We start from the raw sequence: 72,089 nt of genomic DNA, 5'->3' as shown, positions 1-72,089 counted from the left end.
GGTAGGTCTTATTATCCAATCATATTTAGTTGTTGTCTTTGAATATATTGCATCATTTCCGGTTGTGGTCAAACATGATTACAATGGTTTTAGTATTCTAATTTAGTCACTTTAAATCAATGCAAGAAAAATGAGTAGTCTCAGTATTGTTTATAATCAAGTAAATGGTACTTTATTTAATCATGTAATTAAGAGAAACATGAAAGGCTTGTGTAGCATTAACTAAATTCATTTGTGCAAATTCAAAAGCCTGCCAATTCCCATTTTTTCAGTGTATCTGAGGTAAAAAAACAAACAAACAGGCAAATGATCACTTATATCATTTATGATGAAGCCACTGTTAATATTATTCAATAAACTAAACTGTGCTAATGCACAAAAGAATACCTGCAGTGGTACTTCTGAGTAAAAAAAACCTCATAAAATATGTATGTGGGGTAATCAGGTTGTGAGCTTTTACTTGTTGCAAATCTGCAACGCCTGCCTCGAGAGGGTTAATAAATGATCAATTAATGTTGCTGATGTATCCGTTATTCTACTCGGCTTTGAAATCGGAGGGTATAATCCATTTCCAAATAATAATTCTAAAAAGTCTGATGCCATCTTGTGATTAGTGTCTTTTCCTAATGAAGGAAAAAATGTCCATCCCGGTTTTCCCTCCAAGGCACGAGCGATAAGCAGAGTTCTGTCCTTTCCTTCTAAGATTCCTAATTATTTAAAGTAACACTCAGGTATGCCATTCAGCTGGGTTAGTTACGACGTCGGGAGCAGCTTGGGAGAACAAGGAAACACAGACTGCTTCAGGTTGTCTTCCCAAATCGACTCAAAGGTTTATTTGATACACAGCAGTTTATATAGAGAAAAAAAGGTTCGTGTGTCAGCTTTCCCAGTTCAAACCAGTACAGACTAAATAAGGAAACGTCTTCCTGCCTTCTGAGCAAAGTATCCCTTGTGTAGTTTATCAGTTCAGCTACAATTTATGATCATCCCAGCAAAATTCACTCCTAGACATAAAATACAGAGTTCTTTCATTAGTGAATTCTGAAACAAACCACCTAGCCTTTAACGAGCCTTTTCCAGGAGATAAAGAAAAAGGGAGGATGGGAGTAAGGAAGTGGTCTCATCTCTGTGGTGTTTTCGACCTTGGAGTACCAGCCTGTGAGTCCTACACATTAATTCTTGGGTCAGAGAGAACGAGAAAAACAACTAGTAGATGGGCCTTATTGAGTAACAGTTTTCCTGTATAAAACAATATCCTGTAAATGCTACCGTGGTATCAAAATATCACAACAGTTCTCTCCTTTTATCATGAAATGATAACATAGTATAAAGACAGAATGTAATAACATAATATAAAGACAAATCATAACTGTGACTGGTCCTTCGAGCAAGCTTAATATCAAAAATTCTGAGAGCGTATACATGGTATCACACAACAGACAATAATCATCGAAAACATGCTGCAACGGTTACAAAGGCTACAATTAGTTCCCTCCATTTTCCAAACGTGTCCTGTAGCCACTTATCTAGCCACTGACCGTGGCCTGTATTGGCAGTTAGTTCTATCTTCAATGCTTCAAGTCTATTCATAGCTTGTGTGAATGAACCGTTAGGGGCGGTGTTATTGGGAATGAAAGTACAGCATACATCAACGGTTACTAGACCACAGGTACCGGTCCAATTAACAGGTAGAGCTAATCTAAGAGTATTATTGCACAACCAATAAGCATGTGGGATTGGTCTGGTCAGGCGCGTGACCATGTGTGATTTAACTAACTCCCCCCAGTCAGTATCATTTAAGACACCCTCTGGGGGAACAATGATCGAGTCTCTGCTCGAACTTGAACTGTGTGTGTGTTCCTCCAGATAGGATAAAACTTCAGCCATAGAGACAGCTAGCCATGTCTCATTACAGCGTGCACCTGGGGAGTCAGAGAAGAATGTGTAGTTATCCTTTGTGTAATCTATGTGTGTGTCTGGGCCAGTTAACTTTAGTCTGCGCAGACATATCATACTAGTATTAAAATGGAGAGGGATCTGTCCTAAGGGCAGTGAGGGTTTTAACCTATTCTTAGGGCGTTTCATTGGGCGCAGGTCCCTGCGGTGTCATTAGATAACTTCAATAATTCGCCTAATGGAGTCTCAGGGTTAGTTGGTGTGTGTGTGTGTCCAAGTAAGCAGTCGAGAGGGCTCAGAGTCAACTGTAAAGCGTCTTTAAAGAGAGCATTATCTCCGCCGATTTCCTCTAGTCCCTCAGTGAGGGGGAAACCGGATATGGGGTATCCTACTATTACCTGTTCTGGATTAGCCTTTGAACAGACATAACAGTTACTGTTTCCTAAATCACGAGCGGCTGTTCTGGCATTTTCATACCAGGCGTTAGCTCCTGTTCTAGAGGGTGCATAAAATGGTTTATTAGTGGCGTCTATGTTGTCATTTACTGATTTTAGGGAACGTGATGAGTGCATTAAGTAGGTGTCTTGCAAAATAGAGCATGAGGTATAGTCAGCAAAATATGACCTGCAGAAATGTGAACATGGTTGCAGTCTACAATACAAAATAGCAAAGAGAAATCCTAAGGTTAATGCGATGGATATGATAAATAACCTAAATATATAAGAAAGTATATAAGAAAAACAGTTCTTCAGTTGTCTCCTGGCCTGGTCCCAGGTTCGAGAGACACAGAATAAGCGTCGTGTGATGACAATGGGCATTTCATTTTCTCCATTATCAGGATGGAATGAGTCTAGCTTTATCAGGTTAGACATCATGTGGTACTTTTGGCTTTCTGTTCCTGCTGGATGTTTGAGTACCTTGTTGTTGTTCTTTCAGGCGTTGTGTGTTAATCAGTGATTGTGTGTGTGTATGTACATTGGATCCGGGCGCTGGCTCGCCGGAGATGTCGTCTACCCGTGTGTTTATTTGCTCTAGTTCCGGGCGTTCGCCCGCCGGAGATGTCATCTGCTTGATCCGACGCCTGAGATGGTCCGATTGGGCTGGTCTTAACCCTGCTGGCATGAATCCTCTGAGGTTGTCCGTCCGTAAGGATGCTGGTTCTTCGTCACTGCCAGTACAGTCTGGGGCTGGAACACGCGCGGCCTCCCAGAGTGTCCTTGGTTTTAGTGGCTTCTCCAACACGCATCTCCTTGTCTCCACTGGTGGAACTGTGGAGGGGAAAGGCTGAGAGAGACAAACTTTCTGATAGTTATTATTCAGTTTTTCTACCAGGTTGTGAACATCAGTGGACAATGCAATATACATCACCTTCTACTAGCGGTGCCCCTCTGGAAGCTGACCATGGTGTTGGAAATAATCTTATTTCAAATGGAGATAATTTGGTTACTGCAGATGGAGTCATTCTAATCTCACAGAGGACTTGAGGAAGTAATTTGACCCAGGTCATTAAAGTTTTAGCACACTTTTGAATTACTTCTAATGTGAATGAAGATCCTCTATCACTGTTAATCTATTGAGGTATTCCGAATCTGGGTATTATTTCATTGATTCAACATTTCTACTGACCTGGTTTCTGGCAATAATCGTTCGGGATAAGGCTCCGAAAAGAGATTAGAATGCATTGTACTTACAGTCCGTAAGTTGTAAACAAAGTCAGTCACATAAGCACTTCCGCATGTTCTGGATACGTAATCATGGAAGTCTTCGCCGATTCGTGGACGTGGGTTACACGTAACCGGAAATGGGAGTCGTACTGAGCTGTTGTTTGAGACTTTAAATTTAATTTTTTTTGGTTTTACAGGTAATTTTGATTTTTTATCGGACCTGTCTGTGGTCTTTGAATTATTCTGACCCATGTTCAGTGATTTCCAGAGGGGTTTACACGCTAGGAGGATTTAGGTTAGTATTTTCGCTGCGGCACAGCTGAGGTCACTTTAAATTTATTGCTAGCAATTTTTGTTTGGGTGAGCAACTCTCACTTAGCGAGCAACTTCTCGCTTAACGAGCAACTTCTCGTAAAACAACAGGCAACTTCCTGTGTCTTTCTGCTTTTAATTTACTGCTTTTAACCCTTGTATGGTAATCGGGTCTGTGAGACCCGTTTTCAGTTTTCTTTCGTTTTTTTTTTTTTTTTTTTTTTAACAAAATTTAATTTAATTATTTACTAGCTTTCTCTGAGTGAGCAACTTCTCACTTTTTAACGTGCGTTTCAAGACAACAGGCAACTTCCTGTGTCACTTTTTGGTGAGCAACTTCTCACTTAACGAGAAATATTCAAGACAACAGGCAACTTCCTGTGTCACTTTTTGGTGAGCAACTTCTCACTTAACGAGAAATATTCAAGACAACAGGCAACTTCCTGTGTCACTTTTTCTGAGTGAGCAACTTCTCACTTTTTAACGTACGTTTCAAGACAACAGGCAACTTCCTGTGTCCACCAACACCACACAAGGGTTAATTTACTTTATTCGGGGACTGAGGAAGTCGTCAGTGTATCTCTCTGGATCACTAAGTGAAACTTCGTCAGCATATCCCGTTTTTTTTATGGATCGATCACTGAGAGAGGCATAATACGGTCTTTATATAAATATGAAAGACGCATATTTACCTTCTGTCAGTCCATCCCACTTCTGACGCCAAATTGAAGGAAAAAATGTCCATCCCGGTTTTCCCTCCAAGGCACGAGCGATAAGCAGAGTTCTGTCCTTTCCTTCTAAGATTCCTAATTATTTAAAGTAACACTCAGGTATGCCATTCAGCTGGGTTAGTTACGACGTCGGGAGCAGCTTGGGAGAACAAGGAAACACAGACTGCTTCAGGTTGTCTTCCCAAATCGACTCAAAGGTTTATTTGATACACAACAGTTTATATAGAGAAAAAAAGGTTCGTGTGTCAGCTTTCCCAGTTCAAACCGGTACAGACTAAATAAGGAAACGTCTTCCTGCCTTCTGAGCAAAGTATCCCTTGTGTAGTTTATCAGTTCAGCTACAATTTATGATCATCCCAGCAAAATACACTCCTAGACATAAAATACAGAGTTCTTTCATTAGTGAATTCTGAAACAAACCACCTAGCCTTTAACGAGCCTTTTCCAGGAGATAAAGAAAAAGGGAGGATGGGAGTAAGGAAGTGGTCTCATCTCTGTGGTGTTTTCGACCTTGGGGTACCAGCCTGTGAGTCCTACACATTAATTCTTGGGTCAGAGAGAAAGAGAAAAACAACTAGTAGATGGGCCTTATTGAGTAACGGTTTTCCTGTATAAAACAATATCCTGTAAATGCTACCGTGGTATCAAAATATCACAACACCTAACTCTGTAGGAAACTGACACCTTTCTTATTTATTTTATTTTATTTTTAATTTTGCTAGTTTTTGATCTGTGTTGTTCAGCACTTTGGTCTGCCTGGTGTGTTCTTCAAGTGCTATACAAATAAACTGATGATGATGATTGGGTAGATGTCTGCCTCTCCGTGAGCCCAGTTCTGCTCCGTGTTTGCTCATGGGATCATGAGATCATTGGGATTCTCTCTTTAATATTGCAGGCTCTTTAGCTTACAGTATAAAGTACCTTAAGATGACTGTTATGGTCAACTGGAGCTGTTAAAATAAAATGTAACTGCATTCACATGCCCAGAAACCTTAAAGAAGACGTGTCAGAAGGCAGCCTAATCAAATGACAGAAGCACATCAGGAGCTTCTTTCGGTGTGCTGGAGCAGCAGCAGCTCTACTCTGAGCCCCTTTGGGATTACCGAGCTCCTCACACTATCTAACGGTGAGCTCGGGCACATTTCAGAGGAAGCTTGTATCTGCAGTCCTGTTTTTTCAGTCACTACCTGCTTTTTTGTATTATTAATGGCATAACAATAAAAGTAATGTTTTAAATAGTAAAATACACTCTTCTTTCAATGGAATAGTACAAGTCTGGTTGCCATAATGTATGAAAATGGTTAAATGGACTTTAACATGTGTGAAAATACCGACTGGTTGTCTTAGGAAAATAAATTTCCTTTGGTTTATAAAGACATCTCTAAGAATGATACAATACTGAGAATACAATGATTTCACACTTTTTGCACATTTCGACACGCTCTCATCTCACAAGCTTTTTTCTAAGCTTTGGAGAATTCTGGTGTCTGATGATGCAAGTCCTGGCAGGCAGGAACGGCAGCTGTAAGAATCCCCACTGGGAGGTGTGTGTGTGTGTGTGTGTGCGTGTGTGTGTGTGTGCGTGTGTGTGTGTGTGTGTGTGTGTGTGTGCGTGCGTGCGTGCGTGCGTGTGTGTGTGTGTGTGTGTGTGTGTGTGTGTGCGTGCGTGCGTGTGTGTGTGTGCGTGTTCCATTTCCTATATTGCGAGGACATGTCATAGACCCCATAAAGCTGTGCTTGGTGTTGGCATGACTCATGGCATCATTTCTGCAGATTGTCTCTCTCAGTCTGATTGGCTTCAGAGTGTTCTGGTTATAAATCTCTAACACATGAAAGATAGCCAGTGTGAAGGTGATCAGGAAGGGAATCTAGTGTAAAAATCTGTGGAAATTAAATATCTGGATCCATCTGCTCTGGTGACTAAATTAACATAATGTTGAAACTAGACAATGAGCCTCTCTGCTGTTGTTAGCTGGTATCATACATGTGCCACAAAATGTGAGAAGAAGGAAAGTATTTTGTGGCCTCCTACTTTCTGCTATGTAGCCAGGACAATCCCTGAGTGTGCAGTGTGCTCATCTTTTTACTCCTGTGAGTACACTGTGTGGGTACTTGTAATGCACTTCATAGATTAAGATTCATCACAGATTAAGCATTAGAAATAGCTCATTTAACATGGAGGTATGCAAGTTAAAGCACAGCTAATCTCTCTAACACCACGTTTCTCCCACTGTGCTGTTTGATTTGGAACTGCAGGTTCTGACCTGCATCTGCAAAAGTTGATGCATTTCATTGCTGCTCTCATGATGGGCTGATCAGATAATTGCAACATAAGGCTGCTGGTAAGTGCGACTTCACCTCTGTGCTGGAGACAAGAAAAGCCCAATAACATATTATGAAATATTAAACTACTACTAATATTTTAATGGAAACATTTCAGGGATAATTTCATTTAGGGATTGGCTTTGCTAAGGGTTACATTCAGGAAATAAGTGATGTAATGTCTTCTGAAGCGATGGAAAAATGATTATGTTTAGGAAAGAGTGTGTGGGAGAGCTGCCTCCTGCCGTTCTCTCTGTCAGTCCATTGCTGATTTTCCTTTCCAGCAGGATGCATATCATCCAATTTGTCATCCAAAAATGTTCTTGGGCACAGCAACCCGTACATCTACACATGCTCATTCTTACTCACAGCATCAGTTTCCAAGCTGGTTGTTTAAAATTCCTCAGCCAAATATTGTCCTCCAGTCTTACTGTGTCATGTTGGCAATGATGCACACATCAGCATGTTAGGGACACAGTGTGTCCTGTTTCTGGACACTACCACTGTTGTCTCAAATTAAACACAGTGAGTGGCACGCTTACTGGAAGGGATGCAAGGTTTAACTGTGATTATCACGTGAAAACACAGGCAACATCTTCAGCCTTTACATATAACTCAGTTCTGCTACAATTTAGCCCATGTGATTTGACGCGTGATGATGGACCCGTGGTGATGGACGCACAATGATGGAGGCACAATGATGGACGCATGGTGATGGACCCGTGATGATGGACGCGTGATGATGGACCCGTGGTGATGGACGCGTGATGATGGACCCGTGGTGATGGACGCGTGGTGATGGACGAACAATGATGGAGGCACAATGATGGAAGCAAAATGATGTGACGCATGATGATGGACCCGTGGTGATGGACGCACAATGATGGACGCGTGGTGATGGACCCGTGGTGATGGACGCATAATGATGGAGGCACAATGATGGAGGAACAATGATGTGACGCATGATGATGGACCCGTGGTGATGGACGCGTGATGATGGACCCGTGGTGATGGACGCACAATGATGGAGGCACAATGATGGAAGCAAAATGATGTGACGCATGATGATGGACCCGTGGTGATGGACGCGTGATGATGGACGCGTGGTGATGGACCCGTGGTGATGGACGCATAATGATGGAGGCACAATGATGGAGGAACAATGATGTGACGCATGATGATGGACCCGTGGTGATGGACGCGTGATGATGGACGCGTGATGATGGACCCGTGGTGATGGACGAACAATGATGGAGGCACAATGATGGAAGCAAAATGATGTGACGCATGATGATGGACCCGTGGTGATGGACGCGTGATGATGGACGCGTGGTGATGGACCCGTGGTGATGGACGCATAATGATGGAGGCACAATGATGGAGGAACAATGATGTGACGCATGATGATGGACCCGTGGTGATGGACGCATAATGATGGAGGCACAATGATGGACCCGTGGTGATGGACGAACAATGATGGAGGCACAATGATGGAAGCAAAATGATGTGACGCATGATGATGGACCCGTGGTGATGGACGCGTGATGATGGACGCGTGGTGATGGACCCGTGGTGATGGACGCATAATGATGGAGGCACAATGATGGAGGAACAATGATGTGACGCATGATGATGGACCCGTGGTGATGGACGCGTGATGATGGACGCGTGATGATGGACCCGTGGTGATGGACGAACAATGATGGAGGCACAATGATGGAAGCAAAATGATGTGACACATGATGATGGACCCGTGGTGATGGACGCACAATGATGGACGCGTGGTGATGGACCCGTGGTGATGGACGCACAATGATGGAGGCACAATGATGGAGGAACAATGATGTGACGCATGATGATGGACCCGTGGTGATGGACGCGTGATGATGGCCCCGTGGTGATGGACGCACAATGATGGAGGCACAATGATGGACACAAAATGATGTGACGCATGATGATGGACCCGTGGTGATGGACGCGTGATGATGGACGCGTGGTGATGGACCCGTGGTGATGGACGCATAATGATGGAGGCACAATGATGGAGGAACAATGATGTGACGCATGATGATGGACCCGTGGTGATGGACGCGTGATGATGGACGCGTGATGATGGACCCGTGGTGATGGACGAACAATGATGGAGGCACAATGATGGAAGCAAAATGATGTGACGCATGATGATGGACCCGTGGTGATGGACGCACAATGATGGAGGAACAATGATGTGACGCATGATGATGGACCAGTGGTGATGGACGCGTGATGATGGACGCGTGATGATGGACCCGTGGTGATGGATGCACAATGATGGAGGAACAATGATGTGACGCATGATGATGGACCCGTGGTGATGGACGCATGATGATGGACCCGTGGTGATGGAGGCACAATGATGGAGGCACAATGATGGAGGAACAATGATGTGACGCATGATGATGGACCAGTGGTGATAGATGCGTGATGATGGACGCGTGATGATGGACCCGTGGTGATGGATGCACAATGATGGAGGCACAATGATGGAGGAACAATGATGTGACGCATGATGATGGGCCCGTGGTGATAGACGCGTGATGATGGACGCGTGATGATGGACCCGTGGTGATGGACCCGTGATGATGGACCCATGGTGATGGACGCGTGATGATAGATGCGTAATGATGGACGCGTGGTGACGGACACATGGTGATGGACGCACAATGATGGACCCGTGGTGATGGACACACAATGATGGACGCATGGTGATGGACGCATAGTAATGGACGCGTGATGATGGACACACGGTGATGGACGCACGGTGATGGACGTGTGATGATGGACCTGTGGTGATGGACGCACAATGATGGACGCACAATGATGGACGCACGGTGATGGACGCATGGTGATGGACACGTGATGACGGACACATGGTGATGGACGCAGAATGATGTGATGCATGATGATGGAGGCGTGGTGATGGACTCAGAATGATGTGACGCAGAATGACGGCCGCACGGTGATGGACGCACAATGATGGACACGTGATGATAGATGCGTAATGATGGACGCGTCGTGATAGACGCAGAATGATGTGACGCGTGATGATGGACGCACAATGATGGCCACGTGATGATAGATGCATAAGGATGGACGCGTCGTGACAGACGCAGAATGATGTGACGCGTGATGATGGACGCGTCGTGATAGACGCAGAATGATGTGACGCGTGATGATGGACGCACAATGATGGAGGCGTGATGATGGAGGCGTGGTGACGGACACATGGTAATGGACGCACAATGATGGACGCATGGTGATGGATTCCTGATGATGGACGCGTGATGATGGACACATGGTGATGGACGCACAATGATGTGACGCATGATGACGGACGCATGGTGATGGACGCACAATGATGGCCACGTGATGATAGATGCGTAATGATGGACGCCTGATGATGGACGCGTGATGATGGACACATGGTGATGGACGCAGAATGATGTGACGAGTGGTGATGGACGCATGATGATGGACGCACAATGATGGACGTGTTATGACGGACACATGGTGATAGACGCAGAATGATGTGACGCATGATGATGGAGGCGTGGTCATGGACGCACAATGATGGACGCATGGGGATGGACACGTGATGACGGACATGTCCATCCCCATGATGGACGCAGAATGATGTGACGCATGATGATGGAGGCGTGGTCATGGACGCATGGTGATGGACCCGTGATGATGAACGCGTGATGATAGACGCGCAATGATGGAGGCGTGGTGACGGACACATGGTGATGGACGCACAATGATGGACGCATGGTGATGGACACGTGATGACGGACACATGGTGATGGACGCAGAATGATGTGACGCATGATGATGGAGGCGTGATGATGGGCGCGTGGTGATGGGCGCGTGATGATGGATCCGTGGTGATGGACGCGTGATGATGGACGCACAATGATGGACGCACAATGATGGACGCACGGTGATGGACGCATGGTGATGGACCCGTGATGATGAACGCGTGATGATGGACGCGTGATGATAGACGCGCAATGATGGAGGCGTGGTGACAGACACATGGTGATGGACGCAGAATGACGGACGCATGGTGATGGACGCACGGTGATGGACGCACAATGATGGCCACGTGATGATAGATGCGTAATGATGGACGCGTCGTGATAGACGCAGAATGATGTGACGCGTGATGACGGACACATGGTGATGGACGCAGAATGATGTGACGCATGATGATGGAGACGTGATGATGGTCGCGTGATGATGGACGCAATGATGATGGACGCGTGATGATGGACCCGTGGTGATGGATGCACAATGATGGAGGAACAATGATGTGACGCATGATGATGGACCCGTGGTGATGGACGCACAATGATGGAGGCACTTGTCGGGGCCTGGGGCCTGGGGCTCGCTCGGGCCCCTTTGGAGGTGGGGTGCCCCCGGCCTCTCGGCCTAGGGCTCGGTCACTCAGGCGCAGCTGGGGGCCGGCGGAGCTCACGGGCGCGTCACTGCAACCCCCCCTGGCTTCTGCTCCGCGGCTGCTGAGTGAGCCCTCATCTGGGACTCTCCTCAGCTCTTACTGGAACAGTGGCGCGGCTGCCCCTCTGTTGGTCTTCCATGGTCTCTTGTGTTCTGGGGGCCTCTGGATGTCTGGAGTTTTGATCTCCTCCATACCCGCTTCACACCCTGGAGGACGGGGCTGTGGCCCCCCCACACTCCCTAGCAGATCATTACATGGAGAAACCTTTGGAATGCAAGCATGCTGATCCACACAGGTATGCACACATGGGTATTCACAGACGCGGACTAAAGCTTTCTTGGCTGCTGCCTCAAAGCACACTGTGCGCTGTCTATCTTGCGTGCTGCACAATATCGTTTATTATTTAGTAAATACTGATATCTATGACTAGCTAGTTTATTGTGATGGTGCTTTGTTTTCTCTATTATTATGTTGCTCTTTGTTGTTTGCTGTCTCCTCTGTTTGTTTGTTTGTTTGTTTGTTTGTTTTTTCTCCATACAGGTGACCCAGGAGTTTTTTGTTTTTTTTTTTTTGTTTTTTTTTGTCTCTCTTCCCCCCCCTTCTCACCGTCTCTTCTCCCCTTGGGTTTTCTTTCTTTCTCTCCCCCTCTCTCTCTCATTCATTCCCCCTGTCCTATTTATTAAAAAAAAAAAAAAAAAATGACAAAGGATGAACTGAAGCTCTGCCATCACGTAATGTCGCATACTGCTGTTTCTGATGTCATTTAAAAAAAAAAAAAAAAAAAAAAAAAAAAAAAATGATGGAGGCACAATGATGGAGGAACAATGATGTGACGCATGATGATGGACCAGTGGTGATAGATGCGTGATGATGGACACGTGATGATGGACCCGTGGTGATGGATGCACAATGATGGAGGCACAATGATGGAGGAACAATGATGTGACGCATGATGATGGGCCCGTGGTGATAGACGCGTGATGATGGACGCGTGATGATGGACCCGTGGTGATGGACCCGTGATGATGGACCCATGGTGATGGACGCGTGATGATAGATGCGTAATGATGGACGCGTGGTGACGGACACATGGTGATGGACGCACAATGATGGACCCGTGGTGATGGACACACAATGATGGACGCATGGTGATGGACGCACGGTGATGGACGCGTGATGATGGACCTGTGGTGATGAACGCACAATGATGGACGCACAATGATGGACGCACGGTGATGGACGCATGGTGATGGACCCGTGATGATGGACGCGTGATGACGGACACATGGTGATGGACGCACAATGATGGACGCATGGTGATGGACACGTGATGACGGACACATGGTGATGGACGCAGAATGATGTGATGCATGATGATGGAGGCGTGGTGATGGACTCAGAATGATGTGACGCAGAATGACGGACGCACGGTGATGGACGCACAATGATGGACACGTGATGATAGATGCGTAATGATGGACGCGTCGTGATAGACGCAGAATGATGTGACGCGTGATGATGGACGCACAATGATGGCCACGTGATGATAGATGCATAAGGATGGACGCGTCGTGATAGACGCAGAATGATGTGACGCGTGATGATGGACGCGTCGTGATAGACGCAGAATGATGTGACGCGTGATGATGGACGCACAATGATGGAGGCGTGATGATGGAGGCGTGGTGACGGACACATGGTAATGGACGCACAATGATGGACGCATGGTGATGGATGCCTGATGATGGACGCGTGATGATGGACACATGGTGATGGACGCAGAATGATGTGACGCATGATGACGGACGCATGGTGATGGACGCACAATGATGGCCACGTGATGATAGATGCGTAATGATGGATGCCTGATGATGGACGCGTGATGATGGACACATGATGATGGACGCACAATGATGGACGTGTTATGACGGACACATGGTGATAGACGCAGAATGATGTGACGCATGATGATGGAGGCGTGGTCATGGACGCATGGTGATGGACCCGTGATGATGAACGCGTGATGATAGACGCGCAATGATGGAGGCGTGGTGACAGACACATGGTGATGGACGCACAATGATGGACGCATGGTGATGGACACGTGATGACGGACACATGGTGATGGACGCAGAATGATGTGACGCATGACGATGGAGGCGTGATGATGGGCGCGTGGTGATGGGCGCGTGATGATGGACCCGTGGTGATGGACGCGTGATGATGGACGCACAATGATGGACGCACAATGATGGACGCACGGTGATGGACGCATGGTGATGGACCCGTGATGATGAACGCGTGATGATGGACGTGTGATGATAGACGCGCAATGATGGAGGCGTGGTGACAGACACATGGTGATGGACGCAGAATGACGGACGCATGGTGATGGACGCACGGTGATGGACTCACAATGATGGCCACGTGATGATAGATGCGTAATGATGGACGCGTCGTGATAGACGCAGAATGATGTGACGCGTGATGACGGACACATGGTGATGGACGCAGAATGATGTGACGCATGATGATGGAGACGTGATGATGGTCGCGTGATGATGGTCGCGTGATGATGGTCGCGTGATGATGGACGCAATGATGATGGACGCGTGATGATGGACGCGTGATGATGGACACATGATGATGGACGCGTGGTGATAGACGTGTGATGATGGACGTGTGATGACGGACACGTGGTGACGGACACACAATGATGGACGCACGGTGATGGACGCATGGTGATGGACCCGTGATGATGGACGCGTGGTGATGGACGTGTGATGACGGACACATGGTGATGGACGCAGAATGATGTGACGCATGATGATGGAGGCATGATGATGGAGGCGTGATGATGGACACGTGGTGACGGACACGTGGTGACGGACACATGTCCAGCGACTCTTCTGTCGCTGTCTGAAAATGTCTCGTTGGCGACACATTGGCTTTCTGCTTACCCAACACTGCGACCTAGTGTGAAATGTTCCACATTCAGCTTTCTGACTTTGTAGTTTTGTTGATTTGACTCAGTGGCACATTCACAAAGACGAAACAGACGAAATCTCTGTACGACTCAACAAGGAATGATCGTGTTTGAAACATCAAACATTTAGAAATTTTACCATCACATTTTTATCACATTTTTTGTTTTCATTTTTTCTTATAACAATATATAAAAAATAACTATTTTTCTTTTTTCTTTGATGCACATGTTTTTCTCTGTTATAAACAACTGACAGCTGTTTGTTTAAAATAGTATACCAAAGCAATGGGAATACGTAGCCATAGCAACAACAGTCCAGAATATCGTACATGCATAGAAAGACTGCAGAGAGTGTGATTTGGTTCATTACTACATTATCACAGTTGAAAAAGCAGCAGAAGCTTTGATTATGTAGTTATTTCACCCCAAAGAGAAGAATATGAATGGCTGTTTACAGACTCAGGCCATGAGGCCACATGGTTCCCTGGTGGCTGTAAATGACAGTGTTTACATTTATTACTTTTTTAAATATTAAAAAATATTCAAAGTTGCTTTATGAAGCTACACAGTTTATTAAACTTAGATGAGACGTTGAGCATGAGCAAACCAAAGAATGGTTCGATTGTGATCTGTCTTTGAATCAGTTCCTTTAAAATTGTGAGAAAGGTTATAATGGATTGCATTTATATAGCGCTTTTCTAGGTACCCAAAGCGCTTTACAGTTCCACTATTCACTCACTCTCACATTCACACACTGGTGCAGGCAAACCACAGTTGTAGCCACAGCTGCCCTGGGGCAGACTGACAGAAGCAAGGCTGCCATATCACGCCATCGGCCCCTCTGGCCAACACCAGTAGGCGGACACAAAAAAGGTTAGAGTGCACATTTTCAGTGGCTGTTCAGTTTAATACCAGAATGAGTTTTACTAATAAGTACTCTTATAGTTACTTTTGGGACTGCATCACATAGCACTTCTATTCTTACTGCCCAGTTAAAGCCTTTAAAATTGGACAGTCTCTGTTTTCAGGCTAATTTGTGTCTCCTGTATAATAGTGATGTGTCGGTCGCGAACGAAATGGCTCTTAGAGCCGGATCTTTGACGTGAACGACGCGAGCCGTGGGTTTTTTTTTTTTCTCTCACCCTCCCTCTCTCTCTCGCACTTTTTTTCCGCGTCACTCCGCACGCCAGCCTTGTGCTTTGTGCTGGGAAGAGAGGGGGGGCGGTAGTTACACTCAGTAGCACAGGAACAGAGCGGGAGGGAGAGAGAGAGAGAAAGAGAGCCAGGGACAACAACGTCACATTAGAAAGGTATAGTAATCATCCACAACTATTTTCAGTTGCAGATGATAAAGGATTCAGAAGGTTTATTCATGTAGGTCCATATGACAGAGAATATGCATCTTCTTTTTGTTTTCATATTTTAATTTATATTTAACGTAATAACTCAGAAGCATGTAAAAAAAACACAACAGAAGTGCTCCAGGATGCTAGGGGGCAGTGTTGAGCTTTTGTTATCTTGTGGCTACACAAGCCAGCAAGTACCAACGACCAGATTTGGTGTGTGGTAGTAACAGCTACATGAACTTTTTTTTAAAATTATTTGAATATATATAAGTGCTTGTGTATAAATACACAAACAATACACATATGCTTTCAATTGTGTGATTTAAGTGATCTAGTAGCTCTGTTTCGAAGTTCAGTTCATGCTAGAAATGTGCTTTGGAGTTTGTACATGTTTTGTCTCTAGGGGCCACCGCATATATTTATATATAAACATATATAAATAAAACCACTTCTTTTTTTTAACATTAGTAATTCATTTTGTGCATAATTTTATATTATTGTTAATAATAAATAAATTAAAGCAACAAAACAACCTGAAGAGCCGGTTCGGAGCCGAAAGAGCCAGTTCTCTAAAAAGAGCCGGAAATCCCATCACTAATGTATAACCACCTTGTTATAAACATTCTGTATTAACATTAATGAAGGCATCTCTTGACTGGAGTTTGTTATACTACATGATCATTTGGTTCTTTTTTCCCCAGCTAGTGAATACGCTCGTTCTTTTATACAGAACAAACACAAAGCTTTCAGCCTCCTTTACCCTTTATTATTATGCTTTATCCTTTACCTGCAATATCTCTTTGGACTTTATATTAACAGGTCCAGTGAAAAGCTACCAAATGCGATTTCAACACTTGAAATCAAGTCCATATCTTTAACTGAATTCACCTATCCATGAAACTGCTTATATGTCAATATGGTACCTTTGTCCCTGACAAAGGTACTGTACTGTTTTACATCCGGCAGATCTAGAAGAAAAAGTCATGTTCTGTATGAATTTATAACAATATTGTAACACAGTAACAGTTGGGATGTGGTTTGGGAAAATAAATTAGAAGTATTTAGCTGAAGTGTATTTTATTTATGTTAGTTATTTTTTACCTTGTAGTTCTAAATTGGAAGATTATTGTGATATCGAAATATAAAAATTAAATTATATTCTATGATTTTTTCATCGCTCATAATAAGCGTCACACTGGCGGAAGCCGGTATACCCGCCGAAACGGCGTGCATTTATCGAGACTTTCAACCCCACGTAGGCCAATTATGGATCTTCGGATCCACATTATGTCAGCAGCTCCACCGTGAACTATGTTAAAACAAACAGCGCTCACGCCTCACAGATGACAGCTTACAGTCCTGTAGAGATGAAAGTGACTTCGTACAGGGGCGGAGCGTGGGGGTGGCTTACTGGGCTTAAGCCCAGGTTGTTTTGTCAGAAGCTCTTTTGGAGTGTAATTTTTTCATAGTTAGATGCCTGGCTGACAACTGTATAAAACAAAAAGTACACACAATGTTCGAAGCACATAGTGCACACTGTGGGAATTTACGACTGTGCGTGAATCCCCCCTGATATTGGTATGATCCGAGCTCAGACACTAAGCGCGAGGGGGCGGGGCAGCTGCTGCCTGTGAGTGCACTGTTGGAGAAACCGAGCCAGCCATACTAAGGAGAGCTTAAGTTTGAGCAGGTACCAAAGCAAATCATTCGTACTGTACAAATAATGTAACTATGACGGTGCATCACGAAAGATTGATATCAAACTGATCACTTGACCAATATTACGTTACTTGCTCTTCAAGTGAATCAACAAATGGCGAAATGAAAAGCCGAACAAATGCTATTTTTTTTTAGAGTCTTAGCTTACGTGTGTTTATTTCACATTTTCAGTTCTTACCCTCCCCGACTAAATCGGTTTCAGTTATGTACTGAAATATAAGAATGGACATTAGAGGCTTCTTTCAAAGAAAAAACTCAGGTAAATGTTATTTTTTATATTATGCTTTGTATGTTGTTCAGTATATTTCTATGCAAAACAAGGCTATGTCCACACGTACCCGGGTATTTTTGAAAACGCAGATTTTTCTACACGTTTGCACCTTTCGTCCACACGTAAACGGCGTTTTTAGTCACTGAAAATGGAGATTTTTAAAAACTCTGTGCAGGGTGGATATTTTCTAAAACTCAGTTTTTGCATTTACGTGTGGACGAAAAAAACGGAGAAAACGCAGCGTCAAAGATGTGCGCCTTTTTTGACGTCACACTGTGCGCCACGTTATTGTTTCGGTGAAATGAATTTCTACAATACTGTTACTGTTAATTTTACTCTCTGCAGTGTTTAAATGCTTACATATACACACAGTTACTGTCCCTCCACACATACGACTCGGTTCTGCTTCTATGCCCCAGCTTTGTTTACTTTTTCCCGCCGAGGCTTCTAGACTTCTGATTGGCCAACATTTCTACACGGTTAGGAATATAGCGTCACCTGCTGCTTTGGCATGTTCCTAGCAGCGTTTTCCTTCATTTCTGCCTTTACGTGTGGACGGGATTATTTTTTAAAACGAAAACGGAAAATCTCTGTTTTCAAAAATACCCGTGTACGTGTGGACGTAGCCCAAGAGGGATTTCAGTACACAGCAGGATATTCACATTTGTAACCAGATATTTACATACACTTTAGGTAGAAAACATAAAACATTTTTACTTTACAACATCAATTTAGAGTAAACTTTTGTTTTAGATAAATATTGAAATATATTTTGAATTAGTTAAATGTCAGAATAAAGAGAGACAGAGCTGTCTGTTTTTTATCACGTTCATCAAATTTAGGAGTACATGTACACTAAGTTTATTGTTAATTAATAAGAAACTCCAGACGATTCCATTCTGAGCTGAAGAAGCTTCTGATAGGTTAGTAGAGTGAACCCGAAACTCTGGCTGACCCACACCCAGTTTCACACCTTGGCTCAGGCGATTAGAGGATCATCAGGGGTCCTTTTGTCCCTCTGTGGGGGGTTACTCCTACTAGGTTTATATCTGGGACTCTCCACCATTTGACCTTAGAACTGAAGAAGCTTCTCGGATGAGAAGTGAAACATCTTCAAGTAACTTAAAGAAGTCCAGACGCTTTTCTTTGCAAGCTCCTTTGACTACGATGACCTGGATGACTGAGAACCTTCACAGACATATCTCGTACCTAGTGTTTCTTTTTAGGTTTGTTATTTTTCAAATTCTATATTTATTAAGTTCTGCAGGCTTGTTTGCACAACAAGGCTAAATAATTATATAAACTTTTCTCAATCTAAATATTGTACTTTGGTAGAATTAAAAAAATAAGTGTAGTGCAGGTATATGATGATTTTTAGTGCTACTATCATCTAGTTCTGATTGTGGTTCTGTCTTGGTTAAGTCCCAAGTAGTCCTGATTTTGAACTGTTGTAGTCCTGTTTTAATTCTGGATCAGTTCTGGGTCTGGTTGAATTGGGGTTTAGTCCTCGTGTCTTGATACAGCCCTGACTTTGTTCTGCCTTGCTGCTTAATTAAAATACTAGTTTAAGGTGTCCTGCACATGTGATATATATTTTTCCCTATATGAAGTCATTCTTTTTTGAACAAAACTCAAAACAGAGCCAATTAATCTTTGTTAGGTAGACTGACACGGATGGATTACGTGGCAGAAACACACACGGACACAAAATAGTTTGTGATGCAAGTTTATATACACGAGTAGGGGATATTTACAAGGGAAGGGGCTATATACAGTGACAGATAAAAATGTGCCAGGAGATTAACACCGAGGAAATGAGACGGAGCCGAGGTATGCAGGTAGGCAGATGACGCACCGGAGCTACCTGACAACAAGGAACAAAACAGAGTTTACGGCATACCGTTGATAGCCGAACGTTAAACACAAGTGGACGGAGAGAGTTGGAGAGCTTACTTGACACACAAACCACAGCTGCTGCAGTGACCGCAGCCTGATGGAACGTAGCACTCCGTCGCGGATCCACAATAGCCAACACAAAATCCTAGGTAGACGGACAGGCAATGGAACAGGCACTTGTGACAGCGACAATACTCCGACACCAGACGTCCGTGACTCTGCTCCCTAAAAGCGCTCACTGATGACGTCCGATGCGTCGCAGGTGTGTTGGAATGCCATCAAGCCCCGCCTCGCCTACCTATAACAAAAAGGAAAACAAAACCCAAACAACAACAATACACCTACCCACCACCTCCTAACAGTATCCCCCCCTCAAGGAACGCCACCCGGCGGTCCTCCAGGCTTGTCAGGATGCCTCCTGTAAAAATCCACAATAAGCGCCGGGTCCACAATAAAGGCCCTAGAGACCCAGGAGTGCTCCTCCGGGCCATACCCCTCCCAGTCCACCAGAAACTGGGAGCCACGACGGCGCACATCCAGCAGCCGCCGGACCGAATAGACAGGACCGCCGTCCACCACCCGGGCAGGCGGAGGAGGTTCCACGGGTGGGCACAGCGGACTGTGAGAGACTGGCTGCAGTTGAGAAACGTGGAACGTAGGATGAACCCTCATGGAGGCCGGCAGTTGCAGCCTCACGGAAACAGGATTGATGATGCGTTGGATGGTGAAAGGACCCAGGAAGCGAGGGGCAAGCTTCCTGGACACGCACTTCAAAGGAACATTTGCAGAGGACAGCCAAACCTGTTGGCCCACGGCGTATTGAGGCGCAGGCGTTCTCCTCCGATCAGCAGCCCGGCGAGTCTGAGACACGGTCCGGAGCAGCGCTGCCTTAGTCCAGCGCCAAATCCTCCGACTGCGACGTAAATGATCCTGCACGGCCGGAACCGCAATCTCCGCCTCCTGAGAAGGAAACAACGGCGGCTGATATCCCAGACAGACCTCAAACGGAGAAAAACCAGTAGCTGCCGAGGTGAGAGAGTTATAAGCATACTCAATCCAAGCAAGATGACCACTCCAGGAAGCGGGGGTCAGAGGAGGCCACACAGTGCAAGGCGGACTCCAGCTGCTGATTGGCCCTTTCAGTCTGTCCATTAGACTGTGGGTGATAGCCCGAGGAAAGGCTCACCCCCACCCCCAATGCAGTACAAAAAGCCTTCCACACCCGAGAAACAAACTGAGGCCCCCTGTCAGACACAATGTCCAAAGGAATCCCATGTAACCGAAAAACGTGATCCACAAGCAAGTGAGCAGTTTCCAGGGCAGAAGGGAGCTTGGACAAAGGAACAAAATGCGCCGCCTTGGAGAACCTGTCCACAATGGTGAGGATCACCGAGTGACCAGCGGAACGCGGCAACCCGGTAACAAAGTCAACTGCAATATGCGACCAAGGTCGACCAGGGACAGGCAGGGGATGCAGCAGCCCGGGAGGGGCCAGATGACGGCTCTTATTGCGCGCACAGGTGTCACAGGCCAGCACATACTCGCGGGCATCACTCGCCAAAGCGGGCCACCAAAAGAAGCGCCGTAACAGGGAAACCGTACGACGCACGCCAGGATGACAAGCAAAACGAGACGCGTGCACCCAGTGCAAGACACGCGCATGCACGGCCGCCAGAACAAACAGTTTACCCAGCGGGCCCGAACCCGGGTCCGGATCCTGCCGCTGCGCCTGACGCACCAGGCTCTCGATCTCCCATGTCACGGCCCCCACCACGCAAGACGAGGGAATGATCGGAACCACCCCCGTAGACTCAGACGCGGGGGAAAATTGACGGGACAAGGCGTCCGGCTTAACATTGCGAGAATCCGGGCGAAACGAGATAGTAAAATGGAACCGGCTAAAAAACAGCTGCCACCTGGCCTGCCTGGAGTTAAGCCGCTTCGCACTCCGAATGTAAGAGAGATTCTTATGGTCCGTCCAAACCACAAACGGCTGTTCCGCCCCCTCCAACCAGTGACGCCACTCTTCCAAAGCCAGCTTAACCGCCAGCAGCTCACGATTACCCACGTCATAGTTCCGCTCAGCCGGAGAAAACCGCCGCGAAAAAAACGCGCACGGATGGAGACGGCCATCATCGGGCGAGCGCTGCGACAACACCACCCCCGCACCCACATCAGAAGCATCCACCTCCACAACAAACTGTCTGGCACCATCTGGGTGGGCGAGAACGGGCGCGGAACAAAACAACTCCTTCAACCGAGCAAACGCCTGCTCGGCCTCAGGAGACCAACTGAAAACTCGAGCCGGGGACGTAAGCCGGGTGAGCGGAAGGGTGATCTGACTGAAGTTCTTAATAAATCTGCGATAAAAATTAGCAAACCCCAAAAACCTCTGCAGGTGTTTGCGCGAGGAAGGAGTCGGCCAATCAGCGATCGCTCTGATTTTACCAGGATCGGGCCCCACCCGCCCCTCAGCAAGGACATAGCCCAGGAACGACACAGAACGAGCATGAAACTCACACTTCTCCGCTTTCACGAAAAGTTTGTTTTCCAGAAGCTGCTGCAAAACGCTGCGCACCTGCTGAACATGGTCCTCAAAAGACCGCGAAAAAACAAGGATGTCATCCAAATAAACGAACACACACCGATTCAAAAAGTCCTGAAGCACATCATTAATCAATGCTTGAAACACCGCCGGCGCATTCGTCAGCCCAAAAGGCATTACCAGATATTCGTAATGTCCACGGTGAGTGTTAAAGGCCGTTTTCCACTCATCTCCCTGGCGCATGCACACCAGATGGTACGCATTGCGAAGGTCCAGCTTCGTAAAGGTTCAAAAGCAGAAGAGATCAGGGGAAGAGGGTATTTGTTCTTCACAGTAATGTCATTAAGACCCCGAAAATCAATGCAGGGTCGGAGAGATCCATCTTTCTTATCCACAAAGAAAAAACCCGCCGCCAACGGCGAAGACGACGGACAAATCAAGCCCGCCTCCAGTGACTCCGTGATATACCTCTCCATGGCCGCCTTCTCCGGACCAGAGAGGTTATACAGCCGGCTGGTGGGCAACGGAGCTCCAGGTAACAGTTCAATGCCACAATCATAAGGACGATGGGGGGGAAGCGAGAGCGCACAGCGTTTACTGAAAACCGCCCCTAGATCATGATATTGTTCAGGTACAGACGAAAGATCCACCTCCTCGGGCGCCAGCTTAGACGAGCAGACAGGCGAAGGCGGAAGAGCAGACTGTAAACAGTGAGACAAGCAGTGGCTACTCCAACTCTCAATGCAACGGGAGGACCAATTGATATGAAGATTATGACGCTCGAACCATGGGTAACCTAAAACGATGGGAGACTCCGGGGAGGAAAAAACAAAGAAACGAAGAAGCTCACGATGACTACCAGAAAGAATCAACGAAACCGGTTCAGTCTCGTGAGTGACGGAGGGCAGTAACTGACCGGTGAGAGCCACAACGGAGACGGGAACCTGCAGGGGTTTCGTCTCAATACTGAGACGCCACGTGAGACCGCTGTCAATAAAATTCTGCTCAGCGCCAGAATCCAAAAGTGCGTTAGTGGAGAAAGTGCCAGAAGCGGCGTTCACGATAGCAGGAAGCTGCATGCGGGGAACTTGGGAAAGAGAGGAAGTGCCACCCACCAGTACTCCCACAGTTACTGGTGGGCACCGCCTTTTGACCGCAACGGGCAGGTGGACACAAAATGGCCCGACTGGCCACAATACAAACACAACCGTCCCTCAAACCGCCTCCGATGCTCCTCCAGCGTCAGCCGCGTACGACCCAACTGCATAGGCTCTTCAGCGGCGGCCGCCGGAGGAGACTGTGCGTGGGCCGGACCGGGAGGAGGGGGACGGGATACTGTGCGCACAGCAGTGCGCTCTCCACTCCCAGCACGGAACCGGCCACCCCTCTCCCTCTCACGCTCGCAAAGGCGATTATCGATACGAATAGCCAGATTAACTAGAGCTCATCTTTCATGCGATCGTTCAACCCGATGATGAAAGCCCCGCGCAACGCGTCATCACCCCACCCCGTCTCCGCGGCCTTAACCCGGAAATCAATAGAAAACTCCGCCACCGACTGGCCCCCTTGGCGGAGCCCGTGCAGTTGCCGCGCGGCCTCATCCGAGCGCAGGGGGTGATGAAAAACAGCCTTAAAATCCCGAACAAACTGCTCATACGTGACAGTCTCCAAGGGATGCAGAGCGAGATAAGACTCGGCCCAGTCCAAAGCACGATCACGAAGGGCACCGATAACATGAGAAATCTTAGAAGCATCATCGGAAAACGCTTGGGGAAACCGCTGAAAAAGCAGGGAAACCTGAATCAAAAAACCCCCGCAACGGCCCAACTCTCCCGTAAAAGGCACCAGAGCCGAGGGAGCGGGGTCACGAACAGAGCCCGAACCCCGTGAGGCAGACGGTACAGGCGGGGGGGCAGAAACAGCAGGAACAGTAGGAGGAACTAACCGAGCCAAAGTCTTTTGAATGGCTGACAGGGTCTCATTAACCCGGCCCGCCCATTGCTCGGACGCCGCCAACTGCCGAGACAAGCTTGACAAAGACTCCTCGTGTTTCTGGAGTAAATCGCCGGAAGCGGGACCTGTGTGTTCTGCCGAATCCATCAAAGTGGTCGGAGTATTCTGTTAGGTAGACTGACACGGATGGATTACGTGGCAGAAACACACACGGACACAAAATAGTTTGTGATGCAAGTTTATATACACGAGTAGGGGATATTTACAAGGGAAGGGGCTATATACAGTGACAGATAAAAATGTGCCAGGAGATTAACACCGAGGAAATGAGACGGAGCCGAGGTATGCAGGTAGGCAGATGACGCACCGGAGCTACCTGACAACAAGGAACAAAACAGAGTTTACGGCATACCGTTGATAGCCGAACGTTAAACACAAGTGGACGGAGAGAGTTGGAGAGCTTACTTGACACACAAACCACAGCTGCTGCAGTGACCGCAGCCTGATGGAACGTAGCACTCCGTCGCGGATCCACAATAGCCAACACAAAATCCTAGGTAGACGGACAGGCAATGGAACAGGCACTTGTGACAGCGACAATACTCCGACACCAGACGTCCGTGACTCTGCTCCCTAAAAGCGCTCACTGATGACGTCCGATGCGTCGCAGGTGTGTTGGAATGCCATCAAGCCCCGCCTCGCCAACCTATAACAAAAAGGAAAACAAAACCCAAACAACAACAATACACCTACCCACCACCTCCTAACAATCTTTCAGTCATTTCTACCCCCCCCAAAAAAAACAAAAAACAAATCCCACATGCATACTACCCTTTTGGGCTAAGCCCCGGGTGTTTCAAATGTCTGGCTCCGCCTCTGACTTCGTACATCCCTGACCTGCAGACGCTGTGCGCAGAGGTTCAGGAGCAGAAGTCCCGTTGTAAACATATCACGGCAGACCCGACGATGTTTGCATGAACACGCTTTTCACACACGGTTGCTGTACGCACACAGCCAGCTGTAGCTTTGCAGCTCACAGCCCGACACACACCAACACACCAACACAACAGTAGAGAGAGCACAGACGTTAAGGCGGCGATGCGTGATTGCGGGTGCCGCTCAGATGAGTCCGCCCCCCCTGCAGCGGCGCTGCAGACCACACCCCGCCGCACACATTAACCAGGTTAAATACATATTTAGGCAGAATTTTGCAAATATCTACTTTTTTTTTAGCAGCATCGAGCTTTTTTCCAATTATTTTTTTAAAAGTCAGGTCAAGGCTCCAAAAGCCCAAAGGAGATATAAGGAGGGCTCACAACAGTTTTTCTTTGCTGGATCATTTTAGTTCAGCGTCTTTCCTTTTGTTATATTTCTTTAAGAGTTCAAAATGTGTTAATTACATAAATAAAATGTAATTTTCTCTGTCATGGATTTCATAAGCAACACACCTTAGTTGTTCACACAAAGCATAAAGGTAAAAAACAATATGTACAGTGTTATCTTCATTTTAGATGTCAACAAGTATTTGTGGCTCCCAGAGTTTTCTTTTGCGTGGAAACTGTGTCCAAATGGCTCTTTGGGTCTTAAAGGTTGTGACCCCTGAACTAGACTGTATCACGTCATCTCAACAAAAACGAATTAAGTTGGTGAATTTCATGCAGAGCCTACGTGATTTAATTATGTTCACCATAGAAACATGAAATTATTTTGTTCAAATTACAAGTTAGACTTTTGTAAATGTAACAACCACCCAATTTCCTTTTTTGAGTGTAGAAAAAGATGTCTTTGATTTAATTGGAGATGTGTCAAACTGGGGCCTATTGAGCAAACACAACAATGCAAAGTGAACATTTTTTGTACTACATCTCTTCATCCAGAGGAGGGCAGCATGACTCTGTGTAACGAAGCAGTCCAGAGACTGTTTTCATTTACAAGCAGAAAGCCAGCTGACAGCTGTGGATCAGGCTCACAGACTCAGTCCAGGGGTCCATTCTTCGTACTTTTTTTCGGCAGCAGAGCAAGAACTCTTGATTGAGGGATTTCAGGAGTTTCAGAGTTTAATTAAAACGCAAGGGAACACTGCAAAGGCTGCAAAAGCAAGGAGAGAGGGCTGGCAGAAAGTTGCTGACAAATTAAACTCGTAAGTAATTTAATAATAATAATAATAATGGATTGGATTTATATAGCGCTTTTCAAGGCACCCAAAGCGCTTTACAATTCCACTATTCATTCACTCTCACATTCACACACTGGTGGAAGCAGCTACGGTTGTAGCCACAGCTGCCCTGGGGCAGACTGACAGAAGCCAGGCTGCCATATCGCGCCATCAGCGCCTCTGGCCAACACCAGTAGGCGGTAGGGTAGATTTATTATATTACACTATATTATATTATATTATATTATATTATATCATATTATATTATATTACATTATATCCTCTTTCACATTAGAGCCACAACAGGACCCACTAGAACATGGGAACAAGTAAAAGTGAAATATAAGAATATTCTACAGAATGGTAATATTTATCACTTATGTTGCTTTTAGTCTCTTGGAAAGAGACCCTGAAATAATCTGTTTGTTTGTTTATAACAGCAACCAAGAAAAGGGCAGAGCAAAAAAAGACAGGTGGTGGTCCTGCACCCCCTCATCAACAAGTTGGTTAAGTAAATAATAGCCTCACGGGAAAATCGATATCTCTCTATGAGCACACTGTCGCGCTGAGCTAAAGGATCCTGTCTGTCCCGCAATATACGCTGAATTCTGAAAACTCTCCTTATCAATCTTGCACCTTCCGCAATGGGTGGCTCGCGTATACGGACAGGATATGACTGCGACAGACTTCCCAAATCCACCTTCGCTTTTATAGCCGTGGTCTCTCATCTTGATTACACGAAGTAATTTACAATTACTACTCTGAAATATGAATTACATCTGTAATAATCACATACATGTAATAGAATGATTAATAGTGCATTTCCCTTTTTTAGGAAATGACCTGTATGTATCTGTGTGACATCAATAAAAGGATCAAGTGCTGCATTATCTTTAGTTACATTGATAATATTTATTTATGGTGAAACAGTGGTGGAATATCGCTGTTGCTTTCGTATAAATGAAGCGGACATACCTGAGTGGCCGCAATCTAATCCTGTTTACATAAAGTGAACCTGCTCCCGAGCAGGTTTACGCTTACGGATCTGTTGCTATGACAGCAAGTCCCGGATGAGCTTCGGAGAACCGAACGATCCAAGATCACGCGAAATCGTCAACAATCAAATCCAGCTAACTTACTTAGCGAGGTACGAAGAACGGACCCCAGTACCTGTATTTCCAATGTCAACAGTGATAATCCCTCATTTGCCATTTAAAAACGATTTTGTTGGCCCAATAGGATTAAAAAGATTTCTTTTTTCTTAATCTTTTGTAACATTTGCTCTCAAGCACCAGAGTTTTGTTCGCAACACGGTTTATTGGGGAGGTACAGGAAAGAGGGCACAGGAAAATCCCGAGGAGAGTCAAATGGCCTGTATTTGTACAGCGCTTCACTAGTCCCTAAGGACCCCAAAGCGCTTTACACATCCAGTCATCCACCCATTCACACACACATTCACACACTGGTGATGGCAGCTACATTGTAGCCACAGCCACCCTGGGGCGCACTTACAGAGGCGAGGCTGCCGGACACTGGCCCACCGGGCCCTCTGACCACCACCAATCAACTCACTCCCCCGCTACCCAACAACAACAAGAGCCCCCTCCCCTTCCCGCACACACTTTCCTGCAACCCAAACACTTCTCTTAAAGAAACAGTAACAGTGCACAGACAGTGAACCTGTCAAAGTAAAATAACCTCAACAATCGTTACAATACTTATAAAAATCATCATTATTATTATCATCAAGAAATACTTTAGGAGCAAAAGTCATCCATCCTGATTTTTTGTATGAAAACTTTAAAGAATATACACAACTGGTCAAAACTTTCAGAACTGCCCAATTCTCCAAGTTATATTTTCCAATGAATAGTTTGAAATGGTACAAATGTGGTGAACTAGGTTAAAAAAGGGTAAGGTTACCCAAAACTGTAAAATAATGTACATTTCAGTATTATACAAAAATGCCTTTTCAGGGAACACAATGTTGGTTAACAGTTTAAAGCTGTTCTGCAGTAATGGGGGCGGATGAGGCCTTGAAAGCTGCTGCTACTAACTCCTACAGCTGTTCCAACCCCCTCTGCAGTGTTGAACACACTGTAGTTAGCAGCTTGCGTGATAAGTGGCTCACAGGACAACAGCTTCAAGCACAGATTAATGGTGGCCGTAGTAAGTGGAGGAGGGAGTGTGATGGTCTGGGGCTGTTTTCGGTGACTTGTACAGAGTGAGAGGCTCCCTGAGCCAAAATGGCCGCATTCTGCAGCGCAATGCAGCACCCTCTGGTATGCACCTAGTCTGTCAGGGCTTCATCCTACAGCAGGATAATGACACCAAAAAGAGGTCCAAGCTGTGCCACAACTACCTCAGGAAGAAGAACAAGATGGTGAGCTTGAAACACGGAGTGTCCAGCACAGCCTCCAGACTGAAACCCCATCGAGCTGGTTTGAACTGGACAGAAGAGGGAAAGCAAAGCAGCCTACGAGGTCCACATTCGTGGGAACTTCGGCTACAGATGTGGGAGAATATTTGATGTCTATTGTAGAAAGCCATCAAAAAGAGTTTTCATGTTTATATGGGGCCTTGCCTGTTCCTGTTAAAATTTACAAAAAACTGTTTACATTTTTTTAAACAGCAATATGAGAGGAAGCAAGCTCAGTATAAGCCAGTTCATTGTATAATAAAGCAACTGTAGACAACAGTCAGAAACTCTGTACATGCTTAAAACTGCAAGGACAGAGATGTGACATAGAAACAGGTTATCACAGTTCACAGTGCAACAGATTAGTGCAGAATACGGATATTTGACACATTCATTATTAGCACATGGATGGCTCCACATGATCAAGTTGAAAACAGGTTGTTTCTGTCATATCTGGTGACATGTGTTAATGCAGACCTTCCCAAAGTGTGGGGCCCGTGCCCTAGGGGGGGCGCGGTATGAAAAGGGGGGGGGGAAAACAAAATGCTTGGACACTGCTAGCACTGGGCGCCTACAGAAAGGCAAAGCAGGAGATGAAGCATCGCTGAATATGTTTCCAAACCAACTTCATTTCAAGCCAAAGACTAGAAAAACAGCTGCGTTTTCAAAAATACCCGTGTAGGTGCGGACGCAGCGTAAAAGAGTTAGTAGTTTATTTTATTACTACCTGTAATTTATTGCAGATTACTGGTATTTGCTTAATTGTTTACTAAATGTTTGAGGTGTGAAATAAACCGCAGTGGAGCAAAATATGGGCGTGTGTGGTTGGAGGATGTGTTTGTGCGTGCACGCGGGGGGCGAACATTTTTCTTGTAAAACAAAGGGGGCCCAGCAAAAAACTTTGGGAACCACTGTGTTAAGGTCTGAATATGTGACATTTCAGTCTGATTCGACACTGATTTGTCGTGGAGGTGTTCGAGGACGGAAACGGAAACGCCTCTGTTAACGTCACGACCTTTATTTTGAAAACCGAACCAGACAGGAAGTTAAATGTTGCTGCTCGCTTTAAGTTAGTCACTGGACGAGTGCGTGCTTCGGGTGTTTCGTCAGTACCTTTACTTTGCTGTTTCTGATCGTGTCGATGCTTTGTTGTATTCGTCGTTTACTAACGAGCACGAGTCCCGCGTGGCTGTTCTCTAACTGATCTGTTACGTTGGATACTTTTTGCTGAGAGTTACTTCCGCATTTTAACAGGAGTTGGTGGAAGCGCCAGCAGGGTTTTCTCAGCGCAGCTGTGCGAGACTCGTCTCCAGACATGGCGGTGTTCGACAACTGCTCGGTGCTGTTCGAGCTCAGAGGTTTGTCGTTCAAGGAGAAGAAGACGGTGAAATCAGCAGTCACAGGTCACGGAGGCAACCTTTCGTTTGTGGTCAACAAACAGGTCAGTGAGCTGTCAGCGCGGGGGGAGGGGGCACTCCTCACGGCTGAATGCTCAAATGAAACTTTACTAAACAACTTTACTTAAAAAGAGCTTTTTTCTTTGGTACCTGCTGCAGCACGTGACTATTTCAGTATAATGTTCACAACATGCCAGAGCTGCACCACGAATGATCGAAGTCATTCTCCCACATCTATAGAAACATGTAGTTAATAGTTGGTCATGAATCGGCTGCACTTCCATAAAGCCTCACAGGACTGTCTGGTACCAACAGAAGCACACAAGTGAGCAAAAGTGCTCGTTCTGCAGAAGGACGTCCCTCTGTGTTAGTGACGATGGTGCAGATGCTGAAGTCTGACCTAATAGAGCTAGGTTCTCTTCTGATGGGAAGCTTCAGCAATTCATTATTTTTGTAAAAGTATATATTTGCACACTGACTGACCAACACAGGCCAGCAGTGCAAAACGCCTTTTGGATTGTGTTGTGCTTTCAGCTACAAAGCTGCAGTGTGTGCATTCTGCAGCTTTATGTTCAGAGACCAAAAACCAATAAATACATTTAAAAATCTTAGACTTCTCTCTCATTTCTTCCTACATTTCCCACAGTGCTCTTTGGTAGTGACAACCGATGTATCCAACCTAAGCTCCAACAGGCTGCGTAGCATTCAGAAACACCACACACCTGTGGTCGGGGTGGAATACGTGTACAGGTGTGTGGAGAGAGGAGTTCTCCTGCAGGTGGATGAATACAAGCTGGACACGTCCTCTGCCTTATCAGCTCCTCTTCATCGCTCCTCCTTCAAGGCGGCTCCACTGGCTTCGCTCGCACCTCAGCAGATAGGTCTGTATAGAAAGCACCACTAAGCAGATCTTTACAGTTTCATTTATTTCTGTATTTTTTTTCCATTAATTTGCGTTACAGACACAGACAAGCTGCTAATTCTACCCACATGCAGCACAATGACTGATATTTCCTTTACTGTTCAGTAACATCGTCCCCCCACGCTGATTGAAATACATTCACATTAAAAATGTTCAGCAGACTCAGCCAGCAGGTTGAACTAGTTTTATTAGGTCAGATGAACATGGGTGTGTGCAGCTGTGTGCAGCTGTGTGCAGTGTTACACATTCACATTGTGTTTAAAGCTGATGCAGCACTGTTGTGCAAATTGATAAGAACCTGTTTGCTACTCGGTGTGTGCAAAGATCTGTGCACAAGGTGATATGATATGGAGTTAATTATTAAACTGTGTGTGTGTCCATACTGCAGCGTCAAAAGGCCGGGCCCAACCTGTGGAGTGTGTCAGTGGGACTCAGAGGGCAGAGAGTCCTGAGAGGAGTGGGAATGTGCTGGACAGGTTCAGGTGAGAGACGCCATCTGTCTATTAGTGAGTTACATTAGGACCATCTGTCTGTTAATGTCGACGCCCTGAGTTATGAAGACACCTCTGACCTGTCACGGTACAGGACAAAGTACCAGGGATGCACTGATCTAATATTTTGGATCAGATGTGTCTGATTCTGGTTCAAGAACCTGGATGTGGTACATGGTTAACAGCCAAGTTCATTCTGCTCTGATTTACACACAAACTGGGTTCATGTGAGCGATTACGCGTGTAATAAGCATGTAATAGGCGTGTAATAGGCGTGTAATAGGTGCACCGTGTGCGTTTCACACTTTGCCTCTGCCGAGTGTGAAGTGGACACACAAGCAGAAGTTGCTTTACCAGCAGGAGGAGACAATATATTTAAAGTCAAGAATCACTAGTAAAGGCACGAAGTACATCCCAGCGTCCTTCTGTGCCAGAAAGGATAAAGCTGGGCTGCTAATATGTAATTACATGTTTATACAGCACCACATGACAACAACAGTGGTGTCTTTATATTGTGAGGTAGAGCCTACAGTAATACAAAGATTGTGACTGTGATTATTGTCATGTTGGCTTGAAATCAGGTGTCTCCATCTGCTGGTACTGCATTGAACTGCAGCACAGACAGCTTTCTCTGTAAGCCCCGCCCACGTTGGCTTCAGATCTGGAAACATTGGCCTGGTTAAAAACCTGAACTGTTTGTTCTCTAAGCTGCTGTAGTTATTAGATTGGTTTAATAGTGCAGATAACTGCTCTGATAAGCTTCCTCCAGTCATGGCGCCTCAGAAGAAAGCTGATGTTTGAAATGTTCATCTTGACAGAATTTATAGAGACACTGATTCGGATCTTCCATCAGACCAAAGTGACTTTCAAGTGGCAAAGTATTCGATCTTTGAAAAGGTAAAAGAACATTTTTGTAGCTTACCACTAATGACATTCCCACAGCAATAATTACTGTAATGACTCTTACTGGTATGAAACATATGCACTGTAGGTAAACAGCAACAGTTGGTGTGTGCTGGAGCTGCAGAGCTTCAAAGGGGAGGAGGGGCGGCAGTACCGTGTGGTCAGATACTGGAAGGATGATATACTCTGTGAGGTAAGAAGTGTTTTTACATGTGTGTATACATGTGTGAGACTGACGCGACTCCACTCTGGTTCATGTTTTCTGTGTCCTGATGTGAAACTCTATAAATGTACATTTGTCTTTTGAAATGAGAGCTGAGCTGGATCCCTGCAGAGAGCGTAGTGTTGCTTCTTTAGCTGCTCGTCTTCAGGTCCAACAAATATTAGTGCGATGAAATCTCCTGACAGAAAAAACCAATCAGTCACAAATGTAGTGTCAGTGTCACGCAGTGCTGGTGAAATACTGTGTGTCATGTGCACACTCTGTCAGTGCGCCCCAGGTGAGCTCGGTGAGCTCGAAATCATCAGCAGTGCTTAAACGAGTCCTGTGCCAAACCTAGAAGGGTTACGACCAACTCCTGGTGACTTCCTGTTTCTCCGTACAATAGCAGCCCATCTGTCACTGCTCATACCTGAAGGATTGTGTGCATAGACAGTATAAAAGATGTTTCAAATATTTTCAAAATAGACTTTTTATTCAGTGTGACCTCAAACAGCTGACAGACTGATAAGATCAGCAGGAGGGTCAGGACGACTATCGTAGTCTGGGTCCTTCAGATGGAGAGCAGCTTTGAGACGTCCTCCGAGCTGCACTAACGGCAGTGTTGCTGTTCTCTGTGCAGCCGGGTCTGAGACAAGTAAGCAGGGACTGTCTGCAAAACAGGAAGACGTGTTCCACAGTGCACTGTCAGCACAATCACATGTCACTGCTTGCATAGACCTTTGATTTTGTGTCTTTTTTTGCACACATACTTGTGTTTCACAGAAGAAGGCCGTGAGGGACAAGCTGGTGTTTTTGTCCACCTCAGAGGAAGCTCTGGAGGTGTTCCAGGCCCTGAGAGACAGCCTGGAGGCTTCAGGTCTGCGGAGGCAGAGCAGGTTTCCTCCTTCTGCCTGTGAGATGGGCTCTGCGCCCCTGCAGCAGGTCTGACACACTCACTGATGAATATTGCATCACATCTTTGCTCTTTGCTCTCAGCTTTTAGACTCACCTTTATTTACTTCACTCGTTTTTTATTTGAAGAATTAAAGTTTAAAGAAATTTTCTTCAATACAAAATGTTTTCCACTTTCTTTCTGAGGTTTAATGAATCTTCAGTTTTTCCAATGAGGAATATTGTTGAATATCAACACTGACCAAAACACTGGTTATAATTTTTGACATATTAAGAGGACACAATATTACAAAGTACACTCCCACCAACCACTGTGGCCTGAAGCATCAACCTTTACTACAGCGATCTTTCTCTCTGTTAAACTGTATTGCAGCAGTTTACAGTACAAAGCTGTGGGTGGATCGGGTCTCACACCATGAATAATAACAGTTCAGTACAGATTAATTAAGAATGTCACCGTCACATCAGATGCTCTGCTTTATGTGTTCGTGTCACATTTTATATTTGTGCTCAGATTAAAGTTTCCTAAAAGTAACATAGAAGGAAAACACGAGCGTTTTGGACGTGTGTCCAAATCTGCTTTAAACTAAAAGGACTGAATTCATGTTTCTGGACGAGAGAACATGTGGGAAATCCTGTTTCTTAGTAGCACGTTTGACATCTGAGACCTCCATCTGTGCTGCTCAGCAGTTGGATGATACATGCTCTGTTTGATTGACAGCTGCTCCTGGAAGAGAAGCTCAACACAGGAAGCTTATCACAGGAAGTGGGTGTGTTTGTGGAGCTGCTGTGGACCGAGGCGCTGGGCTGCCTCGACAACATCCTCAGAGTTTCAGTGGACAAGCTCAGCCTGAATGATGTAAGAGTTTCTCTGTTTGTAAAACGTGGAGCTGCTGACGGTGACCACTGAGAGAAACGGCAGCTTTCCCATCAGCCTGACCTGATAGGACCGTGTGTGTGTGTGTGTGTGTGTGTGTGTGTGTGTGTGCAGGTGAGCAGGGCAGAGGGCTTGTTGCTTCAGGCTCAGAAGAAGCTGACAGAGGGAAACCACACTGAGCTGATGAGTCTCCTGGAGGACGTCTACACTCTGCTGCCACACAGACAACTCTCCATATTTCCCAGCACCAAGCTCATCTCTCAGAAACTGGACCTCTGTCAGGTACCACGCACACGGCTCTGAGACACGCCCACTGACGTCACACGTACTGAGAAAAATATCCTGCAGAATGATTTCTGTCAGAGATGCAGTGTGACTGAGCCAGGACAGAAAAGCCAACAAAACTATCACAATACAACTTGCAAAAACACGAGAGCACCGACTGGTTCCACCGCTTTGACACCATGTAAGAAACAGTTCCATAAAATCTTAAAGGTCAATGTGAGGCACGTGATGTAAAGTACACATAAGGCCTCTCCCAGCTGCTGGGAGTGTTTCTGAAGGAGGAACGTTGCACTATGAACTACGACCCCTTAACTCCACCAGGAGATGGAGCTTTTTCACAAAAATGTTTCACAATTTTTTGATCGCTTTTACGCTGAAATATAAAAAATTGGTTTAGAAAATGTCAAACAGGTGGATAAATGTTAGTCAACCTGACCGTCCTGTGCACTGCGACATACACTACAGACGACCAAAACAATCCCAGCATGCATTTCTTCATTTATCCAGAGATGTTTGGGCTTCAGCTATTCCGGTTCACTGTTCCTCTTAAGAACTTTTCAGCTTTTGCTACTAAAACATATTAACACAGTAAAATGCTAACCGAGCTAGCGCCGCAGCACTGGTGTAAGCTGAGTGCTTCCTGGCTCTGTCCTGTGTCTCAGATATCATCACACATTTGTAGAAAACATTAAAGGAAAAAAAATACACGACGACTTCAAAGGTTAAAAGTGTGTTTGAAGGGCCAGAGGAGGATGATGATTGGACAACATCACAAATCCCCCCACTCCAGTGCACAAGTCCATGATATCGATCAGCTCAGCCTCTGTGTTCTCTTTGTATCTTTAGACTAACACAAAACGATTTGATTTCCTCCAGTTAATCCGAGATGTTCTGAATGCAAGTGAGATGACTCTGAGGAGCCCCGCCCCTTCCACTGTGGGGAAGTATCGAGCTCTGAGGTGCAGCGTTGAGACGGTTCCCCCCAGTAGCTCCGAGTTTCAGGCTGTGACCGATCTCCTGCAGGACAGGTAGTTTCATGTCTACTTTCCAAACGAGGATTAAGTAACAGCGACACATTCAAATTCATGGTGACATATTGTGATAAGGACCCAACACACAGGATTTCATGTTGTTTTGACGTTTTGTGGTCACTCAGGAATAGCTGCTGTATTCCACACACCCTCCTCCATCTCCGCTGTCACTATATATACACCAATCAATCAAAGCTTTATTCGCCACATGCAGGTCGCCCTGCAGTGAAATGGGACCCCCCCCCCCCCCCCCCCCCCCCCCCCCCCCCCCCGACCTTACACACACAACACAGACATCACATGGGGAGACAAGTCGGAGATCGGTAGTGTTACAGAAAAACACTGAAATGTACACTACAATGGGAAAGTACAAGAGGAAAAAAAGAGAGCTCTACTCATGCTGTGCTTCCATGGCAGGACAGCACGAGAACAGGAAACAAAGAAACTCCTCTGCACAGAGAGCACATAAATGTCCACAGCACAACTTTGTGAAAGACATGACAAGCCACAGGATTGGGTGGGAGGTGAGGAGTAATCCGAAGCGAACACAGCAGCCGCCCTGCACAGTGCTACCATTCCAGCGCGGGCTCAGACCCGCCGTGTTCCCCCGCAGGAAACAAGCATCGAAGGCGTTTGGAAAAGGAGGGGGATGAGTGTGTGCTTATCAGTGTAAGTGTATGTGTGTGCGTGTCCAGAGTTCAGCGGAGACAGTGTCCTTCGCCCTGCCAGGCTAAGTAAACAGTCTTCCAGCCAACCCAGGTGGCCTTGTAGGGAATGGGAAGGAACAGACTCAACAGAGTCGTTATCAGGGTGTTGTTCGGCTCCGGCCTTGAGCCCACAGCTGGCGCTGAAGGGGTCTCCGCATTATAATGGTGGTTTTTCTTTTACAAACAACTCATGAGAATTTCAAGCCGTTTTTAACACTCCGACACCAACACTGGTCTCAATCTCCCGTTGGATAGCTGCGAGTTTCTCCATGATGTTATTTACCTTCAGTTCCGTGATCTTTTCAGTCTTTTGCTCACATAGCAGATTCTGAGACCTCACAACCGCAGCCAACTGATCTGCGATGTAATCCAGCTTCCACCCAGAGGTGTTGTTCCGAGTGGATTCTTCCCTGATGTACTCCAACATACGCTCAGAGGTGTTATTCTGAGCATTCACTGCAGCCGTTAGCGCCTCCAAGCTCCATGCTGCCTTCAATGAGCCCTTTCTGAGAAGTCGCACCTGTCGTTCCAATCCCAGCGGGCAGCCTTGTGGGGGTTTGAACAGCCGGTTCCGCTCTCTTAATTCTCCGATAAGCCAGGGCCAAGCCAGCTCCGATCAGCCAGAACCCTGTTATCATGGTTCCGAATAGGTAGATATCTTCAGCGTCCTCGATCGACAGTCCCGCCAAGCACACGATCCTCTGCCACCCGTCCATCGTGTATCCGGCAGGGAAAGTCCCTCCAGGGCACTCGGGTTCTCCCGAGCCCAGACTTCTCGTTAAAGGGTGTCAATAGCATCCAGAGACCAGTTGATCAAAGCCATAATTCTCTTTTAGGTTTTAGACACAGACTGTGAGAGAGTGTTCCAGGGAAGTGAAAAAAGCACGAGACAAGACAAGGACATAAGAAGCAAAGCAGGGAAGATAAGGGAGAGGAGTGCTTTTAGGTGCTCTGCCCCTTCACTTTGGAGTTCCCCTGACCTCACAAACATCACTTTATTCCCTCTTTTTAAGTCCAACCTTAAAACCCACCTGTTGAAAATTGCCTACTCCATATAACTCATCCATGAACTTAAACTTTCTGTCTGCTGCTCTTATTATTGTGTATATTTCATGTTTTTATGCCTGTTTATTTGCTGTACAGCGTCCTTGGGTGTTTTGACAGGCGCTTTTAAATCAAATGTATTATTATCCCTGCTGTCAGAAGCCGGTCGTTGCAGAGGTAAACGAGCCAACGTGTTCACAATGATCTGTCTTCAGTTTTCTGGCGCATGTCTTCTGTATGCAACGACACAAAGATCTCTTTCACAGATGTTCCCTTGCTTTAATCTGTGTTTCGCAGCAGGGTGCAGATCCAGCAGATTGTGCGTGTCGGCCGAGGGGTGGAGCTTCAGACCTTTAAGAGCGAGCTGGGGAATGTTAAGCCACTCCTCCATTCCTCCAGTCCCAACAACTTTGTGGGAATCCTGTCTCGGTGAGAACAACTGATCCTGTCGTTTGTCTCATACCTGATTTACTGTAAGAAAACGGACTTCAAGCTGAACCCACATCGACAAAACTCTTCTGTAAAGCCGTCCATTCAGAGACTTAGCTCGTCGCATCGAGCTGTGGTTGACACTCTCATATACACTGAAACAAAGTCTGAATGTCGTCAGGGTGTTGTAGTCACCCGCCGTGGGCAAGCAGGCGGGTGGCGTGAACAACAAGTCAAGAACGTGGCGCTGTGGGGAATTGAAACACTTTAGCTGCAGCTACCAAATATCTCGATGAGTCTGGATCTCAGTGACGTTGACCTCGAGGTCAAAGTTGTCTGGAAACTTCATGATAACTTTAATTGATACCATAGCTGCATGTAGTAGTGACCTTGACCTGAAGGTCAGAGGTCAACTGAGAGTTAATGAGGAACATTTATGCCATAGATGCGTCTTTGGGGAGGGGGCGACTTGTGGCCGTCAGTATTTAATTTTATTCAACTTTTGGGGATAAAACACAACCGTGTGGACGTCTTAGTCCGTTTGCATGAACACGTTTGATTTAATATGTCGACCAATCAGATCAAAGACTGAAGGAAAAAACAAAGGTTTTCTGTATTTATTGTGTTTATTGTATTTACATGTAATCTAACTGATAAGCTACCAGGACATCTCTGCCTGTGTTCTGCTGCGAGTTCAGATCTGTGATGCTGTGTGGGAATAATGAATGGAAACTTAATGGGACAGAATCCCGTGTGCTTGGATTCTAAGAAGAGCAACAACAGCTTGCTGTCATGGTGTGCGTGCAGCAGGACTCAAGGTGCCAAAACTCAACTTTATTTGCTGGACAGGAAACGAAGAGAAAACTAACTAGACTGGGGAAGATAAACAGGCAGACAGAACTCGCATGAGGATACAACACGACACAGAGCAACAAAAACACAGGGCTCGAATAAACACCGGAGCAATCGGGGAATGGGAGAGGGAAACACAGCTGGGACAAATCAGACCTAACTAGACAACAGAAGCAAAACCAACACGCTGCACACAGGACAGGGACTATCAAAATAAAACAGGAAACACAGAAACAAAACTTAAGGACTAGAAATTACAGAACAAAGAACTACTAGAGCTCGAAATACAGAACCTTAAACCAAAAGACTGGTAATGATAAACCACGATGAAAGCTCAATAATTATACCAAAATCAAAACACACGACCCAGGACTGTGACACTTTGGGTCACACCAAAGGTTTGTTGTCTGTTGTGAGACATGTCTCGCTTTTTAACCAGTTAGAGGAAACTGTGATTCGTCTTTAACCCTTTAGAGCCGGTCGGAGCGGGCACGCTCTGTTTTGTGTAACTATTTTTAAATCCCGGTAGCACTGCAACCACGTGAGCTAGCGCAATAATTTTTTTTGCATATGAAACCGGAGGAGTTGTACTTACATCTGATGCCATCAGCTTGTCCTCGGTCACAGTTTCCTTCCACATATAGCTTTGCAAAAACTGCATAAAAAGCGCTTGCAGCAACAAAAACATAATATTCCAGAAACATGCTTTGCCGATCCGATCAGCTGTTTGTAACACTTCCTACGTCCATCAGCGTGAACTATCACATGGCCGCCATGTCCTGCCCGAAACCGGAAGTGACGTCATTTTTCGCGGAAATGTAGTTTTTACCATCAGGGCCTCATGAGCCTATACTGGTGTTTTTAAAAGTTATCTTTGACTTTATGACTTCCTGTGTCGTTTCTGGGATGCTGAGGACTCATATTGCACTGCTGGAAATAGTTTATTTTGATGCACATGCTGCTTTTTTACGCATTTCCGATCATCTTCCTGTGTTGTTCACTCTAACACTGCGCTGCTCGATGGACAAGTCGAACGCCCCACTGCGCAAAAAGCGAGCGCTTAATGTACTAACAGCACCTGCCTTTTCTGCTGCCTTTATGGACTCTGGAATATTGAACTCCAATTGTAAAAATGTTGAGGACCTTTCGGCTATTCTTCATTCTACTTGCACTTATATCTTGGACTCTATTGCACCATTCAGAACTGTGCGCGCTAAGAATTCATCAGAACCGTGGTTGAACGATTACACCCGCTCCCTCAGACGCGACTACAGACGCGCTGAAAGGAGATGGAAAAAGGACAGATTGTATGTTTCCTTACAGATTTTAAGGACTCGTCTCTCTGCTTATCAAGAAGCTGTAAAAACTGCAAAAACACAATTTGTCTCAAACTTAGTATCAGCAAACGGTCATAGGCCTCAGGTACTTTTTAACATTCTTAATCGCTTTTTTAGTTTATGTGATAATCCTGGAGTTACTTCTTCACCAAGTATGTGCGATGATTTTTTAGCATTTTTCAATAACAAGATCTTATCGATTAGGGCCCTTGTTTCGTTGTCTGTTGTCTCAGTTCAAAGCCCTCCACCTGTGTGTTCAGCTGTCTTAGAGCAGTTTGATCCCGTCTCCCTTAAGGACCTGACCGCGATAGTTAGTGGCCTAAGATCATCACACTGCCCCTCTGATTCTCTTCCCCCGAGTCTGCTCAAAAACACTTTTAATATTGTTGGCCCTTTTATTCTGAAATTGATTAATACGTCCCTTACTACAGGCTGCGTCCCACTATGCTTCAAACAAGCTGTAGTTCAGCCTCTTCTTAAAAAACAAAACCTGGACCCAACTGTTCTGTCTAATTACAGGCCCATCTCAAAGCTTCCTTTTCTATCTAAAGTTTTGGAGAAAGTGGTCTATCTACAGTTGCAGGCACACCTCGATTCTAATATGATCTCAGAAAAATTTCAATCTGGTTTTAAATCATTACATAGCACTGAGACAGCACTTTTAAGGATTTTTAACGATATTCTCTTAACTATGGATTCTGGCAGCCCTGCTGCCCTTTTACTGTTGGACTTGTCAGCAGCTTTTGACACGGTTCACCACGACATCCTGTTATCACGGCTAGAATCGCATGCTGGCCTAAAAGGATCTGCCCTTCAGTGGTTTCGCTCCTACTTGACAGAAAGGTTCTTTTATGTCAATATGGGCCCCCACAACTCCAAATTAGCTCCTCTTAAATACGGCGTTCCTCAAGGCTCTATTTTGGGTCCCGCCCTCTTCGCACTCTATTTGCTGCCATTGGGCTCCATCTTCTCGCGGTACAGCATTTCATTTCATTGCTTTGCGGATGATCTACAGATTTATCTACCTTTAAAATCAGGATCAGATCAACCGCAGCTCTTATTACGCTGCCTTGACGACGTTAAACAGTGGTTATCATTAAATTTTTTACAGCTAAACGAAAACAAAACTGAGGTTGTCATTTTTGGCAATTTCAATCATATCGACAGCACGTTGGGTACCCTCTCCTCGTATTGTAAAACACATGTAAAAAACCTCGGAGTTTACATTGATGGTTCTTTTAAATTGAATAAGCAGGTGAGTGCAGTAGTTCAGTCCTGTTTTTTTCAGCTAAGACAGCTAGCCAGGATAAAGCCATACCTTCCGGCTGACGTCTTCGAGCGTATCATCCACCTTTTTCTTACTTGCAGATTGGACTACTGCAATTCATTGTGTTATGGTCTAGATCAGGCCACCATCCATCGCCTTCAGATGGTTCAAAATGCTGCTGCTCGCCTGCTAACTGGTACCAAACGGAGAGAGCATATAACCCCAATTTTAGCCTCTTTACACTGGCTCCCTGTCCCCTACAGGATCCAATTTAAACTCTTACTTTTTGTTTTTAAGTCACTCAACGCCCGAGCCCCCCCTACTTGTCAGAGCTCCTCTCTGCCTATGCTCCAGGAAAACCCACGAGATCTAGTTCAAAACTATTGTTGTCCATTCCACGGACTAACCTCAAATCTCGTGGTGATAGATCCTTCTCTGTGGCAGGTCCCAGACTTTGGAATAGTCTCCCCTTTAATATTAGATCTGCTCAAACTCTTGAGCAATTTAAATCTTTACTAAAGACACACTTTTACGCTCTGGCTTTTAACACATTATGACCCAAGCATTTTGGATTTATCTGAATTAGTTAGTATTGTTTCAATTCTTCTATTTTATTGTTTCTATTGTTATTATTGTATTACACTGTAGTTTTTAATTTTATTGTTATTGTTAAGCACTTTGTGCAGCATCGGCTGTTGGAAATGTGCTATATAAATAAATCTGACCTTGACCTTGACCTTGACCTTTTTTGCAAATTTGCAGTATAATATTTATTTTCGTTTTTCCTGCAGTGTATAAAAATTGGTGTATTTCAAAAACAAAACTATGAAGACACTCAAAATAAATTTCCTGTGGTGGGAAACTATTTTGTGCAACTTTTTTGTATTTACAGTTTTGAGGGATAAGCCTCTTAAATTTCTCTAACTAGAAATATATGTTAAAAAAACAAAAGCGATTTTCAGTTTTTTTGTAGTTTATTGCACTTTTTTGCAATTTATGTAATTACTATGCACTTAATGCAGACATATTATTAAAATCTGGGCTATAATGGTTGTATTGATGTATATCAACTTGAAATGCTCCCAAAAATGGCTCCACAGCATGTAAAAATATAATATAAGCTCTGGCGGACTTGGTTCTATGGTAGGTCCTAAAGGGTTAAGGACACTGACTGGCCAGGTGGATTTCAGCCGGACACCGTGTCTCTGGATGTTTAGTGCTTTATTTCTACAGCCCCAAATCACAACAACAGTCACCTGAAAATGTTGTTAGTGGTTTCACATTTATCGTGTATACAGACACGCACGATGTGTTTATCACATCACTTTGAAACATGTCGTTTTTTCACCTGTCCTCTCTCTTATTCTTTCACTTTAGATAAACATTATGTCCATAAATATTTGGACAGAGACAGGTTTGGTTTTTTATCACAATGAATTTGTAATGAAGTTCAGACTTTCAGCTTTCATTCAGAGGGTGGAACAAAAAGATGTGAGGAACACAATCTCATCATTTCAGGGGCTCAGACGTCATTGGACAAACGAAACAAGTGAAAGTAATTGTTGAAACGCCTTTTCTGGCACTGACAGCCTGAAGTGTTGAATTCATGGACATCACCAGACGCGAGCCTCCTCCTTTGTCATGCTGTGCCTTCACTGCAGCAGCTTTCAATCGCTGTTTGTTTGTGAGCCAAAGTCTTCAGCCAATGAAACGCTCAGCTGGGTTAAGATCAGCTGACTTGGCTCCGGCTGTACGTCTTGTGTCCATCTGTATTAGGAAACGCCGTCCAATCATTTAGCTCGATTTGAGCAGACCTCCTTTACATAACGATATCTTTACTTTCATATGAATTGTGTGTCTTTAATGTGTGTAGTGAAACAGCAGCTGTGTTTGTGTCCTCCTCTTCAGTGGCCTGCTGCTGCCCCGTGTGGGAGTCGAGCACCACGGCATAGAAAGAACCGACGTCGGCAAACTGGGCGGTGGGATCTACTTTAGTGATTCCCTGAGGTTAGTCGAAAATCCCAATTTGACCAGTTTCTTTGTGTGTCTGACACATACGCTGCTGTGCAAAAGTCTTGAGCCGCCCCTCATTCATTGACAGTTTGCCATTGAGTGAAAAGTGTAATACGACACATAAGGCAAGTATGAAGAACTAGTTCAAGGACGAGAGACGTGTTACAATCTGGACACAAATCTGATGGTTCCATTGATTTTGATTCCCAACACCACTGAACTCAGTCTTGCACCTCTCCCCCGACTACGTGCGCATCGGCAACGCTTTGAACCAATAACGCTTTGAATAAGATCATGAGACTTGTTGCCACTTGTTTTAACGTGATCTTGTGTAATCTGCACGCCTCAGCATCTTCTCCTTGGTTCCCTAAGAAGGGCTGTGAGGTTCATACGCTGTGGAGTGTTTTCAGTCCTCTGGTTGTAGAGTTTCCTCTGAATGTAAAGCAAACACTGACCTGCAGTAATACAAGCTTTCACTTGTTATTATTGGAGTTTTGATATCTCTGAACCAAGATGGCAGCAACACAGTCACGTTTTCCATCCACAGCACCAGTCTGAAATACTCCAAGCCCGGCGTGACGGATGGCTCCCGGTTGTTGTTGGTGTGTGACGTTGCGTTGGGACGTTGCAGGCAGGTCTACAGGACGGACGTCCTGCTGAAGCAGGCTCCCGACGGATACGACAGCGTGCGCGGAGTCCGCCGCGCTCCAAACACTCCCTCTGAGTTTGAGGTACAGTAGGACTGTGTGAGCGTTTACATGCACATGGATAAACAGACAGAAGAAAACACTTCCTGCCCATAAGCTGAATTATTGTTCTTTGCTGAATATTTAACTGTTGTCACACTAGGTTCACTTCACTAACGCACACAAACATGTATCCACTCTTGTGTCCTCCAGGATGATGAGTATGTGGTATACAGTCCTGATCAGGTGAAACTCAAGTATGTGGTTCAGTTCAGCATCCAAGGAGACCAGCTAAAGGCCTTCACTCCTGCCGTGGACATGTCACCTGAGCTCTGTCTTCCTTGTTCTGCTGAAGGTGAGCACTGGACAGCTGCGCCTTTGATCGGCTCTTATTTATGGCGATGAACGTGAGAGTACAGTGCGCTCAGCTTAGTGGTTGAACTTGAGCTTTCATACGTTTTTACCCCTCAGCTGTAAAAGGCTCATGTGGTAGCATCGTCACCACGTTTATAATTCCAGTAAGCTGAGAATGAAATTTGAACCTCAAGTGCTAAAAATCATCAGTGACCCTTGACCTCAAGATCAAGTTCATAGGTCTGAAAACTCCAAAAGGAAGCCACCCAGGATTATGACACTTACTCACATTAAGCCCAGACTGATCCCAGTGGGGTTAACCAGTAACACCACCAGATATAACATGTAGTGGAGCGAGCACTGCTGCACAGCTGTCTTTAAAGGTAAACAGTGACGTCATTCATTAGATGCAGCTTATAATTTACAGATGGACTTCTTTACTCAAAGCACTTTTTAGTTTATCGTAGAAAGACACAAAACCTTTGCATGTAGAGTTGGTGAAACTACACAACAACAGTTTTTTGTCAAGCTCTTCAAAGTGTTTGTTTGCACGTGCAGGATGTTGGTTGGGCCCTCAGCTACAGGTTTGTTGCCATGCAGGCCGAGTCTAAAGAAGTGTCGAGATCCTGCTCCGGTGGCTTCGTCTATGTGAGAGGACTGTGTTTATTGGTCAGGATGGGACTGACAGTCTCTGAACAGCTATGAGATTAGTGGAAATCCTTTGTCAGCACGGTCTGCTATGTGCGAATTATAATTATGAAGCTGAAAGATAGAAATGAAGCTAACCACGTCATTCTGCACTGTTTCGTCTCTTGTTTCTGTGTGTAGAGCTCAGTTTAGGCGATGATATGTTTGAAAGCAGTAAAAACCCCTTGGAAGAGGTGACCGCCGGACTGTTGGACAGCGCTGGTCAGCAGCTCCCTCTGCAGGCCGTTCATGTGAAGTGTAAACTGATGGATCTGCTTTCGCAGGTAACGGTGGCACATCGAGTCGTTTCAGTGTTTTTCATTGTTAGCTTGCTGACATACGATTTGACATTTGATGTGATCGTCTGTGTCCTTGTTAGGTCATCATCTTCCAGAAATACACAAATCTGAGCTCAGTGCCCATTGAGGCAAAGTATGTTTTCCCTCTAGATGATTCAGCTGCAGTGTGTGGGTTTGAAGCTTTCATCAACGGGAAGCATGTCGTGGGACAGGTAACGGAGCGTTATTCAAATACTAGTTCACCGTCTGAAAGTTTTCATTTCCTGTTTCTGTGAATTACAATATAAACACCTGTCAAACTCTCTCTATTTATATATATATTAGGGGTGCAACGATACACAAAATTCACGGTTCGGTTCGATACTTTGGTGTCACGGTTCAATATTTTTTCGATACAAAAAAAAATGTTCATGCCTTTTTAATTTGTCATTTATTAAATTTTCACGGCACATTCCACACCACATCTCTGTGCGTTCATCATTTGTTTGAAGCCAGCTCACCTCCTGCAACCACTTTTCCAAGAATACGCGCTTCTTTTGTGGTTCGGACTCCTTCTGACATTTCTTTGGAGGTGGAGGAACATCACAGTAATTGCTTAAAGGAGCTTCTTCGACATCTTTAAGAGTTCTAAACAAATGTCTGTCCTCCTCCTGAAAATCTTATGTATGCAAACACGCGTTGCAACTTCTTATCTTGTGCGCGTCTTTTGTTTTGACAGCGAATGCGCACCTGCGGACCACTTATGTGCAGCCCTGGTTATTTAGCTCGTCATGTTGCAGCCACAGAAATTCTTTTGTCCATGAAACCATAAAGCTGCACTTTCTTTTTGCCTTATAGTCTGATTTGTCATAACTTCTCCGTTTTGTGGTAAGCTTTTCTTTGGCTGTCACTTCTTCACCCTGACCTGTCTTATTTGGCTCAGCAGAACTAAAATATATATCTGTCTGTGAAGGTTCTCAGTCATCCAGGTCATCGTAGTGAAATATATATCCTGCCGCACTCACATAAGCTCAGCGATTCTCTGCGCGATCAACCTCTCACATGTTTAAGCTGCGGGAGATTTCACTTGTCATGTTTGCATAGTAAGCTAACGATTAATAAGACGATGTCAGAGGAATTGGTGCACAAATTATCATCACTCACAGATCAGTGCTGTCGCTCTCTATACACAGTTCGCGCAATTGCAAAGTGAAAGCAAAAAACAAGCGCAAATTCAAACGCGATTTCAATATGTCACATATTGACAGTGGCTCACCGATGCCAATGACATAATTACCCAGCTACATTTCCGAAAGAATGCAAAAGCATTGACATATATTTTTCCTTCCTACAATAGCCCGACGGGCAGGGCAGAGATAGATTTTGGTAGCCTGACTGGCAAAATCGCTAGCTCCGGGACGTCGGGTTTTACTTTAGTGCATGACTCGCTTACCTTCAGGGTCATACGTCACATGAAAACCAAAATAATTCCAAACGCCAGATCTGAATGAGGGTGGGGGAGGTTCAATTTGCCATGTTGCAAGTAGAGCTTAACTTCTGTCTCGCTAGCTTGCCCTGCGCTCTTCCTTCTGACGATGCTGTCTGTGTGGAGCACTCAGTGGATCTGCGCTCGACAGTGCAGCCTAGGCGGAGTAGTCGAGCGCAGATTCACTGAGCTCTCAACACAGACAGCATCGTCAGAAGGAAAGTTGATAAAATAAATTAAAAATGTTGTATTGTTCGATACATATGCGTACCGAACCGAAAGCACTGTATCGAGTGGTTCAATATCTATACAAGTATCGTTGCACCCCTAATAAATATATAAATATATATATATATATATATATATATATATATATATATATATATATATATATATATATATATATATATATATTTTATTTTATTTTTTTATTCATGAAAATGTGACCAAAGCATAACAGGATCTTTTATTATTCCTGTTGTTGTTGTCAAAGCCCAGCAGTCTGTTGATAATACCCAGTACTCTGACGCTGGAGGGAGTAGAAAAGCATTCTTTAGTGTTTTCCACAAAGTTCTGCCAACATCAACGAGCCTTGAAGCAGCCGGGTTTGTAAAAGACTTCAGGCTGTGACTACATCACCCTTCAGCTCACTCGCTCTTTTGCTAGTTTGATCTATCAAATGCAACATTTAGGTTTATTTTGGACATTGAAGTTCTCATGAGCTCATTGGCTAATGATTTGTGAGTCACAATTTGTTGACCAATAAGCACGTGGGTTCTCTCATTTCACAGTCACAGCCCTGTGCTCGTGACATTTGGATTCAAAAGATGAACGATGAATAGTAAAGCTGCTCAGTTTGAGGCACTACGTCTATCGTGTATATAAAGCCTGTGCTGTTCAACACAACGTGAGCAAACCAATGGATGTTTGTTTCTCAGGTGAAGGAGAAAGAAAAAGCTCGCAAGGAGTACAAACAGGCTATTGAGAAAGGACATGGAGCTTATCTCATGGACCAGGATGCACCTGTACGTCTAAGCACGCACACACGCACACACACACACACGGTCATCATGCGGGTCCAGAGCTGTTTAGCGTCTCCTGGTGTTATGTAGGCCCTTTTAGCCGCCGCTGGTTGTGACATGGTCTGTATCCTCACTGCAGGATGTGTTCACCATCAGTGTGGGTAACCTGCCCCCTGGTGCAACTGTCCTCATCAAAGTGACCTTTGTCTCCGAGCTGATCGTCAGGGACGGCACAATTCTCTTCTCCCTGCCCGGCAGCGTGGCTCCGTGGCAGGAGAGTGCATCCCTCAACCAGACCACACAGGTAACAGAGATCCTGTCCGGCTCATGATTGAATCAGAGTTTGCTTTGATGACAAATATGACTTTAAACGTCACTCCACAGGTCAGTGTGGAGAAGGTGTGTGTAACTGATGAAGCTGCGAGTGTGAGGTGAGCAAAATGAAGCATTTCTGTTAACCAGTCTGAACCTCGTCTGCTCATATCCACCTCCAAACTGTTAAGAACTGAACAACAGCTTTGCAGTATTTACAGCTTCATTATTTCGTGTATCCTCATGTTTTTGGTTTGGGGTTGTTCAATCACTGTTCCTTTGCTCTCAGAGAGTTCACCTTGGACCTGTCAGCTGAAATGCCCTATGAGATCTCCAGCCTGCAATGTATCACTCACCAAGTCAAGATGAAGGTCATTTGGCTTTTTATTTTACATTTAAGCAGTGAAACTGAATATTTTATTTACAAAAAATGTGTCCAAGTGGAAGATGGTAGATAATGAAAAGAAGAGGCCCCAGGACAGATCCCTGCACGCCTGCAACCAGAGGAAAGGGCTGAGAAGTGAAGGATTTAAGTCGAATAAACTGAGTGATTTAAACCTGGCTAGTGGGATATGGGAGAGACCGAAGGAGGCGAGCCTACTGAGGAGAATTGAGTGAGAAATGGTATCAAAAGCGGCAGTCAGATCGAGAAGAATAAGAATGGAGAGTAAACCAGAGTCGGCTGCCATGAGAAGATCATTGGTTACTTTTATCAGCACAGTTTCAGTGCTGTGGGACGGCGAAGACCAGACTGCAACTGTTCATGCAGATTATTATTAGTTACGTATCATCCAAATCTTTTGGGATTTAAGTCCCTCTGATCGAGCATGTGAACAAATGACAACCTGGCTGCATTTGGAATTGAATCAAGTCATTAAAATGAATTCTGCTACTAGTAATAACAATAATAATTACAATCATTATTATACTTGTTGCCGTTTGTTCTTCATTTACAGCTTTCCAAAACACCGTCATTCATTCTATTTAAAGATTTCGATTGTTAATATTTGTTTAATGTGACTCTATTTTAGTTGGAAATCATTTCTATTTGACCTGTTGTCTGTGTCCAGTCAGAGGAAGGCTGGGTGGACCATACCACTAATTGTTTTACCTCAAAGTTTAAACCAAACTGCTGTTTACAAATATGGATTTATTGCATGCAAACCAATCATTTTTTGCTCTTTAATGTTTGTGGTCATGTAGAAAACCGACTGTAAGGCAGTGGTGAGCGTGCTGCCAGGACAGATCATGGGTCCAGATGGATTCCAGCTGTCCATCATGCTGTCTGACGTCCACCTGCCCAGGATGTGGGTGGAGAAACACCCTGACAAGGACAGCCAGGTTTGTCTGTCGCTCTCTTTGTCTTCTCCTCCTGTCACTCTAAAAATGCTGCTTTTTTGTTCAGCCATCTCGTTTCCGTCCCTTTAGGCCTGCATGTTGGTTTTCTATCCAGACTTTGAGGTCAGCTCCAGTTCAGACGCAGATGAAGTCATCCTGCTGTTGGACACGTCCGAGTCCATGAAGGGAGAGTCTCTCCACTCGGCCCGCAGAATCGCCCTGCAGATTCTCAAAAGCCTGGATCGCAGCCTGAGACTCAATGTGGTTTTCTTTGGAACAGGTCGGTTTGCACTTGCAGCCTGAGGCAGCTTTTAGGCTAACATTTAAAAAGTGTTAGCTCAAGTCAACCTGAAGGATGTGAATAACAAGAGCAGCACGTCTTTCTGTGAGCAAACCTGTGTCACTCACAAGAGTTTCATTTACAGTTTGTCATATTTGCATTTTTCCCACACAATACTTGGATGAAGCTGTTAATCACATATTACTGAGGAAACCCTGCAAATGCTTGCTGTAGCCAGTGGTAGCTTTCTTAACTTTTACTGTGTTTGCCTTTCAGATCACACAGAAGCTTTTCTAACAGTGACGCCACTTGGTGAAGTTTATGAAGAAGCCCAGAGATTCATCAAGGTCAGTTATAAATCTGCTGTGCTCTTATAGCTCCGGGTACTGAGTAGCATGGCTGCATGCTGCTCTATTTGTTCTATTCTTATCTTAGCAGGTACGCTAACACTAGCTAACATGATCCAGAAAAAGCCCTTCTTTCACCTCAGCCCTAAAAGGCTGATGGGGTTTTGTCACCACCCTGCCGAGTGGGCCACGCCGTCTCCCAAGTTTGTGAATGTGATAACTTGAGAACGAAGCCATGTAGGATTTTCAAATTCTTACTATAGGTGTATCTACCAACAGTGTCAGACATGTTTGAATCTTAGTGACCATGATCTCAAGGTCAGAGGTCAACTGTTCTGAAAAGCTTCAATTCATTTTTATTTATATAGCACCAAATCACAACAAAAGTCCCTCAAGGCGCTTCATATTGTAGAGTAGATACAGAGAAAAACCCAACAATCATATGACCCCCTATGAGCAGCACTTTGGCGACAGTGGGAAGGAAAAACTCCCTTTTAACAGGAAGAAACCTCCAGCAGAACCAGGCTCAGGGAGGGGCGGGGCCATCTGCTGTGATTGGTTGGGGTGAGAGAAGGAAAACAGGATAAAGACATGCTGTGGAAGAGAGACAGAGGTTAATAACAGATATGATTCAATGCAGAGAGGTCTATTAATACATAGTGAGTGAGAAAGGTGACTGGAAACTTAACTTGTGACACATCAGACTTATTGGTAATGTCACAAGAAAAACAATGGTGTGCTTGGTTTCAACGTAACTTTATTCTGTCATGAGTTATTTACAAGTTTCTGACCATTTATAAAATGTGTTCAATGTGCTGCCCATTGTGTTGGATTGTCAATGCAACCCTCTTCTCCCACTCTTCACACACTGATAATAACACCGCAGGAGAAATGCCAGCACAGGCATCCAGTATCCGTAGTTTCAGGTGCTGCACATCTCGTATCTTCACACCATAGACAATTGCCTTCAGATGACCCCAAAGATAAAAGTCTAAGGGGGTCAGATCGGGAGACCTTGGGGGCCATTCAACTGGCCAACGACAACCAATCCACTTTCCAGGAAACTGTTCATCTAGGAATGCTCGGACCTGCACCCATAATGTGGTGGTGCACCATCTTGCTGGAATAACTCAGGGAACGTGCCAGCTTCAGTGCATAAAGAGGAAAACACATCATCATGTAGCAATTTCAAATATCCAGTGGCCTTGAGGTTTCCATTGATGAAGAATGGACCCACTATCGTTGTGCCCATATACCACACCAAACCATCACTTTTGTTGTTCCAACAGTCTTGGAGGGATCCATCCACTGTGGGTTAGTGTCAGACCAATAGCGGTGGTTTTGTTTGTTATTATTCTGCAAATTCTGTGCACCGATCGGGGTCATCCTCGCTGAGATGCTGCAGCAGCTGGAGTTTGTAATGGTGCCATTTGTGAGTAGCACTACTGCACATATTACTTTGTACATTTACACTACTCTGGTCAGTTGTTTACTTGCACTGCTGTGACAATACATTGGGGTGCTAATATGGCACAAGACACTTTAACATTGTATTCACACAATGTACATTTTCAGATTTTGAATTTAAAATTTCCACATTTTTGCTATTTAATTTATTTATTGTATATATTGTCTTTTTGCACAGTCAAAGGAGAGTTCAGGACACATTTCACTGTGTTGCACTCGTATGACTCTGCATATAACAAATAAAGAGCCTTGAATCTTGATGTAAGGAGCAAAAGACCGCACTAGGGACTGAGCTCTTGGAAACTGAGCTACTGACTGTAGTGACGTTTATGGGTGAAGTTGAGCAGCTGACTGAGCTAATTGCTGAGTTTCATGCTGAGCTGGCAGCTCTGAGTGCTCTGGCCACAACTCAGCGTTCCCTAAATCAGAGTGCTCTAATTCAGCACGTGCGATTTCAAAGTCCACTAAAAAAGCTACACAGTCCGCTGAATTAGCTCACTTGATCCCCTCGCCAAGGTCGAAGGCGGTTGTTCCAGAACCATGTTCTGCCTCAGTTACTAACTTTAAGGCAGCAGGTTAACAGCCACACAAACAGTCTGAGAATGCACAGCCTGTTAATGGGCTCTAGTTTAAACACTCCAGTCAGAATGAGCACAAGAAAAATAGTTTCCATCACTCCCTGAACACTCCTGCCCAGAATGAACAGTCACTGTTTCAGCAGGTAGTGACAAAATGCCTCGGTTACTCACAACAGCTTCACAATTAGTAACTACAGGGACGGCTGACAGTGAACTAACAGTCTCCAGGCCCACTGGCCCAGAGAAACCCACAGTGGACGGGTTAGACAAAACCTTTCTCTCTACTTTCAGCTGGCTTAGCATTGCTAGTGAGTGGGGAAGAAACGGCCTTCATCTTGTTAATAGCAAGTGGTGTTACAACTATGGTGGAGTCTGAGTTACTTTGTCTGCTGACTCAGCAGACGTTGAAGGAGTTAGAAAAGATGGGGTAGGGTGCCGATGGCGAGGAAGCCTTCTTCCCTGAAGTGGAGGGTCCAACAAGTGAGCAGCAAACGACGGTGGGGAAACTGTCCGCCTATGAAGAAAAACCAGGCAACGAGCTCCCAGGGAGGCAGCCGCATCCTCCTCGCCCGGACCGCCCACACCAAACGGCTCAAAGCTGGAACTTGCCCTCAGCACGGTTACAATTCGAATTATTTTCTTAATGTCCAAAAAGCTCACTACACACTACCCGTGTGTGACGTGAAGGACGGGATTTATTTATAGTGAGTGGAAAAAACAACATGTACAAATGCAGCACTGTGGCTCCCGTGGCGATTCCTCTGCGAGTCCGACACACGTGACCATAAACAGTGAGGAGGTGACAACTCCAAAACCCGATTGCGCTCCGTGGTTTCCCCTCGAGACGACACTACCGACTCCTGGTGGCACAAAACACACACAGCTCAGCAGGAAACCCACAGTAGTGATGTCGTTCACATAAACGCTCATCAATGGAGGTACTTTACAGGTTTGGAATAGACTGGAGCTCCGCCCCCTTCTTAAAAAGGACTCTCTTGATGAGGCCATCAGCTACAGCTGCTAACGAGCGGCAGGTGTCGCAGTCCCTTCAGTGGCCCAAAGTACCCCGGAGCGCGTATGACCACACACACAGGGAGGAGGAGGAAAACCACCAAAAACACAACCTATAAAATAAACATACAAAAAATGCATTAGCTTACTTAGACCCAGGCCATGACAGTAACCTCCACTAAAGCTGTTTCTGTGCTGTGATGAGCTCTGAAACTAATGGTGGACATTGGCCTTTATTACAGTTTGTTACATGTTTTTGCTTTTATGACTCCAGTAACACGTCAAAAGATTTTGCAACTTGCCCACAGACAAAGAAATGATCAGTTTCTATGGTGGGTTCATGTGAACAGTGAAAGACAGCAATGAGGAAAAGCATCTAGAAAAATGCATTTGAAAAACGTTACACATTCATTTTCATGAAGGGAAAAGTATTTGATCCTCTGGTGATCACAGAGGTCAGGCGTGTCGTGCAGTTGCAGGTTTTGCACACATCTCAGTTTGTCCCGCTCATGTTTGCACATCCTCTCCAAGTCAGAAATGTTTTGTGGCTGATGAACTAAAACCTTCGGCTCCCTCCACAGATTTTCTATGTATAGCTTCTATTATAATGTGACTGTGTTGTATTAGTGAATATATTTTGATGTTAATGGCACTGGTAATGTTGTGTTTAAAGCCAAACTCAACAGAGAGTTTTGAACAAGCTCGATTCTTCTCTTTCCTATTAGCACTCCGCTCCATTAGGGGGAGGCACTGAGCTGTGGCGTCCCCTGCGAGCGCTCAGCCTGCTGCCTCCATCGCGCGGCATCAGGAACCTGCTGCTGCTGTCGGACGGCCACATCCAGAACACCGAGCTCACCTTGAAGCTGCTCAGAGACGATGCTCAGCACAGTCGCCTCTTCACCTGTGGCCTCAGGTCTGAAAAGGGTTCTGAGTGGGAAAATAATAATAATAATAATGGATTGGATTTATATAGCGCTTTTCAAGGCACCCAAAGCGCTTTACAATGCCACTATTCATTCACTCTCACATTCACACACTGGTGGAGGCAGCTACAGGTGTAGCCACAGATGCCCCCAGGGCATCATCTATACACATCTATACACTGTGTAGCAGCCTTGTGTTTAAATAGTTGCCCTGTGAAGTTATTCTCTAAGCTAAGTTGTACACAAGTACAGGATGTCATTTGAGAGTTGTTGTTTTTTTAAGTGTTACACAGCTGTGTCGTCCTACAGCTGTGGTCACAAGTTTACATCCATTTATCATGAACATGATCGTCATGGTAACAGTAGGCTTTCATGATTTCTCTGAACTGCTCTTTTTCCAAGATTATTATACAGTTTACATCTTTAATGAGCTTAAAAAACAAGAAGTGGGTACACAGTTTGTAAACGTTTGCCCACAGCTGTATACTGTTGCATTAAAGTGTGTCCTGCTGTTTAAACGGTACAGTCACCAGTAAGAGACGTGAATTTACAAAGCACAAGGCCTGAATAACAACATGAACAACACGGATCATTGTAATGGACGCTGTGATGCTCTGCACACTGAGCTTCTTCTTGATTTGATCCATTTGATCTTTTAAATATGTATAAAGTATATCTATGTGTCTGATGATTTTAGCACAATGGCCAACCAACACATGCTGAGAGCCCTGGCTCAAGCAGGGGGCGGAGCCTATGAGTTCTTCGACACAAAAACCAAACACAACTGGGCAGAGAAGGTGAGCGCTCATGTCATACATAAGCAGCTGTTAATTGTTGTTATTCAGTTGTTGACTCGTTATAAGAAGATCATAAATAACATCCAAAATTTTCTCTGTCTGTTTTGTTTACAGGTGGCCTGTCAGCTGAAGCGTATGGCATCTCCTGGCTGCAGTTCAGTGTCTGTCAAGTGGCAGCAGTTCAGCCCAACAAGTCCACCTCTGCAGGCTCCCAAGCAGCTGCATGCTCTGTTCAATGACTGTCACACTCTGGTTTATGGCTTTGTGCCACACTGTACTCAGGTAAGCTGCTTCTCTACTCTCTGAACACAGCCCTGCCTTTTCCTTCTTTTCTGTCTTTTAGAATAGAAAAGAATAGAATTCAACTTTATTGTCATTGCACATATCATGAAATGCAGTTTGCATCCATGCAGAAGTGCTTTAGCCATGATATAGGTATATTACAAAATATATATCAGCAATAATAAAGATATATTACAAAAATGGGGCTATTATGGGTGTGTTACAGTGTACACGGTATGAAGGTATGTTATGAATATGCAATAACTATAAGTATATACAGGCTGTAGTAGGGCTGTGCGACATGACAAAAATCTAATATCCCGTTATAAGACATTTATCGTCCTGACAACGGTATAAATCACAAAAATTTAATATTTTCTGTAAATTCTGTGAATCTCGAACAACTTTACTTGTGTGAAGCTTTTCCAGCTGGGCGTCCTTTACTTGGACTCCAGTGTTTTAACCGATTCATGAAACTATACAGGTTGCCCTGCAGTGGAATGAACCCGCCTCCGACCTTACACACACTACACAGACATCACATGGGGATACAAGTCGGAGAACGGTTGCATTACAGGAAAACACTGAAATGTACACTACAATGGGAAAGTACAAGAGGAAAAAAAGAGACCTCTGCTCATGCTGGGCTACAGGAGGACAGCATGAGCACAGGAAACAGAAAAACTCCCCTGCACAGAAAAGCACATAAATGTCCACAGCACAACATTATAGAGCACGTGACCAGCAAACAGGGTTGGGTTAGGGGATGAGGAGTAATCCCAGGGAACACAGCAGCCATCCTGCCACTGCGCCGACTCTCCAGCGCGGGCCCAGACCCGCCTCGTGTTCCCAGGAGGCAACAAGCATCGAAGGCGTTGGAAGGGGAGGGGGATGTGTGAGTGCTTATCAGTGTAAGTGTGTGCGTGTCCATAGTTCAGCTGAGACAGTGTCCTTCGCCCTATCAGGCTAAGTAAACCCAGCCAACCCAGGTTCCTTGCATAGAGTGGGAAGAACAGTCAAAACAGTCGTTATCAGGGAGTTTTTGTTCGGCTCCAGCCTTTAGACATAAGTTGTAACGGACACCATTTTCTTTCAAAGTTTGAGTCCAAAGTTTATTTTTTAGCACCTGACGGCTCTGTTTTTTCTTAAGTGCACAAACCTCCACCTCTGGTCTTGCCGGAGTCCTCTGCTAGCCTGTCGGCTCGGTGTGTGTAGCGTCCTGCTAACTCAGTAGCATATTGTCCGGGCAGCTGTTGTTCAGCCAACCTCCGGTGTTCTGGAGATCTCTGGGATGAGTCGGAGATCGGCGATAAAACTGTTGGAGTTATGAGTCCAAATGTCCAGAAGGTCTTGTCTGCTGTAGGTCAGCAACGCACAGCAATTCTGGATGAAGAATCCGGTCAAAAATACCGTATTTACCACACTATAAGGCGCACTGTCGATTTTTGTGAAGATTTAAGGATTTTACGTGCGCCTTATAGTGCGGTAAATACGGTAGATTAAAACAACCCGCTAAATAGCAGATTCTGGAGGGACACTGAGCCTCGTGTTGTTCACGTGACGCCATCTTACATTTAGAAATGTACAAAGTACGTTTTGCTGCTGCTAAAAATGTCCATGTAACAAGTGAGAATATGATCGGCAGTGTTGTGATTTGCTGTGTGGCAGACAGGATTGGACCCAAACGCAGAACTCACAGACACCAGGGTGAACTGAAAGAGGCAGCTTTATCTTGGCTAAAGTGGAAACACTGACGTCGGACAAGGACTATCAAAATAAAACAGGAAACACACAGAGCGAAACTCAGACTCAGGACACACAAGCTTAACAAGGAGACTTTTTTGTTGGTTTGTTTGTTTTTATGAGATGTTTTGATTTGATAAGTATCTGAGGCTGAGACCCCGATGCTGTAAAACATGATTGCTGGGCTTCATTTCTGTATCCAACTGTAGTTTTAAGATTAGCTGTTTACTAGCTAATGTTGTTCATGAGACTCATCTCACCTTGGTAATATAAATATAATATGGCGAATATATTAAAGTTATCATTTTCACCATTATTAGTTATTACAGCAGTGAGCTTGAACTGTGCCAAACACTGAGCCTCAGTAAAGATTCAAGTTGCAGTTATTTATATTTCCTGTCTCCTTAAATCTTCACTCAAAGACAAGTAAGTATCTGTGACAGTGTGTATACAGATGTATTATATATAAGAGACAAATATTGTTCGTTTAATATGTTGGCATTACTGAATTTGGCTCAATGCTTACATACATGTGTAAAAAGCAAATGTACGAGCTGTGATAACTGTGTCTGATAGAATGAAGAGTCGACTGATATATGAAATATTCCTTTATTGGGTGAGAAAATCAGACCATGTCATAAAAGTCACACAGAATAGATATCAGAGCCTTAAACAGGCTGACTTCTGCTAAATGGGTCAAACTGGGCAGAAAGTCTACAAACACATAACATCCTTATAGAATATGATGTAACACTATAGATCAACTTAGCTCAGAATATATAAAGCATATAAACAGTTACAGCAATATGATGCAACACACACAGCAGCTACTGATCCAAAATACTCAAAGCTTCATAGAACCGAAACCAACATTTATTTTAGCTCCATCCTGCTGCTGATACAGACTTTAGGTTTCTGAACATTAAGCTTGTTGCTGCCTTTCATAGTGTGTAACTTGAAGGCCCTGAGTACTCTGAGTACTTTCTCCCACACTGAAAACACTGGGATGATCACATTATTTGAACATTACCTAATAAGACTGATTCAGCACAGACAGTTATGTTAAACTTTCCTAGCAGTCCTTCACAAACAGGGAACAGTCTGTCTATTCTCTCCATCTGTCAGCTGCTGCTGGCTCTTCCTCCTCCTCTTCCTCACACACTGCTGAGTAGGGATGGGTATCGTTTAGGTTTTATCCGATACCGGTGCCAAATCGGTACTTTTGAAACGGTGCCGGTGCTCAAACGGTGCTCAAACCGGTGCTTAAAGAATGGAGAACACAAAATTGGTCCAAAAACCTCTCATATTCAGCTGGTTTTATGTAAAAAGATAACAATGTTAGCCTTTTCTGCAGCTATGGGGCATATATGGTATCACTCTTAGCTGGAAGCAGTGCTTAAACAATGGAAAAAACACAAACTTTATCCAAAAACCTCTCATGTTTAACTGTTTCCCTCTTTTTCTTTGGTCATTTTAGCCTTTTTGGCCAGGGTGAAGGGAGTATCTGCCATCAAACAAGAAGACAGCCGCATGTAACTACGACGGTGTTTGCTAGTTCACCTTACATGCATTAATGTAATAACGTGGTTAGCCTCCTCAGCGTAAATTACACACGAACAACAGAGAAGAACGGCTGCTGCTGCCATCAAATACGGTGCATTTCTCGGCTTTTAAAAAAAAAACGCTATGCGTCGCCAGGTGTTTCATCGGATTCGAGGTGTTACCTCCTTTGCACAGTATCAGCTTAAAGCACTTGTTGCAGGCTGCTGAGTTTGCATATTTTGCTGTGAAGTACAGCCAGACTTTTGACCGCTTCGCCTTGGTCATTTCTAATCTGTAGCTCTGCTCTAACAGAACGTACGTACCTGGCCCCGCCTACTATCCTCGGAAACATAAAATGATTGGCTAGAATCTAAAGTGTATCACAGCTCAGGAAAAAAAAAGCACCGAAATAAAGCACCGAAATGTGCGCTGCTTTTCGGTCTGGTTACTACCGTTTATGTCAGAACCGGTGCCATCATGGCACCGGACACCGGTACCCATCCCTACTGCTGAGTTTGTCCTGGTGGATCATCAGGGGTGCAAAGCCTCACAGATGATGTGCAGCAGTGGGTCCCTCAGTCTGTCCTCACTCTGGACACTTGCAGTCGTCACACATGGAAATCAAATGTGTGATAAGCTGCAGGATTCAGACACAAGTGTAACTTATAAACACATGTTCATACTTTTATTCCACAATCAGAGAGAAAGACACAGAGAGAGAGTGCAGGACAGACAGACAGGTGACAGTCTCAGGTGTACACACTGCTACACAACAGCACCAGAGAAGCAGGATTTAGTGTTTGTGTTATTACGAGTGTAAACAAGAAGAGTTCCAGATGGTGCAGTGGACACATGTGTGACTGCTGTGATTAAAGCATCTTTCTTTCAGCTTAACGAGTGAACCGTCAGCTCGTTCAAACACACGTTAAAGTCCGTTTGGCTCGACACCACCGAACAGAGGCAGCAATATAACACAGCTCACATTAACAGTGCAGTGAATCCTGCTTGTGCCGTGATGTTCAGGACTGCAAACCGAGCAGCATCACTGACTTTCAGCTTGTTGTGTTTGTGGATATATGACTGACTTTAATTATCCACAAAATCATCACATTCTCTGTAGGATTAAGGTCGACTATTGAACGGCGTATATTTTAAAGTAAAGGTTTTAAAACCAAGTTAGTACAAACGTCGCTAATATCACACAACTTTCCCGACATGTGACCAACAGTAATGTTTTAATGTTCTTCATTATTAAACATTCGCACATAAATAAGTGGCATAAGCTGTGTCCCAAAACGTAGGCTGCATCCTCCTGAGGCTGCATTTGTAGACCTTTTAACATCACAGCGACGCAGCAAAGGCTGTCCGAATTCGTAGACCCCTCTGAATCTGGCCGACAAATGCGTCCTCCTTTTCCCCAGATTTCAAGAATGGGTCGGTGTATCCTTCGTGGCCTGCCATATCCCAGAATTCATAGCGCCGCCCAGCCAATTCAAGTTTCCAACAATGGCTTAACACTGTAGTGTTTGCTGTACAGGGTATCGAGGAATGCTCAGACCTCTGCATTGGAGAGACCAAACAGCAACTTCATAACGCACGCCACAACACAGAAGAGCCACCGCCACGGGACAAGACTCGGCGGTCCATCTGCATCTAAAGGTCAAAGGTCACTCTTTGAGGATGCCAGTGTTCACGTTTTGGACAGAGAAGACAGATGGTTTGAAAGAGGAGTGAAAGAAGCTATTTACATCCACTGTGAGCGACCAGCTTTGAACAGAGGGCGGGGCTTATGAAACCAACTGTCTGCCATCTATAATCCAGTTTGAGATCCTTCCCAGACGCCTTAACGCCCACTCACATCCTGGGCCATCTGACCTCAGGAAATCACATGATAGGGTGGGGCCAGGTTTCACAATGAGCTCACCCAAAACTCTGGCTGATTGTGACCCACACCTGCTTTCACACCTTGGCTCATGTGATTAGAGGATCATCAGGGGGTCCTTTTGTCCCTCTGTGGGGGGAAACTCCCACTAGGTTTATATCTGGGACTCTCCACCATTTGACCTTAGAACTGAAGAAGCTTCTCGGATGAGAGGTGAAACGTCTTCAAGTAACTTAAAGTAGTCCAGACGCTTTTCTTTGCAAGCTCCTTTGACTACGATGACCTGGATGACTGAGAACCTTCACAGACATTGGAAGTGGATCTTTAACTTATTCCCAGTACCTAATTTCACTCTGTCACTATTCTATGGATAATCCAAATTGCCACTAGGTGTGAATGTGAGAGTGAATGGTTGTCTGTCCCTGTGTGTTGGCCCTGCGACAGACTGGCGACCTGTCCAGGGTGTACCCCGCCTTTCGCCCTATGACAGCTGGGATAGGCTCCAGCGCCCCCCGCGACCCTGAAAAGGATAAGCGGAAGCGAATGGATGGATGGATGGATGGATGGACTATTCTTTGGTTAGTAATGCTTTGGTTGAAACTTCAGGCATAGTTATATTTCTACCAGCTGAACAGTAACTGCGAGTGGCCTGAGGGGAACAACAAATGAGTTAACACTAATCTGCATCAGTGTGACTGCTGACTTAGAAACTGTGAAGAGCAAAATATTTGAACTTTATTTTAATTTGCAGTCTCTGGCTTTTTGACCTGATTAAAGAGTTACAGCACAACACCGTTAGACAATAATGATAATGCCGTTGTTTTAACACAGGCGACTCTACTGGGAAATCTGAGTGGTCAGGAGCTCAAAACAATGGTGTCAACCAGCGAGCTGCAGAAAACAAAGGGCACAGTAAGAACGCACACTGACACTCAACAGTAGCTGCTGTATGAGCATACATCTCACTTGTTAAGCCTGCAATCCTCACGCAGGCTGACTGCCATCACAGGACAGTGAGGTAATTGTTATGTCATGTGTTTAGTTTCTTCACAAGCTCACCGCGAGGGCCGTCATCAGGGATTATGAAGACGGGAACCTGGACACCAGTGAAGCTGAACACGAGGTACTTTGCAGATAAGTGAGACCAAAGATTGAAATTTACAGTAGTTGTTGTTGTTTTACTGATATATATATATTTTGTTGTTCTTCAAATTTTTCTTCCAGTTCAGTTTAGTTTCAAAATCCTTATTACAATAAATACAGCTGTGGTCAAAGGTTTACTCATCATGGACATTATGTTCGTACTATTTCGTACTACATTGTGAACTGTTAATCATTTCTTATAGCATATTTTAGTGATGCTGTAAAATGATGTTATGCTTATCTTTACCAGCCTATAAAGTTGTGTTTGATAGCACTGATTAGATTGACCAGTAGAAGAACAGAAAAGAACTCAGTGAAGAAGAATTGTAGATTTGGACACATTGGGAAGGTCTCTTGCAGCCATTTCTAAACAACTACAGATTCCAGCACCATCAGTTCAGGTGAACATTATTATTCAGATGTGTCACCACTCTGCCAAGGTCTGGAAGAAGACACAACCCCTCAGATGAGAGGAAGTTTGTAAGGATGTTCAGGAACGACCCAACAAAGCTCCAGCCTGCCAGAAACTGGAAATGATATCCGATTCAGTAATTTAGGTCAGGATCGGACCGATACTGTATATTGGATTGGTCCCTAGTAGAACGTACATATATTTGTTTAGAAATGTAGAGAGTTAAAGTAAAAAGCAGTCAGAAAATAAACTACTGATAAACTAGTACTTAGAGCAGGGCGATATGACCAAAAATATTTATCACCATATACATTTGAAAATTTGCAATAACGATATAACTGACGATATAACTGACACGAGACGAAACACTTTAAAACTCCACAACTTTATTAGTGCAAAAAAAACCCATCAATGTATTTTCACTTAAACAAGCAGCTGTTTTTATCTGCATTAAAGTTATATAAAAATGTAACAGTGCAAATTCCTCGCTGACAGTTTAACCAAAAGGCATTTCCGGTGGAAACTGAACGACACATCCTCAGCATAACCATGTATAATATCCACAACACTTAAAAAGAGGTTAAACACACACAATACGGTAACATTATGTTGAAGCACAGTACACATCACTCCGCGAGGCTCCGCCTACGATAGCCGTAATGCTCCGACCAGTGTTGCCAACTTAGCGACTTTGTCACTATACTTAGCGAGTTTTCAGACCCCTTAGCGACTTTTTTTTCTAAAAAGTGACTAGCGACAAATCTGGTGACTTTTTCTGTTGTTATTGGAGACTTATTTATGACGACAGATGATGTGCAGATCGATCCTGAAATATCGATTCCTCCGATACCAATCGTTTATGTTCTAGAATCGATTCTCACATTAAAATATCGATATTTTAGTACTTTATAGTAAATTTGTAGTTTATCATGAACAGGAACACATTGGAAAGAAACGATAACATTTGGATTGTCTATGTTTGGAAGGAACTATTTTCCCTTCCGCCTTTCATAGTCATGTGTGAAACACGGCTGTATAAATGTGTGGCAGCCTCTGGCGTGCGCACTCACAACAATGGCTGAGTGTAATTGGAGTCGTGTGGACGTATTTTACCTCCACAGGCAGCCAAGACGCGGTTTGCGATACATGTGGCAAGAAAGTGAAGTGTTGTGGCAACATTAACCTCGTCAAACACCTCAGAGTAAATCACATCACAGAATATGATGAGCGCATGTTGAGGTGAACTGAAGAGGAGGACAGGGACAGGTGCTGCTGGGGCGAGACAGACGTCTCTCACGGAGTCCTTTAGTGCTGCAGGCAGGCAACGTGTTCAAATAGCACAACTTCAGTTTTTTATTTCTATATGATGAACTCTGCATTATTAAGTGATAAGAACAAGTAATCTGATGTCCTGTAATCATTATGACGCTATAATTTGAGATACAATAAATAAAATAAGTTTTTGTACAAAGTATCGGATCAGTATCGTCGATACCACCCTGAATATTACTTGGTATCGGATCAGAAAGGCAATCAGTGGTATCGCACATCACTAATGAACACTTTTTGACGTGAAAGCACGTATCGCTCTTCTCAACAAGCAGCGGTGCTGCCGTGGGCACCTCGCCCATGCCAAAGCGCTCACGGGCGGAGGATAGTGCTCCCCCCGCTGCTATCAGGGCGGGAGACGTTCACACCTGTGCGTCCAAACTGCAAATGAATCGCGCATGAGCGAAGCCGCTGCTCCCGCACTGACTGTAACGCAGTCAGTTCTTCTTTTATTGTTATGCTGTTTTGTGGATCAGGTTTAAAACTACTTAAACACACACACACACACACACACACACACACACACAGTAACTCCACCAGAGTGCCTATCTTGGGTCACTTTTGCTGGTCCAAGCCCGGGTAAAGGAGCAGGGTTGGAATTGTGACATTAAAAAAAACAATAATTGCTAAAAGAAATTTAATTTGTAGTTCTAAATAAATTTTTTACTCACTTTATGTCCACGATGTTATTTTTCTCTCCAACACTGTAGGTTACAATTACATTAGCATTATGCAAATTAAGTGATGACGTCATTTGGCAACTTCTAGCGACTTTTAGGACAGCCAATAACGATTTTCCTTACTGAGGAGTTGGCAACACTGGCTCCAATAATCCATCAAGCGGTGCGGCTTCGTAGCTTAGCAAAGTCGTACTGAAACATCTGACAGATTTTCGAGCGCCGTGCACATAAAATCGTTCCGAGGTCAGTAAACACAACCAGAGTTCATACATAAGGCACACGGGATTATAAGGGGCTCTGTCGACTTTCAGAAAAATCAAAGGATTGATTTTAAGTGCGCCGTATTTTCCAAACAACACGGTAATAACGACGGCCCGCTAGCATGCGCTACCAAAAATAGTGCTTTGTTGTGTATCTGAGGGACGAAAGCCAAACCAGTTCCACACCAGTGAAGCTGCAGCATTTTTACAAACCAGTTCAGGTTCATCAGTTTCATTCAACGATCCGCTTTCGCCCTTCTCGTTCTCTGTTGCCGCCGTGCTTCTTCCACCATGTGCGTATGAAAACAAAGGCACTGCGCATGCGCGTTTCACCCATATTCTATCACGATATTTAATTTTCTTATCATTGCCCAACATTACACCGGTGTTACCGTGAACGGTATGATACGGCCCAGCCCTACTAGTACTGATACCTAAAAATCGTACTTCATTACAGTAACAAAGTATTTGTACTTACTTCTTACTTACTTCCCACCTTAGGGGGATATTATTACATGACGGATCAGCCGGTACTTGGCCAGGGACCCACCAGGTGCCTGTCATGGGCCTGTCAGGAATAAGGCAGCCTTTGTAAGTGGCTGTATCTGTACAACAGCTTATCTCTGGCCTAAATGATGTCAAGCAGCAGGACAATGATCCCATTCGTTCCCACTGCTGTCCAAACTGACAGAAGTTGGCTTAGGCTCTCTAGTTAACAGTGCTGGGATTGTTTAACAATACATTCCTCATGGATATCTTCAGAGGTGACGACAGGCTGATTGTTAGCATACCTGGGTGGGCTGTGAGGGAGAAACTCTGGAAACTGACTTTTTTACTTTTACAGGGTAAGAAAGCAGAGTTGAAGTCCTTCATCATCGAGTTAAGCAAAGAGTTTTCCATCCTGTCTCAGTTTACCAGCTTCGTGGCCATTGAGGAACGGGTTTGTCAAATCAGCCTTTTTCACATTTACAGTTTGTTTTCCATTCTTTTAGCTTTTTTATCAAATATTTATTTAACTGATCTTATTTTTAGGACTCAGAGCAACCACAGCCTGGTTTTACAGACATCTCCAAGCTGATTGCAGAGGAAGATGTGGACTTCCTTCCCTACATTAACTGGATTTCTCCCGAGGATGATGAAGACCTAATAGAGGCATACTCTTTGGTATGAATTTTTTAAACTGTTGTTCATACATGACTAGTCCTCATGCGCATAAACTGGAGCTGTAGTTTTGCCAAAGATTTTGTTTCAGCGGCCGAGGGAGCAACACATCTGTGTTCCTGTCCTTTACTAAACATGTGATCATCATGTCATTGATCGTACTGACTGTGTTGCTGCTGCAATCTTCACAAATGCTGACGTTTATGATTTCATGCTTTTGTCTTGCTGCTGCAGGAGGAAGATTGCGGCTTTGATTTGTTTGAGATTTGTGGTTCACTCACGGTTAGTCCCCTTACACTAAGACGCTGATGCTGCACATTCAGTAAAACAAATTCAAGAAATTTAACAAATATATGGAACAATAATCAATTCAGTTCAATTTCAGAAATATCTAAATGGCATGTAGCAGATGTCCTGCAGGCAAACAAACTATGTGATTCTTTTGTTGAGTTAATGTTGATGTAGAACTTTTCTTATATTGTGAAACCTGTCAAAATACATTACCAACAGTATTTCTGATAGAATTCATCTCAACACATTTAGAGGTTTGTAGAGTCGGAGTTTAAATTTCTGCTTATTTCTCTCCTTTCATAGAGTCCCGACTCCTCTCCTCCAGCTCCACCTCCTTCTTCTTTTAAGGAGCTTGCTTCAGACGATGTTCCCCACCTTTCTTTTCTTGGACATCCGGCTCCCCCTCCGCCTCCTTCTTTTAAGGAGGGTGCTTCAATGTATTCTTTTTCTGGACACCCGGCTCCCCCTCCGCCTCCTTCTTTTATGAAGCGTGCTTCAGACGATGTTCCCCACCTTTCTTTTCTTGGACACTCGGCTCCCCCTCCGCCTCCTTCTTTTAAGGGGGGTGCTTCAGACGATGTTCCCCTCCTTTCTTTTTCTAGACCTCCGCCTCCTTCTTTTATGAAGCGTGCTTCAGAGGGTGTTTCAAGACTTATTCCACAAGGACTGTCCATCCCTTCTTCATTTTGTGGTGACTATCCTCGTAGTCAATCCATGGATTCATTTTCATTTGCCATTTCATCATCATCAGACAGTCAGGCAGTGAAGGACATCGATATTCCAATATTCCAGAGCTGTAGCACTCAGATTAGCAGGTCATCACTCCACACTCAAGGTTACACTTCAGCGATGAGTAATCGGGTACTGAGTGCACTTGATTCTGTGTCTGATGAGGAAGAACAGAGTTCATCTGTTGAAGGCGTTTCTTACAGGGCCTGTAAAAAGCCTAAAAAATACAAAGACGGAGCAGCCAGGCGTCCGTCTTTCAGCCGTCTTTCTTGTAGTTCTTTCTTTGAAGTCAGAGAACAACTTCCTGAGACGTCAGCTCCAGTGGATTTAGAGCACCAAGCAAAACCTCACCTCCAAATATATGGTCAGGCAGGGAAAAGACCCGAGTTTAAGAGTAAAGTCTTTCCTGAGAAGTCCTATTTGTCTCCCGAATTGTGCGGCCTCAGCACAAATGGGAGTCTTCCTGACACTGCTCCTGCAGCAGTACCGTCTCAGGTGGTTGTTGAATCTGATGAAACGGCTCCTCTGTTTGTTGCACAGACTGCCAGAGACAGAGGGCCGTATTTTGGGTCAGCTAAGTTTACTTCCAGTGGCTTTCACTCTCAGTTAGGTAGCTCAAGCTCCACCTATGATGGTGCTCCGGGATATACAGTGGTTCCTGTGACGTCAGCTCCATCAGATTTAGAGCACCAAGCAAAACCGGACTTGTGCTTACGATCATTAAGGCGGATAAGGGGAAGACCCTGCGGGAGAACAACTTCTTATCTTGCGTCCTCTTTATCTCCCACCTGTTCCGACAAAGATGTTCCTGTAAGCCCTGCAAGGGCTCCTGAGAAGGCCGCTCAGCTTCATCGCAGAGGAAGGGCTCCCTCTTATAGTTTATCCAAAGTTAAGAGTGCATCACAACCTCACCATGAACTTGAAGCTCAGAGCAATGTTCGACAAAGAACGCGCGTCATAGCTTTCGTCGCTGGCCATCAGGATCTCCCGACTAACCCTGTCCTGCGTCATCAGTCAGCTGCGTGAGTCTCTGAACATTTCTACACACATTCTGTTTGTTAACTATGAGAAGTGTTTGTCTAACAGATGGAAATGACTGTATGTTAACTAGACCGAATGCAGCAGAATCTCCTGAAGCGCTGAAGCTCAAATGGATGAAGATCTTCCAGATGCAACATTCAGTGAGCTTTTTGTGGTTTTATAGTCTTGGGTTCACTTAAGCAAACATAGCTGTTTATCACTCGGACAAAGCAACAGCTTCCTTTGGCTCTCTGACAGGTTAAAACTGCGAAGGAAGCTTAATTTTTTTACTGAATCACTTGTTAACATCTGTTTTATTTCTATGGGACTTGTCATTGTTAGGGTCATGGGTGGGTGGAGCCTATTCCAGCTGTCATGGGGCGAAAGGCGGAGTAGACCCTGGAGAGACTGCTAGTGTATTGCAAGGCTAACACAGAGAATTTAACCTCCTAGGACCTGGCGTCCACATGTGGACATCATATTCTGGGTTGTCTAGACCAAAATACAAAATTTTGGTAAAAACAAAGAATCACATAATTATTTGTTTTTACATTCATCAGGTTCAATCAGCCCAAATAACGAGAAGAGAAATAAAAAATGCCGTGTAAGAGTTCAGGTCTTACGAGGTTAAACATAACTGTCAGGTTAGGCTCAGACTAGGGTTTTAGTCTGTGTGATATTAACAGAGCATGCAAACATCCACTGTTTTGAAACTTTAAGCTACATTTCAGAGTTTTATGATAGGAATATGTAAAGAAAGCTTCCAGTGATGCCCCTCAGCCTCCTTGTAGACACACCTGTCGTATCAATTTGAAAATTCTACCTCACCTCGTTCTCAACTCGTCACATTCACAAGATTTCCAGAAAACTTGACCTCCAACCTTTACCTTATACTAAAGGCCACTGGTATTCAAACTGGTCTGAGGTTTGTAGTGGCTGCACCTGTTTTTGAGTTACTGCATTCACAAGCTCAAGTGCCCATGCTGCCCACCTGCCCAGCAGGGTGGAGACGGTACCCCATCACACTTTTACAGCCGAGGGGTGAAAATCATTTTGACGCAGAAAGAATCGCAGCTAATGATGAGTGTGGGATCATAATGGGGATATAAACAAGACCTTGCTATCACGTTTACCCAGAATGCAGTTTTTCAAATGGTATCCAGTTAATTATCAGAAAACAGATAAAACAGCCACGTTTCTGTCAATCTACATCACAGATATTAAACTGGTAATATATGTCATGACAGTGATGCTCAAAGTTGGTCATAGAGTTAAAAGTGTTTTATCGTAGTGAACGTTTCATGTGGTTAGCTCCTGTGCTTTGGTAGAGTTAGCAAGGCTCAAAAAAGCTGGACAGAATTATTAAAATGACCAAGGACAAAACTGTAACACACACCTTTGTACTCTGAGTGCATGCAACTGGAAAAAATGTAAATGTCACTTTGATATAATGGCGTTATTTTTATGCGTGTTGTAGGAAGGGTACTGGGAACTAACCACAGAGCTGGGGGAACTACTTAATGTCAACGTGGACCTGTTTGCCAACGTGTTCCTGAAGAACAAAGGCATCCATTCTCTCGGTGAGAGCTCGTTCAATTCTGATCTGGAGGTGGAAAAACTAGCTTTGTACTTTCAAGTTTTATGAAAGTTAACAAGTATGTATGCTTACTTGGGATCATGTTAACAATGCATATAAAATGTGACTCACATCCACCAAGGTCTTTAAGGTCAACTTAAGATTTATTGGTGGAAAATTGACAAAAAGCCTCGAATAACTTAGAAACTGCAGTTCTTACATGTGTGTTTTGTTAAAGTACATAAAGTGCCATATAAAGATTTACAGCATCATGTTACATTTGAGGTCTGACCTAAGTAGTACTAAACAGTAAAAAGAAATGACACATATCCACATAAATAAAACCTAATTCTTTGCTTTTGTTTTCATGGCACTTCTTAAAGTTTACAAAGAGCAGAAAACAAAGTGGTTCCCAACAAAAGCCGATGCTGGTCCTTTAAATAAAGCCCAGAGACTGATGGGTGCACAGATTTGTGCTCTGAGTGCTTCTTGTTTTTCAAGTTATTGTAAGTTTACTAAAAACATAAATTTACTTAGTTTTATAATTATTATGAGCTCACACTTAACACTTTACCTCGATGTCTGTAAGAAAAATTTTGCAATAACCATTTTATACCAACACGTTCTCACTCACAAAGCGCAACATTCTGCGCTAAGTGACAAATCATCGATATATTACGCTTCCGATCACTCAACACGTCCCTATATTACGAGATCGGAAAAATGAGGAAACCATTTGGAATGTATCTACACGTTTGTTTTACTCGCTTTGGAAAACACGATCCAACGTCATTGAAGTGCTGGTTATGGTTTGGGATCAGGTTAGGGCTGGAATACATGGCAGAAGCGTCATTCTATTGGATTTCATCCATAACCCGTTATATGCTGTTTTCTAGGAGCTCAGATGTTAATTAACCTTATTTTTCATTATTTCTTTAAAAAAATCAGGCACATGTTAAACCTGTAGATTATTCCCCAGCGCGACGTTTAAATGGGCAGCTGTTGTTTGAGATTGATTCATTATGTTGATTCTGTTTGTCTGGACGTTGCGTCTGGAACACTTCGGTTATAAAAGGACCATTTTGTGATTTACTTTGGGATCTTTTTTGCATGTGTGTTTGAAGGCGTGACAGCCCACAAAGATATCCTGAGGCTGGTGGCGACTCTTCTGGTTCTGCAGCTGATGAAAGTGGACAAACTGGAAGAAGGCAAACTGCTCCGCACCCTGTTCTGTCTGGAAGAAGCTTCTCAGTCCAGGTCTGTCCAACACAGGATGCACAACAGCTTAGAGTAAAATTTCTCTGCAGTTGTTACAAATCAGCTGAAATTAAGCTTGAAAAACATTTTGTACAAAATGTGATTTGATGTATTAATGAAGCTTATTTCACTATGCCTTGCATGACTTTAGAAATGCAGGTCTGGAAATATTTGCACCACGATGGTTTTAACAAGTTTGTTCACTACTGTGACTGTCTTTTTCATTCAGGCCTGAACGATGGGAGCAGGTGAAGAAGGCGGTGGACTGGGTTTGCTGGGCTGACCGACAGTACCCCTGTGTCTATTGTCGGCTAGAGTTTGGTTTGAGCTGGGAGTCCGCCACCCGTCAGCTACTGGGTTATGAAAGCCTCCCTCCCTTCTCGCCTCTCTGTGGTCTTGATCTACAGAGGACAACGGCCCGAGTACTGGTCCAGTGAGAAGATGCTGTGGACACCGCGTAGCCTTTCAGAGGGGATTGCAGTAGCTTTAGATATGCTTGTAGATGAATATGCATGTATTCCTTTTCCTTTTAAGAATTGTGTACTCTGTGTGTTTATACATGTATGGATAATCTCAAATCTGCTGTAATCTAATTTCTCAAATGTTACAAATACAGGTCATTTACACGGAGCATTTACTGCACATAGAGCAGTTGTTTTGTCATCTGTGAAGTTTGCCCGAAAAGCAAACTGGTGTTTGATCCAGGTCAGGTGGTAAAATGTACTTAATTTGAGACACAAGTTGTTATTTTTTTTATTGCATAGCACAGTATCGGTTTTTTAAAACACTTCATAGCTGTTGGTGGCAGCAGTTGTTGTTTGTGCAGTGGGATAATGGTGGAGGGTAAATACCTCTGATGCTGGAGGACCGATGTTGACTCTCCAGTGATTGGGTAGCAGAATGTAGGAGTCTCCCCTGGTTACGGGCATCAGCCAGGTTTGTGTCCTTTGTGTTTGATGCACATTGTAACACAGTCAGTGACTTGATACTTATTTACATGTAACAAGGGTTGTTGTTAATAAATTGCTACTGTGACCTGTTTGTGCCGGTGCTTTACCTTGCTGCCTTTTACAGCTTCTGCCGTGTTAAGTTGCTGAGGGAGGCTGAATAAATTGAATACATGCAAAGGGTACCAGGTTTGAGGGTCTCGGGATCTTATCACTGCTTTTTGAAGATGAAGTGGTTTTCTTAGGTTCACCAAGCTATCACATCCGGCTGACACCAAGATGGTCATAGTAAGGAGCTCAGTCATTTAGGTGAGAGAGGTGTTGACTGGCATGAAAACCATCACTATGGTCAGGCCGTCCCATCTGTGCTGAGAACAGAGGCAATGAGTTGAATGTGTTTTTCAACAGATTGAAATGCTCACCTCCCTCCTGATTTACCTGTAGTCATCCTTCAGTCCATGCCACTCTCTCTCCACTTTGCACCTCAGGCTACGTCTACACTAATCCGGATAAATCTGAAACACTCCGCGTCCACACTATCATTTTCAAAGAGTTGTGCATCCACACTGAAACGACCTAAAATGCTTACATTCCAGTCCTGCGCATGCATGTAAAGTAAGAAGATTCGACCCGCCTCATTTCTGTCTGCCGTTTATTTTCTTTCCGGCTCTTTGAAAATTGGCCAAATGTGGAGGAAAAGCACCGAGTTTTTTTAAATGGACTAACAATGAGGTGGAGTTGTTGCTGCGAGGAACACAAAAGCACAAATTGCAAAAGCGAGTGAGAATTAAAGCATTTGAAGAAAAGCTCTCTGGAGCATGTGCAGACTGATATTAATCTTTAACAGGGCTGTCAAACCTGAGAGCTAACAGAACAACTGCTGCTCC

General features: G+C 44.6%; 1 protein-coding gene across 2 annotated transcripts; it reads left to right on the top strand.

The window, feature by feature from the left end:
- Window positions 1-29,753: 29,753 nt before the first annotated feature.
- On the top strand, window positions 29,754-71,290 carry parp4 (poly (ADP-ribose) polymerase family, member 4). Of its 2 annotated transcripts, none has more exons than XM_024800420.2 (35): window positions 29,754-30,154; window positions 30,757-30,991; window positions 31,421-31,514; window positions 32,342-32,420; window positions 32,515-32,619; window positions 33,412-33,570; window positions 34,262-34,399; window positions 34,532-34,699; window positions 35,579-35,730; window positions 37,785-37,913; window positions 43,278-43,376; window positions 43,930-44,113; window positions 44,282-44,423; window positions 45,251-45,393; window positions 45,489-45,620; window positions 47,812-47,898; window positions 48,035-48,199; window positions 48,280-48,326; window positions 48,497-48,578; window positions 49,411-49,548; window positions 49,636-49,825; window positions 50,102-50,172; window positions 53,954-54,141; window positions 54,849-54,948; window positions 55,063-55,230; window positions 61,229-61,309; window positions 61,440-61,520; window positions 65,066-65,161; window positions 65,254-65,385; window positions 65,617-65,664; window positions 65,977-67,424; window positions 67,514-67,583; window positions 68,900-69,002; window positions 70,123-70,255; window positions 70,485-71,290. In XM_024800420.2, the coding sequence occupies exons 1-35, from the start codon at window positions 30,029-30,031 to the stop codon at window positions 70,690-70,692; spliced, it is 5,721 nt and encodes a 1,906-aa protein (XP_024656188.2). In that variant the 5' UTR covers window positions 29,754-30,028; the 3' UTR covers window positions 70,693-71,290. The 2 variants fall into 2 exon arrangements, with proteins under 2 accessions (XP_024656188.2, XP_024656186.2); XM_024800418.2 differs by having other exon boundaries at window positions 37,782-37,913.
- Window positions 71,291-72,089: the final 799 nt, after the last annotated feature.

Source organism: Maylandia zebra, linkage group LG16 (genome assembly GCF_041146795.1).
Source record: "Maylandia zebra isolate NMK-2024a linkage group LG16, Mzebra_GT3a, whole genome shotgun sequence".
Classification (NCBI taxonomy): Eukaryota; Metazoa; Chordata; class Actinopteri; order Cichliformes; family Cichlidae; genus Maylandia; species Maylandia zebra.
The sequence above is the reverse complement of the archived record's forward strand: the minus strand, read 5'-3'. Positions and strand labels throughout refer to the sequence as shown.

Excerpts from the sequence above, each read along its gene's own strand:
- parp4 (XM_024800418.2), top strand. The coding sequence starts at position 30,029 with ATGGCGGTGTTCGACAACTGCTCGGTGCTGTTCGAGCTCAGAGGTTTG. Across the intron at positions 45,394-45,488 it reads TGATGGATCTGCTTTCGCAG|GTCATCATCTTCCAGAAATA; the intron begins GTAACGGTGGCA and ends TGTCCTTGTTAG. Across the intron at positions 47,899-48,034 it reads TCATGGACCAGGATGCACCT|GATGTGTTCACCATCAGTGT; the intron begins GTACGTCTAAGC and ends TCCTCACTGCAG.